We start from the raw sequence: 72,089 nt of genomic DNA, 5'->3' as shown, positions 1-72,089 counted from the left end.
TAGGGAAATTGATTTAAAATTCAAAGATTTATTTCTGAAATTTAAAATGGCGATTCCACTCCTCATATAAAAGTCCATTTCCCTTTTCCTGTTAGCTCACGAATTAGCTATTATATTAGCTATTGGATTTGCTTTGGGATTAACTACTGGATTAGTTTTCTCATTTCCAAAATCCCAAACCAATGCAAATTAGCCACGCAGCATGATGTAAGGAGCTTCCTGATTGGTTGGACACTGCCTGTTTTTTTCTACACCGCTGTTTGTGCTCGTAGCTTTGCATTGCTAAGAAGTGTGTGTGCTTGCACAAAGGCCACTCAGCCTCAGGATTTACACTCTGCCTAACACGGATCTGTGAAGAATGAAGGAACTCTGCAGTGAAACGTAGAGCTGAACTTCCGAGTGTGCGCCTGTGGACTCAACTTGACCAGCTGTTGAAGGTAATGTGCTAACATGGCTAACGCTAGCATCACCACTCTATTAAGATCATTTTAACTTATGAAAGTACTACCTCCCAGCTGTGCTAGCTAGCTATGTTTTTGTAAGCTGCGGTGCTCTTCACAAATAAAGCTTGAAGCAGCTCAGACTATTAGAACCAGCACTGAGCCCTGTTACATTTATACAGTGTTAGAGCAATGGCTGCAACCTAAAGCCTTTAAACTCTTGATTAAAATGCTGTCTGTAAACACTTTAGTCCAGATGTTACCACATTAGTTTATGATACAAGTTAAAAGAACTGAAACAGGGTGATTAAAATTATAGCTGTCATTTCTCTCATTCCTTATATTATCAGTCTCAGGAGAGGGCAGTGACACTGTTGATTCCAATCCAAAAAGTTGACTTTGTTCATCCAGACATACCCTTTTTAGTGACTAAGACACTAATAAAGGTACATTCAGATGAACAGAATTCACTTCTTAAGATTTCCTTACCTGGAGGACTGAGCATGCATCAAGACACTATTGATTTAAGTTAATAAACGAGTGCTCTCTTTTTTTGTAGAATTCATCAGCAGCTGTGGAGGGATTTATTTGAATATTTTCTGTTCCACTTTTCCCAACCTGGAAGCTGAAGATGGCTTAAACCTGACAAGGACAAACCCCAACGCTTATCATGACATTTCAGATGTTACATCCTCTGTGAAACAATTCCAGAGAGAGAGCAATGACCACTGATTAAGAGCCAGAAATCTGTCCCTTTCTGGCAGCTGTGGCAACTTATAATCAGAAAGTTTGTATTCTTAGAACAATGCTGGGTCATGTGTGATGTGTCATCATACTACATTTTGACTAAGTGTTTTGATCTTTGCTCAAATATGGCAACTTTGTGTTGTGCTTTGTGTTGTGCCATTTTCCCCATGAGCACAGCATCTAACAACTATCATTAAAAAAGTCTACTGAATTCAACTGGACACGATGGTTTTCAGTGGGAGAAACATTTTATCACTTATCCGTGACACTGGAGAAGTCACTTGTATAAGTGATAAAACAATTTTTCATGGAAACATCCAGAGGAATTAAGCTTTTGGGCATATCCCTGCCTGTAATTCATGCATCAAGATATTTTTTATGTATACATTGTTTTCAGTTATTGTTTCTCTTGGCTTAATTTCAGCCTTCGCAGTATCTCTCCGAAGAAAACTACTGTCAACTTTCTGCCAATAATCAGATAAAAAGATTATTGAACCAGGAGGTATTCCTGAACTCAAACAGTGAATTCACATCAGACTGGAATTCACAGGATAACATTGGGAGATACTAAAGAACTTAGGGAGCTAGAAATACAGAAACAAAAACCGAGAGACTAACAGTGACACATCATAATGAAATCAAGGATTAATAATAATACAAGACCGTGACACAAAAGGTAGGATTCAGGTCATCACTTTATCATAGGGTATCTGGAAAAACCCACATAAATGTCACCAAATTTTTGCATAAATGCAATGCAGGCTGAGTTATAACAACTAAAAATCTCAACAAAGCACTCTAGTACCAAACAAGTCAACATATAGTGCTGTGAAAAACTATTGATCCCCTTCTATCACATTTGTTTCAGATGTTTCAGATCAAAACAATTTTAATAGGCAAATATAAATTGAGTGAAAACAAAATGCAGTTTTCAAATCATGATTTAATTTACTAAAGAAAAAGAAAAAAGCTATACAAATTTGCTTTCTTTTTCATGATTGTTTTGATTAATGAATGATAAACACTGATCTTAACTCAGAACAACATCTAAAAAACCAGAGGGCCTCACCTGCCTGTGTTCTTTTGTGACCTGTTGGAGGTCATTGAGTCATTGATGCACTCTTGGCTGGCCACTCCTGGGAAGGTCTACTACCGTTCCAAGTGGATAATGGCTCTCACCATGGTTTGCCAGAGTCCCAAAGCCTTAGAAACAGCTTTGTAACTCTTCCCAGACTGATAAATGCCATTGATTTTGATTCCCATTTTTTCTCATGTTGCTTTAAATAATTTCTTAATTCAACAGGTATGGCAATAATCAAACCTTGGTGTAGCTAGTGTTAAATGTGTCTAAAAATGTGTTTAAATAACTCTATATATGATTTAACCATGTAAGTCTGAAAAATATAGTAAAAAAAAAAAAAGACATCAAGAAGAGGATTTCTTTTTCACATCACCATAGTCCTGAAACACTCTTAGCTCTTAAGGTAAGATGGATTCAACCCAAAAGCTTTACTAATAAGTTATCCTATAATTAAATTTAAAAAAACAAAACAAAAAACAAAATGACTTAAATGCCCAGAAAAACTTGGGCTTGGTTTGACAATCCACAAAACAATTGTGAATGTTGCATTTTTATTTGTAGCAGATAATTATTACAAGTTACAATGTTACTTTTGCACTTTTCTCCCAGTACCAACCCTTGTTTGGATTAAGCCCTTCTTTGCTGTACAAATGGTCTGACTGACATTATCAGCGACAATGATGAGTTCAGAAAAACAACATAGAAGAAAACAAAACACTGCTGGCTCAGTTCAGAGACAAACAGACAAAGCCCTAAAAACAATGAGCAGTGATTTCAAATCTAGAAGGTCAACCTTTTAGATCCAGGTACAAAATATTCCAGGTAAAAGGTGCAGCTCTTAAACCTATTGCAGAGTTCATCTTCTGTGATTTCTAATAAATCTCTTCAATAGTCAGCTATCTCATGGCAACTTTTTGCTGTTCCAGCTAGTCAGTAAAAAGAAATTTTCTTGGTTAATCAAAATGATCAAAATGTTCCTTCAAACACTCAAATCTTTTGGCTAAGGTGTCTAACCTTCTTGCAGAAAAGACATGCCATCTTATTTTGCCCCCATTAGGTGGTGCTGTGTGCCAGCTCCTTTGTTTAACACCCTCACATAATGGTCGAAAGCTCAGAAAAACTTGGATTTGATTTTTCTCATCATATACAGTATGACACAGCTGCCAGCTCCTGGTAGTGTGTAGGCGAGAACCCATGGGGGCCAATGATGCAGAACCTGGGGCCTTACAGTGCAGGATGACTAACAATTAAACAAAAATGGCATCCTATTGCCATCCGGCCACTCTTTTGCACCAGGACAAATAACCTGGTAATAATACAATGAGCATGTGTTCTCTTCCTTATTTAGCTCACACACACGCATGCACACATGCACATGGACACACAGATGAACAAATACATACACACACACACACACACACACACACACACACACACACACACACACACACACACACACGCTAATAGCCCCTCAGGCCATAGGAGAGCCATTGGATTAGAGGAAGCTAGCAAAGATAGTTTAATATAATGAACCATTAAAATGACGACTACTAAAGATGATTTGTAGTGTTCAAGTGCAGAGAAGAAATAGAAAGAGCAACCTAAGCTGCCAGGGTATCCTAACTCTTTATTCTAATATTTTTGTACAGATAAAAATTAGAAGACCTCTTTTCTTCTCAAACTGAAAGAATTTGATAAATTTGGTCTACACAGTTTTAAATAGAGAGATCAGCTTTTTCAGAGATCCTGAACATGGATCTGAGATATTCTGATACACAAAGAACATCTGAAATAAATTTCATAGATTATGTAACAAGTTTCTACCCTACTAGCAATCAAAGTGCATTAAAACGCAATTGTCATGAAAACAAACAATGAATAATCATTCACATTTAAGATAAAAAAAAAAAGCTCACAGTTTGTTATTATGTTATTATTGTATGCTGACATTCTTTATACAGTTCCCTTCTGGGTTCAACTGATGAAATTATTTTTTTTCAATGTCATTTTTTTCCCTCAATAATAATCATAACATAATATGGATACCTGCAAATCCTTATGCATATGCTACATTATGTAGAAAGCTTCTCAGTATGTTAGTTAGGAGAACTAGGTTTGTCACAAAACTGTTTTCTCAAACTTAATAAGTCACTTTGCTGAATTATCAAAAAACAAACTTGACATTTTTCAGCTTTGAAGAGCAAATTTGCAGTTAGGATTGAACCAAGCAAAATGTTTCTTTTTTAAACACTTATGCCCAGTGGTCAGGTTATGGTATGCATCTGTTATTTCAATGCTACCAAGTGTCCCCCTGTGGTAATGCTGGTGAGTACAACTCTTATTAATGGGTGTATAATTTGTTTAATTAAATTAGAGGTTCCATAATACTATTAGGTAGAGTTGCAGACATTCCATTCAGTTAGATCAGGAAATCTGCATTTAAGAAATCAATTTTAAAAAAAAGTTAAATAATAATAACATTAAATAATTTACTCATACCTGCTCACCCTTAATGGCCTTGCTATTTTAACAAAATATGTACTCAAACATGGTGCATATAAAAGATGTATGTAGCTTGAGAGTGTGAAAATCTAAGCCACTTCAGAATGACCTAAAACCTGGTCCATTTTTAAAGGTCACCTTCTTCTTCTGGTTGCAAAATACTTCCACATAGGAACCTGTGAGAAAATGACCCTCAGCTCATTTGCTCCATGATCTTAGTAAGCAATTATTTACTGATCTCCATCACTAGTTTTAATTCTGTAAATTATAACTCTTGTTGTATTTGGGAATGGGTAATGACTTGTCAGTCACTAGTCATTAATACATTGTTCCTTGGTTTTCAGACTCTGCAATTACCAGAAAATTTAGCTTCAGGTGTCATAGCAAGACTTCACTAGCCAGGTTTTGTTTTGTGTGTGTGTGTTTTTTTTTAACCAGTGTATGCATTTAACCTCATTACTTCAAGAAAACAGACAGACAGCTGACATTTGATACAGACATTTATTATCTTTATTATCTTCAACAGTATTGTTCTTCCAAAAGACTTCAACTGATCAAACACACACATCCACAAATGTGCAATAACACTAATGTGCAATAATCTTTTCTGGCATCGTTGTATTTTTACTCAGTTGTATATAGCATTTGTATTCTATTTTTATCTTATTGTATATTTTATTCTATTTTATTCTACTGTATATAGTATTTTATTTTATTCTATTCTGTACAGTTGTGTACTGTATTTATTCTTATTTTATTTTATTCTAATTTTTGCTTCATAACTTTTGCACTGTCCACTTCCTGCTGTGACAAAACAAATTTCCCACGTGTGGGACTAATAAAGGTTATCTTATCTGTTATCTTATCTTAAAACATAACGATTGTATGACTGTGAGTTCATGATATGTTAAAGAAAAAAAGCAAAAGCCAGTTAATTAATTAGCACATTAAAATGAGGCACCACTGTTTATTTTTATTTTTTTATTTAATGGATGTAGTTAAGATTTTTTTATGTTTTTACAATAGGATGAGAAAAATCAATGTTACTAACTAATTTTGAGACATTTTTAGAGTTGAGTGTGGTGATCAAAGACTCTGGAGAGTGTTATCATTAAAAGCTAAAGCTGTTTATTTGGTCATTATTTTAATATCTTTAATATTACGGTAGCTCAGAAATATTAAAGATGTTCTGTAAAATGCCTGTTACAAGTAAAAGTCTCCTTCAAACAAAGATATACCACAGATACCTCAAAAGCTCAGTAAATGATATCAAATACAAAAGAGACAACAGAGCTGTGATGTCAGGTATTGAAGCTCAATATGCTTGCAGGTTCTGAGTCCTGTTTGGTTGAACATGTAGACAATTTTCAGCTTTTACCATGCTGAACACCTCCAATGTGCATTCCTAGTGTGCTTGGGGTTGTGATGGAGCCTCTCAGTATAGTCTGCAGACCTCACTAAATCTCTCAATATCTGTGCAAGCAGAAGACCAGATTGAATTTTCCTTTGGAGTCTCCTAGGATGAGAGCAGATGCCACTGAGGGATACTTCCTTTTCTACACCTCCTGATGCAGCCCTATAGATGAATGTCTCAGATATTTCTCCCCAGACGGGGACAAGGCATTGGCTGTACTGCATGAATGCTCTGGATTCACTTTAGCTTTTTACATTTTGTCAACAGTGGGAATTCACTGATAAACAAAGAAAGTCCATCTGGCATGAAACACAGCGTCCTCGGAGAGCAAAAGCATGTTTCCTAGATTGGAGTTCTTATAGCTGATTCTCAATATAGAGATAGTCACACAAAAGGAACAAAGCAGCCTGTGTTTGCCTCTACATTCTTTGATAATTTCAGAGCTAATTTTCCCCATTGCCATTTCAGCTACCATTGTGGCCCGTCTGTGTGTGTGTGTGTGTGTATTCTGTAAACAGGAAGAATATTTAGAAGAATAAATATTTACAATCTGAAGCATTTTTCCCTATCCTCTTTTCCTCCGTCAAACAAGATTCCAGCATTTTTTTTTATCAGTACTGGAGTTCAGCCATGGGCCTTTTTAATTTTCTGCTTTTGTGTTTTTAGCTGCGATTGACAGGCTGCTCTCTCCCTGGAGCATTGTTCTATTAATCTGTTTAATATGCTACAGAAACATTCGAGTGCTGGAACAGGCAGCCGGGGTAATGGAATCACAGCAGGTAAAGGCGGGCTTTCATATCTGACAACTGGCGTTGTGCAGTAAGGAAGTCCCCGCGCACACACACACAGCACCAAACCCTCTGCACACCAGCACACCTTATGACCTGATGACACCAGATGGACAGAATGCATCCCTCACATATTGTTGAAAGCAAAATGGTTCCCCTCATCACTGATTGTTACTCTCAGTCAGTCATCAAGATAAGATGCACACTTAAAAACAAGCCTTACTGAATTCCAGCACACAATCTAATACCAATCACCGCTAGTAGCAGGGCGCTACACAGCACATGTGCATTGAGAAGTGACTACCAACTGAGTGCTATATGTTAAAAATGGCAGGTAAATGCCAGTGTATAATTGTACATCCCCCACATCCTCATCCTTTCCCTTTTACCCTCCTTCCACCCCCTCTTGCTGAGGCAGTGAGTTGTGGTTTAATTAACTCTGCCTTAATGGGTGCACAGCAAGATGGAGGTGAGGTGGAGAGGGGGGTTGGAGGTCGCCGGTTTGTGGCGTGTGGCTCTATAATGGCACTGTTCCAGAGAGATAAGGTAGAAAGTGCTCTCTTTCCACTGACAAAAAGCTCCCTGTTCAACACCACTACTAGACCTGACTAACGGACAGCCTGCCCAGGTTGAAGACAGTGAACACCGCATAGATGATGACAGTCCAGCTCACACACTGGCTGAAGACTGAATAGAGGAAGTGGAGTGCTAATGACAGAAGAGCAAGATAAGTATGCACAGGAATTCATCCTCAAAGTCTTTACAGTGTTGCAGACAAGGTCTAACCTCATTTTATCTTCCGCATATTGCACAGAGCGTAATGTGCTGATGTTCTGACTTGGGTTAAGCTTTTGATCAGGCTGTTATCCCAGACTGGCCTGGGGATGAGAAACAAAGGAGTCACAACTGGATTTGCAGAACATGATGACACTAAGAGCAAAGGTATTCTGAAGGATTTGTCACTTTTGCTCTTCCCTGGACTGACAGAGAAGATCTTAAAGAAAACAAAAGCAAATGATCCCTTATTACTTGTCTCATATGAAAATTACACATGCACTCAGCATCAGTAAATGCTTTTAGATTCAACTTTTAATGAGGTGAAACTCTAATCCATACACTCCAGGTCTCATTCCATCTCAGATGTTATTGTCATAACACCGTGTCCAACTCAGTGAGGCTGGAAAAAGCCACCGCTTAATATCACCCACCCGCATACATAGACTTTTTTTGTTCCATTAAAACATCTCTCTGCCTTTATCTCCGCCACGTAACTGAACCTATATATCCAGCAAAAAAGGCTGTGCCAAAAAGAAATTAGGAATCCTGATGAAAAATGACTGGAAGAGAAGTTGTGAAGCTGTAAAGGGAACTTAGATCAAAGCAAGCCACCAGTAATTACAATACATGCTGAAGAGAAGTAGACGTTGGCAGAAATCAGGACGTAGCTGGAAAAATCACCTGTTGAGCTGTTCAAATAATGAATGAGAGTCATGTCTTGGTGAAGTGGGAAGACAGAGACGCAGAGCTCTGCAAAGTCAGGCTCACCGGTCGCCTTGTTTCCCAAGGTAGTGTGGCAGACACGGAAGAAATAATCTCACGTATTTGCAGTCTCCATCTGTATATTTCAGAATGTGTTTGTGGAGCTCTTTCTGCTTCCCCACCCCTTCCCTCCCAAGGACAGTTTTCTTTATAATTTTACTTCTATGCTTTTTGAGCAACCTAAATTACTATCGGCTTTTCTGGTCTTTGAGTCTTTGCTGCCTTATGTATTCATTTCACAGCTCCTTTTGATATCATTCATGGATGAATTTTAGCAATCATTTTAATGTTGAAAAGGAAAAACATGGGTCACTTATACCCATCAATGTTACATTTTGAAATTAACTGTTATCTTGGTTCCAAAGCTTAAGTTGGGTTCTTAAGACACCATACAAATTTCTTCCAATTGGACACTTTTGAACAAGAGAGATATTGAGATGGTCCGACGAGTACCAAAGACGAATTTGGCCTGGATGGGTGGAAGGGGTCACGATAGTGGAACAAAGAACATGACTAAAAAAACAAACAAAAAAAGGGAGTCCCAAAAAACAAGGACAGTTCTGGGGGTCAGCCCAGCCATGGGGCTAGGGTTAGGGGTAGAGCCCGGGGGCCAGGATGATGCAATTTGGGAGGCCAGTCGGGAGGCCAGTGATGGAGACAGAATAACAGAAAAACGGAGGAACTCTGGTGGCCGTCCAGCAGCAGAGACAGAGGAACTGTGGGGGCTGACATTGGAGAAGGAGACATGGCCCATCCAGGGGCTCCCAACGGCTGAGGAGATGGGACTTCCAGGACACAGAAGAAGGAGCTAGCAGTGGAGCCAGGTCCACTAGGTCCAAGACCTAGGGGCCATGACAGTCTTTGTAAATTTAACTCTCTTAAAGTGCTCAAATTAACTAGAAAAGCACTCTATGAGTAGCAGTCCATTTATAATTTCTGTGCTAATACAACTGTATTCAAAAACCTTGTGCTTGCATTCAAACCTTCTGATCTGAAATCTCCTGCAGTCTGAATGTCTTTGATATACACTGTATACCAACGCTCAGAGAGCATACACACTCACAAGACTAGTGAAGTCACAGCTGATGTAGAAGTGGAAGCCAGTGCTGCTGTCGCAGAATGACTTGGCTTTGCCTTCCAGGCAAAGTTGGGGGTGCTTTTGTGTTTGTTCGTATTCGGTTATGTGTGTTTGTGTGTGTGTTTGTTCATGGTGTTTGCAGGGGCAGTACGAGACACAGTATGCTGTAAATGTCACCCATCATCAGGCATTTGTGCAATGCGTGCCCTTGTAGAAAGGGGAAAGTGCCAGTGTTGCAGATCCCAGCCTTTGATTTAGACATGAAAGGCAGACCAGCAGCAAATGCACTGAGGCATGAAGGAAAATTCCCATAATTCACAGCTGAAAGGTTAGCCAGTGGTGTGCTTCGCTCCTCCCTCATGTTAGTTGCTAACAAATGTCACCTGATTGAAATGAACACATTTATGCATTTTATCTGTATGTGTGCGCGCGCATGTGTGCATTTGCTGCAACTCTAAAACTAATATATTATGTTTTCTCATACGGAGTAAATTTAGTAGTCTTGGTCTGCATCCGCACAGAGCTTGCTCTTTGGCAGCATCAGTCACCTGATTCATGAACACCACTATTTTTTACAACACTGAAATGGACGCACCCATACACACATACATAGACCTTAAGGATCTTTATAACTAAAGTAATATCAGAGTAAAGCCTAGCAATCACGTGATTCCTTTTGAGCAAACACTAGGCAATGGTGGGCATGTTGTGGTACCTTAAGATGGAGCTAGGACATTATCTCCTCCAGCTAGTGCTCAAAAGACAGTTTTCTTCCAAGTAAGGAGTACAGGGCATCTAGCAAGTAAGGTGGAGAATGCTATGATCCTAACTTGAGTACCAGACCGGTACTCGTGTATCCTGTGGGACTACACTAAATAATACAGACAGTGGGCTAGGACTGATAATTACTTTACTGTGGCGGGGTGTGGTTTGTGGCTCGGTTCCAGAGATGAGGTGGAAGAGTGGGTTAAGGGTGTGGTGTCAGGGGAGGCTGATTGTCACAGCTGGCAAACATCATCTAATCATGCCTTTCCTCATTTGAGTAGGACAACAGGACCTGGCAAGAGATCTGTGTGGTGTATGCCGAGCTGGAATAGGGAGCTGGAAAGTTGCGCAAGCAAACTGTTTGTTAAAAACACCTTTAAATAAACATTCTGTCACTTGTAACGCTCTGTGCGTCGGGTCTTGCTTGTGACAATGGTGCCAAAAACCTAGCTGTGGACCCACAACTGACACAGATCGTAGAAATTCTGACGGACATGGTGAAGCTTGTGTCGACACATCGGGAGCAGGTGGTAGTCAGCACCAACTTGACCAGCTGCAGGACCAGGCTGAGCGCAGAGCCCCTTCCCACTTTGCCAGGTTAATAAGAGTTTCTTGACCGATGGATCAGTTAAAGGGTCCCTTCAAATGGGCTCCACACTCACCTGACCTTAAGCCTTGTGACCTTTGTTTGTGGGACTATATCAAAAGCAAGGTGTATGGCACTGAGCCCCATAAATCTGCATGGCCTGCAGCGAGGACAGGGAAGAGATGCTGCAAAAGGCTGGAGAAACTTGCGTCCAAAGGTGGGTAAAAGTTGTTGAAAATGGAGGCACTCACGTAGAGATACACTACTGGTCTTCAAAGCGTTGGAATGTGATGGCAAGTCCAGCAAGTAAAACTTCTTTGTTGATGCTCAAAATATGAATAAACTTAGTTTCTTGTGTAATTTTTAAGAATTAGGAATAGTGTATAGTCACTTTTGGAACACTCTCTGTTTTACTGTCTTCATATACAACATGCTGCAGAATAAGTAGCTATATCAATTTCATTGTGGTACAGTGCAATGCAAAAAAATTTAAAAACAAGACCCACGCTGTAGTAAACCAGATGAGTCTTTAATCAAACAACCAGAGAAAGAAACACCACACTTTTGAGGATCATGTATGCATTATGCTCAGCTCTACCCAGGTTGTAGTGACATTTGATCTAAGTTACTTCCCCAAAATGATAGTGCAACATGCTTTTTGTGTGTGTGTGTGTGTGGGGGGGTGGGGTGGGGGGGGTGTTGTTTGTTTTGTTTTAAGAGTAATATACACACAGACAGAAGCAGTTCCCCAGTTCCGCTCCTTTTATTTTTTTGGGCTTGCTCCCTCCCTTTCTCTCCTGGAATCAAATGAATACCTCCCCCTCCCACACCACACACATACACACACTGACACGCACACGCAATTGAAAATACAGCATAAATTTTACATGACAGGATCCTGGTTCATTACAGTCCTTGAGTTATTAGCTAATTTGCAGCTATGAAATTTCCAACCCCTGTGAGTGAACTGGGGTGTCAAGAGTTGGCTAAATGTGGTGTGTGGAATTTGATGTTTGATGGGCATCTCCTTGGATGGTAGTGTATGTGTGTGTGTGTGTGTGTATGCACGCGTGTGTCAGAGTGCGAGAGACAGAAAGAAAGAGAGAGGCTATAGTTGAAGTCATGCAGGAACGTAGTATAAACCATCCTTTTATATGCAGTAATGCAGCATATTACATTACTACAGTGTTATGAATCTTTGACAACACATTCATGCACCAAATAGATTTTAATTATTCAAAAAGATAATTATTTCAGCTTTGAAAAAAGTTAAGCAAATTCTATGTGTAAAATGTTAGGCTTTATTGTTACTTAATAATATGCCAGTTTCAGAAACACAGTAGATACTCATGTTATCTAAAACAGAAAACTATGGAAAAGTTTATTTCCTGTTAACATTATAAATGTTTTGTTTTGTTTTTTACTAGAACCAGATTATTTCCAAAACAAAAAGAAGCAGGGCTGGTGTCTTAACATAAAACCAAAATAAAACAAAAACTCAAATAATAAATGAACTTCATGAAAAAAATAACAGTCCCTATATATGTACACCAGTCTCCTGGGTGAAAGTTTTGATTAATGACACAAATTGTAAGGCTATACACCTCCATGTGAGATCAGCTTCTCACATGGACAAAACTCTATGCATTTAGACATGTAAACATGATCAAGAAGTTCAGACCGAGCATCAGAATGGGGGGAGTGGTGATTTAAAGTCCTGTTAAAAAGTAATTGCCCCCCTCCTGATTTCTTATTTTTTGTATATTTCTCACATTTACATTTCAAATGATGAAACAAATTTTAATATTAGTCAAAGATATCCCAAGTGAATACAAAATGTAGTTCTTAAATTACGATTTCATTCAATTCAATTCAATTCAAAATGTATTTGTATAGCACATTTAAAAACAACAGAGTTGACCAAAGTGCTTCACAATCGGTTAAAAACGAGAAAACAATAGAGAAACAAATATAGATAAATTAGAAACGAAGACAGTGAATTAACAATAAAAACATAAAACAGGCCTGATGGTACTGAACTGGAATTAAAAGCCAAAGTAAATAAGTGAGTTTTAAGACGCGATTTAAAAGACTGAATAGACTCTGAAGTACGAATCTCCTCTGGCAGATTATTCCAGAGTCTGGGTGCTGCTACTGCGAAGGCCCGATCTCCTCTATGCTTCAATCGAGACCTTGGTTGTGCTAAGAGTATCTGGCTAGATGATCTCGGTGCTCTTTTGGGGTCATACATGTTGAGGAGTTCGTTTAAATAACTAGGCGCCATATTATTAAAAACTTTAAAAGTAAGTAAAAGAATCTTAAAATCAATACGATATTTTACAGGGAGCCAGTGTAAATTTGCTAAAACTGGAGTTACATCTTCATACATTCTAACACCTGTTAAAAGACGCAGCAGCAGTTTGGACTAACTGCAAGCGATGGAGAAGATGAGTGCTGAAGACCCGAATAGAGAGAATTACAGTAGTCCAGTCTAGAGGTGATGAAGGTATGAATAAGTGTTTCTAGGTCTCTTGGAGGAAGATAAGGCTTTGCTTTGGCAATTTCAGGTAACTGATAAAAACTTGTATTCGCAACTGTGGACACTTGCTTCTCTAATTTAAAGGAGCTTTCTAAAAACCCTCCAAGATTCCTTACAGTGTGAGAAAGATGAGAAGCAAGAGGACCGAGGGTATCAGTTAACTTGTTCAAAGGGGCATGAGTTCCAAAAACCATAACTTCAGTCTTATTTTCATTTAGTGTAAGAAAATTCTGTGTTAACCAGTCTTTAACATCATGTACACAGTTAAGCAAAGGCTGCACTGGGACAGAGACATCCAGTTTCAAGGTGAAGTAAATTTGGATGTCATCAGCATAACAATGAAAGGGAATGTTGTATTTCCTAAAAATAGATCCCAAAGGCAGCCTGTATAAGGAGAACAGAGTTGGACCCAAAACAGACCCCACAACACATAGGGGTGGAGGAAGAGGAGTATTGCCCAATTTTAAAAGAAAAAGACCTCTCTGATAAATATGATTTAAACCATGATAAAACTGTGCCTTTTAGACCAACAACGTGTTCAAGTCTCGATAAAAGAATGTCATGATCAACTGTGTCAAAGGCTACAGTCAAATCTAAAAGGACTAAAACAACAGAGCAACCTGAGTCGACGGTTATGCCACCTCTGTAGGACCGCACCCATCACCAGACAGGTGAAGGCTTCGCCGGCAGGTCCGAGGGAGGTCCAACAGGCCAGATCCAGTGATGACAGCTGAATCGGTAACTGGACTGGTCCCAGAGAGCAGGAAAAGATGGTAGCACATCTGTAAGAGTACGAGGTTTCTTTACTCCATGTGATTTCAGGTAAGCCTTGAAGTGTACCAGGGTGCCACCTCGTTTTCCCCGTCTTCTAGAGCACTTCCTGCGAGGAAGGGTAAATGGTAAGCGATTTAGGCAGTCAGGTATGTCCGCCAAAAGCAGAGGAAGATTTTCTGGCTTGCTTTCCAAATCAAGCGTTCGGGGTTTTAAAGGCCGAGGGTTCAGAAGAGTTTGCCGATCATAGACGAGTAAAGCAGAGCCATTAGGGCAACATGGAAAAAGAAAGGTAACAACCAGCAGACACAACCCAAAGAGACGGCTCGCCGTGCACAATGGCGCCATCTTGTTTCAAGGTGAAACTTCTTTCAGGGAATGTGGTGATTCATTACTGGAAAAATGCTATCCAAACTTACTTGGTCCTATGTGAAAAAGTAGTTGCTGGTTGTGCCACCCTTGGCAGTTTAAGTTGTAATCAAGCATTTGTGATACTTGGCAATGAGTCTTTCACATAGTTGGAATTTTTTCAGAATTGTTTTAATTCAGCCATACTGGAGAGTGGCTTGAATTAAGGTCATACCAAAGCATCTCAAACTGATATAAGTCTAGAGTTTGACCAGGCTACATTAAAACTTAAAGGTCTCCAGTTTTTTATATGTTGTTCTGGATTCTTTTCTGACCTCCTGGTTGAGTGGTCAGTGCGCTCTTGGATTAATGATCGTCTGAAACAGGTCTCTCTTGTAAATGAGACATTGAGTCTCAATGACACTACCTGTATAAACAAAGGTTAAATGAAGAAAAATAATTTTGGTAGGCCAACCACTACTGGGAAGGTTTCACTGTGGTTCATTGGCATCCCACAGCTTTATAAATACCTTTGTTATACCTTTTGAGATCTTTTAGCCTACATCACTAATACCCAGAATCCAGATTGATGGCAAAACAACTAGAAGCTCAGTATTCCAACATTGGGAAGAAGGAACTGCTCTCACGGCTAGAGATTGATGAGGTACAACACAAATGCTACAGCAAGGGGGAGCCAGGACGACAGGTCAAGGGGGAGATATCATCACCCCCACCATAGATTGGGTACCAAGCCCCAAGTGCGACTGAAGAAGGATTACTGAGTGCGAGAGGAACGTGCCTTAAGAGATAGGATCATGGTGAAGCTTGAAGCCTGGATCCTCCATAGCCGGTTACCAAGACTACGTGAAGTACCCTCAGAAGATCTACTAGATGATGTGAATCCAGCACTACAGACAATACCTCCCACCACCATTATGAGATAACGAGCTGATCTACACTACGGCAACAGTGATCAGTGAGATGGTTGGCTACAAGTTGAAGAGCCACAAGGAGCAGGACCTTCCATGAAGAAGGAGACTAGAGGCCAAGATCAAGGTAACACGGAGGGAAGTTAGCCAACTATTGGAGCTGCAGAAAGGTGCAATGAAGAAGGTACAGCAAGCTGTCTGTACCTAAGACATTAGAAACTGCCAAGCAAAGACTCACAGCCTTGGCCAGCCGCTTGAAGAGGTACACCAGAAAGATCAAAGGCAGGAGAATAAACCAGCTGTTCTCCACAGAACCATCCAAAGTATACTCTGAGTGGCAGGGGATCAATTTGAGAACAGCACCACCAAGGCTGGAGACTGAGCAATACTGGAAGAGCATATGGGAGAAGGATGCAATGGCAATGCTCAGTGGCTAGTCGATCTAAGAGCAGACCACAGCAACCTCCCAGAGCAGGGTCCAGTAACCATCACAGTGATAGATATCCAAGAAATGGTCTCCAGTATGAAGAGTTGGACAGCACCAGGCCCCAACATGGTTCAGACCTACTGGCTGAGGAAGCTGACTGCACGCCATGAGTGTCTGGCAGTACAAATGAGCCACCTGTTAGTCTCCTGTCAGGCATAACATCGGCTAAGATGAACAGGCACATGGCTCAATACATGAGCGGGGCTTAGAAAGGAATACAAGAAAGCCTATGACTCGATTGTAAATGGTAAATGGACTGGTTCTTATATAGCACTTTTCTACTCTTCTGAGCACTCAAAGCACTTTACACAATTTGTGCATTCACCCATTCGCACAAGCACATTTTCTAAGTGCTTTCTAACTAACATTCACACTCCACATTCATATTCCGATGGATACATTGGAGAGCAATTTGGGATTAGTATCTTGCCCAAGGATATTTGGCATGCAGACTAGGGGAAGCCAGGAACCGAACCACCAACCTTTCGATCAGTAGATGACCTGCTCTACCGCCTTAGCTACAGCCACCCCATCGATGCTCCACACCTGGATCCTGGAATGCCTAGAACTGTAAAGATCAACAGGACCCTAAGAGCCTTCATCAGGAACTCAATGGGGATGTGGCGGACAAAACTAGAGGCCGACTTCAAGCCCATAGTACAAGTCACCATCAAGTGCGGGATCTACCAAGGAGATGCTCTGTCCCCCCTGCAGTTCTGCATAGGCCTGAACCCCCTCAGTGACATCAATGACAAGACTGGCTATGGATACCGACTACAAAATGGAGCAGTTGTCAGCCACATCCTGTACATGGATGAAATCAAGCTATATGCTGAGAGTGAACAAGACATCGATTCACTGATCCACACCGTCAGGATCTACAGCAATGACATTGAAATGTCGTTCGGACTGGAGAAGTATAGTCAGATGATAACAAAGAGAGGGAAGGTAGTAGGAACTGAGGGGATCGAACTACCACAAGGCAACATTGCAGACATAGAGGACAGCTGCAAGTACCTAGGGATCCCACAGGCAAATGGGAACCATGAAGAGGCCGCTAGGAAAGCTGCAACCACCACATACCTGCAGAGGGTCAGGCAAGTCCTGAGGAGTCAGCTGAACGGTAAGAACAAGATCCGGGTCATCAACACCTACGCCCTGCCCGTGATCAGGTACCCTGCTGGGGTAATAGGCTGGCCAAAGGAGGAGATAGAAGCCACTGACATCAAGACAAGAAAGCTCCTTACCATGCATGGAGGGTTTCACCCCAAGTCCAGCACCCTGAGGCTGTACGCTAAGCGGAAGGAAGGGGGCCGGGGACTGGTGAGTGTCAGCACCACAGTCCAGGATGAGACAACGAACATCCAAGAATACATTGGGAAGATGGCCCCAACTGACCGAGTGCTCAGTGAATACCTCAGGCAGCAGAAACCCAAGAAAGAGGAGGGAGACGAGGAACCATCATGGAAGGACAGGCCCCTGCACGGTATGTACCACCGGCAGATAGAGGAGGTGGCTGATATCCAGAAATCCTACCAGTGGCTGGACAAAGCTGGACTGAAAGACAGCACAGAGGCACTAATCATGGCAGCACAAGAACAAGCTCTGAGTACAAGATCCATAGAGGCTGGGGTCTATCACACCAGGCAAGACCCCAGGTGCAGGCTGTGTAAAGATGCCCCAGAGACAATCCAGCACATAACAGCAGGGTGCAAGATGCTAGCAGACAAGGCATACATGGAACGCCATAACCAAGTGGCCGGCATAGTGTACAGGAACATCTGTGCCGAGTATAACCTGGAAGTCCCAAGGTCAAAATGGGAGATGCCCCCAAGGGTGGTGGAGAATGACCGAGCTAAGATCCTGTGGGACTTCCAGATACAGACGGACAAAATGGTGGTGGCTAACCAACCGGACATAGTGGTGGTAGACAAACAGGAGAAGACGGCCGTAGTGATCGATGTAGCGGTTCCGAATGACAGCAATATCAGGAGCAAGGAACACGAGAAGCTGGAGAAATACCAAGGGCTCAGAGAAGAGCTCGAGAGGATGTGGAGGGTGAAGGTAACGGTGGTCCCCGTGGTAATCGGAGCACTAGGTGCGGTGACTCCCAAGCTAGGCGAGTGGCTCCAGCAGATCCCGGGAACAACATCGGACATCTCTGTCCAGAAGAGCGCAGTCCTGGGAACAGCTAAGATACTGCGCAGGACCCTCAATCTCCCAGGCCTCTGGTAGAGGACCCGAGCTTGAAGGATAAACAGCCCACAGGGGCGTGCTGGGTGGTTTTTTTATGTATATATATGCTGTATCACTTTTACTCCAGATGTGATGGGACACACATCTTCCAAAAATTTCTACTTTTGCCTCTTCAGCCCACAGAGTATTTTCCCGAAAGTCTTAAGGATAATAAAGATGTTTTCTGGCAAAACTAAACCATCCTTTGTGTTCCTTTTGCTCAGCAATGGTTTTCGTCTTGGAATTGTGCCATGCAGGCCATTTGCCCAGTCTCTTTTCTATGATGGAGTCATGAAAACTGCCCTTGACTGAGGCAAGTGAGTCCTGCAGTTCTTTAATGTTGTTCTGGGTTCTTTTGTGACCTCTTGGATAAGTCGTCAGTTTGCTCTTGGAGTAACTTTGGTCGGTCAGCCACTCCTGGGACGCTTCACCACGGTTCCAAGTTTTCTCCATTTCTGGATAATGGCTCTCATTGTGGTTCACTCGAGTCCCAAGCCTTAGAATGGCTTTGTAACCCTTTGCAGACTGATAGATGGCAGTAACTTTGTTTCTCAGGTGCTTCTTAAGATTGTTGCATTATGTGTTGCTTTTTGAGATCTTTTAGCGTACTTCACTTTGTCAGATGGTTTCTATTTAAATGATTTATTGATTTAACAGGTCTGTCAGTAATCAGGCCTTTTGTGTAACTGAACTTAGCTTTCCAAAAAATGTAGTTTGGTAGGTTTGGATAACTTTTCTTCCTTAATCAATGCAATCATCAATTTAAAAATTCATTTTCTATTTACTCAGGCTGTATTTTTCTAATATTAGAATTTACTGGATGATCTGAAACATGTAAACATGTGTGACAAATATGCAAAACACTAGGAATTCAGGAAGGGTTCAAATATACATATATATCTATATGTGTGTATAATTTTTAAGAGAAAAAAGCTGTGTTAAAGTAAGAACCGTGCCTGAAATGAAGAATAAGGCACAGTAAAAGAACCAGTATACCCCTGGGGGGAAAAGGTTAGCAGCACCTTGGTCAACAAGGTGAGGGTTGTTCAGCTTGGCTGCAACCCAAGGCTGACCTCACTGCCTGCCAGCCTTCCAGGAAATTACAACAGAGACTGAGAAGTAGCTCCTGCTCTATCAGCTAAATGTATACAGTCATATACACACACACAATGTGTTTCTGTGCATGAAGCCTATTTGTACTAATAAAATCCAGAAAGCAAACACTTGCATATCCTTAATGTGGATGTTGTCTGACTTTCATAATTACGAGACAAGTATTCATTACAAATTGTTGATAAACTTGCTTGTAAAATGTAATTAAGTTATTGTTCTATATTATTGTTATCAGATCTACGTTTTGTTTTGGAATACTGCCACTTTAAACTAAGTTTGTACTCAGATAATTATGCTTAATCACAAATGTTTAGGAAAACTGACATGGTCTTGGGTTTTGTAGTTCCACACAGTTCCAGTTAGAACCAGTTCTATTTATATTATACATGCTTCCCTTACGTAGTATTAAAAGGCCAGTTTTATCTATCAATGAAACTATATGACACAGAACTACAGTAATGACTTAAAGGCATAAGGACCTGGATGATTTCTAGTTTCCTGCTTCTAAATTCAGGTCAATATGAGGTTATTGTAGTTGTTGTTTCTCAAAATCTTAGAAATATAGGGTCTAACCAGATGCTTACTCCGGAAGATATTACCTTGGACTGCAGTAACACTGTGAGGCATCTTGGAATAATTTTTGACCAGGATATGTCCTTCAAATGCACATGTTAAATATTAGGACTCTTTTCTTGCATTTGCACAATATACTGTACTGACAGAGACTAGAAGACGAGAACATATTTTCCCACATTTACTTCTCTTCAAAAATACAAAGCAAAAAAAAGAAAATCACCTGGAAGAGATAACAATATGAAAAAAAATACACAGAATACACACATCAACAGTTTTGTTGTGTTGTGTTTGTATGTCTCAGTCACAAAACCTACTTGAGAGTGAGAAGCTGCTATAACATTCCCCAGAGGTTAGAGACACAACTCTATGTAAGTGCCACTGCTTTTAAGTGTCACAGCGCAGAGGAGGTACAGTTTGCTCCTCCTCTTCCCTCTTGTGTTTAAATGTTGTACTGTCATGTGACTCAGCAGCAGACCAACAAGCATGCTTAGCAAGCCAGGCCCACCGCAGCACACACACACACACACACACACACACACATAAAAAGACCCCCGACCCAGAAGCAGAGGTCACTGGCAAAGGCCTTTCAGTACGGCAGAGAATATCTAGGTAGATAACGGTGGTAATAGTAATATTTTATTTATCTTCAGCATTACTTTAATTTTCAAAGTGCAAGTTTCTAATTCTTACTTTAACCAATTAAAAGAATTATGCCAAGACCTTGACGTAATATATTTATCTCAGTAAAAGATGCCATTTAAATGAAAAAAAATCACTGGAATTAAAACAAATATAACAAATATAATATGGCTTAGATTTGATTCACTATAATTACCCTTTTGTGTTAAATGTCTAAGGGATAAAAGTGCATGTGCTGCAGACTTAATCATTTTATTTCACCTAGCTGATTCTCCAATAGCAGTGGAGATTATGAGAAGCCTGGCAGAAAGGACTGTAAAGGTCCTGGAACCTCTTTCTATGGCTGAAGGTGATAGCTTCAGGAAAATTTGTGAGGACAATTGACACACGATACAAAATTCTAAGTAGAAAATCTTTAATTCTGGGAAAACTATTAGCTCTTTGTTAAGACTGCTGCTCTAAGATCAGAAAGACATTTATCATAGATGAAAAATGGCAAATGCTGACATACCTGCTAGAAACATGCTCTGTTCCTGGACAACACATTGCCAAAAAATATTTGTTCCCTGTTAATCAGAATCACAGAAGAATGAGGCATAACGGACAAGAATCTGGCTGTAATAACTGATAATGGCACCAGCATGGTCACTGCTGTGCACAAAGCATGTTGGACACACTACCTATATTATTTCTGCTGAATCTCAAGCAAGTCAGAGTTGGCCTTGAAAGAGTCTTTCCCCACTAAATTCAGTGCTATTGTTGCTTTCTTTCACCATAGCACTAAAGCTGCAGACACACTCAAAGAAATTCAGAAGCACCAGAAGTTCCCCGAACAGAAAATCATTCAAGTAGTTGAGAGGAGGTAGAGAGCAAAAGGAGGCAGTTACCACAGCCAGGTATTCCCCTGGTGTCACTGCTTCTCAGAACTAGTGCCAAGGTAACAAACTAGCTGCTGAGCTGTCAGCGCAATGTCACCGTCTTTTTAGGGCTATTGGAACGCTTTGTTCTTGCTGTCAGCACCTACCCTGAACATTAGATTTAAAAACCAGGGATTTTGTGACTCCAAATGTTGAGCCTGTAAAAGCTTAACTTGTTACTGAAATGCAGTCAGTGAGTCAGACCTCAGCACCATCATCATCTGCACCAAGCTCAAGCTCTGTTGCCAGCACTGCCCCAGCGCCTGCAACCATTTCAAGCTCATCCGCAGGGGCTGCTGCATCCCCACCTGCAGCAAGAAGTGGAATATGGGCAGAATTTGACTTGCAAGTCCTTGCATCTCAGCAGCATTGGACAGTTGGCACTCAAGCCATAAGTGAAATGCGCAGGTAGTCAGAAAAGAGGCCAATTCCTTACGATCAGGATCCACTACTTTGGTGGAAAAACAACGCACCAACATTCCACCTTCTAAGTAACCTTGCCAAAAAACACCTGGGAGTGGATGCAACATGAGTGCCAGCCGAGATTTTTTCAAAGGCAGCACAATTCCTAAGGCAATAAAAAGCAAAAAACGTGAACACGATGCTGTTCCTCAACAAAAATCTCTAAACAAAACATCTCTTTCTGGATCGTTGTTGGGACAGGACCCACAACAATGCTTCTGGGAATATTTCTTTGCACTCCAAGCTTTGGGAGTTGTTTATTTATTTAAACTTATTTAAACAACCAAGGTAACATTCAGGTTTGAAATGTTACCTTAGTTGCAAAAAAGTACAACAAATAAATGAAATAAAATTATTAGCAAAAAGAAAAAAGAATCAGCATCTTGTGATATTCACCCTTTGGTTTCTGTGTCTGAAGACCTTCCTCTGGCAAAGTCCTGCATTCACTCTGACTCTGTCTTTGACTCTCTGTTCCACAATTCCATTTCTTATCTGTGTTTCCCATGTTCAAGAGGACCCTGGCAGGTTAGCTCAATCTTTTCAAAACACTGGCATTAAACGATAGAGATGCTGAGAATTAAGACATCGATACAGCCCACCTCAGCCCACTGTCTAAAGCTTCTGTCCCGTTAGTCTGTGTGTACACACACACACACACACACACACACACACACACACACACACACACATTTTCGGAACAAACATTTATAAAAATAATATTAAATTCATTGTCATTCTTGTTCTGTTTTACGTACATACATACATATATACTCTCAAAGAATATAAGACCTCCAATCTACATGTGCACTGGTTGACTCAAGGACTGGTGGGGAGAAGGTGGGATGTGAGCGTGAGGGGAGTGGGTAGGAGGGAAGAAGGCTCTCCACTCTGCTGTGTGATCTCACATTGTTTCATGAAAATTGCAGTCTCTGATGATGGGAATTTCATTTTGTCACTGCATGAAACAAAAGTGGGAGTGGAGAGATGGAAAAGGATGGGAGAAAATGGGTAAGATGTGGGTGAGAAAGAGGAAAGGCATTAGAGAGGAAAAAAGTGTGGAGAGAACGTGGTACGGGAGGAGGCAGAAGAAAAGAGGGACCTAGGAAAAGGGAAAAGCTAAAGTAGGAAAGGCGTAAAGAAGGATTAAGGTAGTAAAGAAAAGAGAAGATGGACATTCGATGCCAAAGGAATAAGGAAAGGTGATTTGCAGTTTGAAGAAAGGGAGATAACAAAAGGAAGAGAATATTAGAAAAAGCCTTCTTTCCTTGTTTCTGCTCAAAGTTTTCTAAATTTTAAAGTTCCTTCTATCTTTTCCCTTTGCTTTCCCCTAACTTTCCATCCTACTTCATCTCAGCTTACTTCATGTCTCTCTGGAGTCTTCTTCTTAATTTTCCCATATTTCACAATTTTTTTCACCCATATTTCCATTCATTGCCTCCTCCTTTTAATTTTTTTTCCATATTTTCTCTTATTCTTCTCCCTACATCCTATACAGTCCTTACCCCAAGTTAACCCCTGAACACCTCCTCCTTTCTCTCAACTCCACTATATTTCCACTATACTATATTTTTTTATATATCCTAAAGCAGGGGACAATGGTATGAAGGGATGCTATCCTCCAGCTGGTCACCAGCTGATACCCCTCATATCAGCAACAGGACTATGCAACACAATGTTGATGATATGCAAGTAAATATATTGGAAAAGTGATTGACTCTTATCAGGCTCTAGCCCTGCAATGATTCTAGAAAGGTATAGACGAAGAACCCCCCTCCCCCGGAACCACCAATACACACAAACACACACCCCTCTAATTTGCATTGCATGCTGAAATGCATGAACAGAGCCCATTAACTGAGGGCACGTGCTGTGTTTTGGTTGTAAGGAAGGGGAGGGGGCTGTCATATCTTTTGAGTCGCTTGATATGAAAACAGTGGTGGTTAGCAATCAATGGAACCTGTGGTTTATTTGGGGTGAAATTAGATTTTTTATTGGGATGTTTGCATCTCAATGCAATTTTCTGGCTTTATTGTGGCCGACCCAGGAGCATTCTCAGTTGATTTTACAGTAAATTTGTCATGGGGCCAATAAAAGAGTTGAAAGTGAATATGGTTTTTTATCTACTTGCACCCAAACAGGTGCGCTTTGTTAGTTGCTTCTGATCATTGTTGGAATAGAGATCCCTAATGGCTATATGTCCAGGAGCCTGGTGTGGAGGAAGCCCATTAGTATGATTTGGCAGATGGAAGGAAGGGTCTGCTGGTCAACATGCCACTGCACAGGGAACAATCATTCGGGATTCAAAAGACACAATATAGGTTTGTCCCAGTTTAGCTCTGTGAGTGAACTATCTGATGCTCTATAAAAATAGCTGGAATGTAGTACTGAGTGCTTCAGTTTGTTTCTTAGAAATTAAGAACTTTTCTTTCTGTTAATAATATTTTGTACTTTAGTTACTCTAAAACTTTACAAACTAATCACTGATTGACTTCGGCCAGTAATGCAGATATTAATTGCAGCTGTCATTATATGCACTACCCATATATAGTGATGCATGGTTAAGTTCAGCTGTTTGTTAGAATGTGTGTTTATATACAAAACACTTAGATCTGGTATTCATCACTCATTCAATATTTCATTCACAGGAAAAAGTAAAAAAAACAACAACCCTCTGACATAATACATAGTATTTACATTTCCATCAGGATATCTCAGGGTTATGTTCATCAAACCACATGTAGAATCACAAAGAATAGTAATTGTGGAATGTATAACCATACTTCAAAAAAAGTTGAGTCATGATGCAAGATCTAAAAGAAAATGATTAAAAAGTTAAAAAAAAAAAACCATGAAAAACAGCAATGATTTTCACGTTTCACAAATTCATATTTTACTTACAATAAAATAAAAAAAATATTAAATTCTAAACAGACAATTTATTAACAGCTCATGTTAAATATGATGGCAATTCAATTTCAATTCATTTCAATTTTATTTATACAGTGCCAAATCACAACAACAGTCACCTCAAGGCCTACAATAGCACATACAGAGAAAACCCCAACAATCATATGACCCCCAGTGAGCAAGAGCTTTGGCGACAGTAGGAAGGATAAACTCCCTTTTAACGGGAAGAAACCTCCAGGAGAACGAGGCTCAGATAAGGGCGGCCTCACCCCAGCTGGTCACAGCTGGGGTGAGGGGAGGAAGACAGGACAAAAGACATGCTGTGGATGAGATTAATAATAAGTGATTCAGTATGGCAGCAACAATTCTCAAAACAGTTGAGACATGGTAAACTAAAGATCAATACTGGATGGCTGTAATGTTTGCTCTTCAAGTGAAGCTGCATTCAAATTAAACAAGATTCTGTCACTGCATGCACTCAGGAAGACTTCTAGAAATAGTTTGCTGTGCCATCCACAAATGCAGTCTAAGATACCCAGTCACTGTACTGACCTGTTGCCAGTCCGAACATTTTGTGGAGATCAAGTTCAAAATGAACATTTTTTTTAAAATTAGATAATAAATTAGCTAACACACTCCTACTACAGTCCTTTGCAGTTGTTCTATTTCTGTAATTTCTTTGTGTTTTATCTGAAAAATACTTACATACAAATATCCTTGTTAGCAGCTCTGTGAGATTGCAGTACTGTTTGTTGTTAAGTTTTCTTTTTTTCTTTTTTTTTGCCTGTCCTTTCTGGCACTGTAGCAATCAGAATTATTGTCTGAAGGCCAAGAAAAATGCCCAACAAATGTATTTTTCCAAATTACCAAATAGAACTGAACAGCACTCCCAGAACAGCAATATATTACATCTCCCCACCTTCAGTTGAAATACAAACCAGAGCCCTGATACCACAAGCAACAAAGCTAAACAAACTCTATCTTACATGACCGTTTATGAAGAGCAAATACTAGAAGTGGAGCTACTGAAAACAACCACCACATAACAAGCTATAACACTATAGGTATGTTTTGAAACCATTGTTATGCGTGAACTGTCCTTAAAACCTTATGAGAATTATAAATCATCCTTTCAGGTGGCCTCATCACTCTGCCTTGCTTGGTTGTGTATGGTACTGAAACCTGTGCTTGACCAATGTCCTGAAGTTGTTTTTCTGACACAGCTGACTGTCCAGTAGACACCTAGAAAGGCATCGTCTGCCCTGCGAAACATCAGCTGACTCAATCAAAGTCTAATCACTAATAAAGCGGCGGGACTGATTTGCAACCGGTGTACTCCTTCTAGGATGTTGGCTGCTGCGACAAAACTCTTTACTGCCACATTCCACATTGTAGGGCTTTGGTGCGTGCAGCACATTCATGAACAACAACTGCAAGAGCCCATTTGGTATTGCCTGGATGAGGTTGCATTCTGACTTCATCTCCTAGTGCTGGAGGAAGACGGTGTGTTGTTGCTCTCTTCTTGTCATAATAGAACTTTCGGTGGACTTTGGACTCATCCAGCAGCTCTTTGACCTTGACAGTGTCATATGCTTTTGGTACAAGAAGCTTTTTAGCTATCTGCAACTTTTTTCTTTGTCTCCTATCCCTCAGCAGCTGAGCAGACTGAACTGATTCAAGGAGAGTGGTACAGAAATCCAGCAATCCTGCTAAATGTTTGTCTACTGCTTTGTTCCACAGTTTTGTTTTTTTTTACAGCGGCATGTTCAGGTTAAGGGTGGGTTTTGATTATCGATTTTTCTGAGTAAAATTGATTCTAGCTTGAATAACGCGATATCATTCATTAAAATCCTGAATCGATTTTTAAATATAAATTTATTTTGCCTGAAATGCCAGAATCTCATTTAAACCTCACAAAATTTCGACAACCACCAAACAGCTAAAAATGTTAAATGAGAGCAGGTACATAGATTCTGCACAAAGACATAAAGACAAAGAGCGGACCTGCCGACGCATCAGAATCAGTGAGATGTCGGCTTTCTCACCCGACGGCACGGGCACGGACACGCTGTCGGAGCTGAAAGCCAACAGCTCACAGATTCTGATGTGTCGGTGGGTCCGCTCTTTGTGTTTACCTCTTTTTTTGCGCTAGGTTCTGAAGCTGTAGGTTTTGTGACTCTACAACCAAATTTGACTGAACCAGTAGCAAAAGAAGATCCAAACTACGCTTCACATTTTGCTTCACATAATCATCATCATGAATTCCCTCTTACTTTTATTGTTTTGCTTCCATCACGGTAAAATCACATTTCCTGCAGGGCTCGTTCTCTCTCTCAGTGTACGTCAAGCATCTAAAAATCTCTGTTTTCTGCATTATTCGCTTGCTTATTACACACAAGGCTACCGTTATGTACATCGCTGTTGGCGCTGTTTTTTGTTTTTTTTTTAACTGACTTCCAACAAGAAAGTCTCTTTTCTGCTGTTCAATACTGAAGAAATTTAAAATTTTAAAAATTATGTGAAATTGCAAAACGCTTAGCTGTGTCTCTAATTAAACCTCTGTAATTTTGTTCTGCTTCACTTCAGCAGCATCAGGTAATGTTTATATGTTGCTTCATGGTTTTCTTCAGTTTTTGTTCTACTGCAGAATATTTTTAAGGTCATCTGCTATAAAAAGCCAGGCCAGGAAAATCTCCCTCATGTTTTTCTATGTTTTATGCTGTGTTACTTTGACACAAAGGCATCAGCTGTGATGCGTACACCTCTGACAAAGTCTCACAAGTGTCAGCTTTCTTTTTATAGATATAAAAATATGGATACGTACTGATAAATGCTCAGAATTATAATATTTCTGACTGTCTGAGGCAAAATGTCCCCGATTCAAATCGAATAGATCAAATTGAATTGTGGATCGAATCAAATCGGGACCTTGTGAATCGGAATCGAATCGATTCTAGAAATCAGTGACGATACCCAGCCCTAGTTCAGGTCCTCCATTAGAGTTGGGAGTGTGAGGTAAGAAGTGTGGTGTGAGATACCATAACTCTCACAAAAGCCTTTCAACTCTTCTGCAGTGTACTGTGCACCATTATCTGTATGCACGATAGATGGAATGCAATGTCTACTAAACTGGGCTTTCAGTGTCTCAGTGACAGTACAACTGGTCTTTTAGTTCATCCACTTCAATAAATTTGGAGTAGTAGTCTAACAGTACTATAAAGTGTTTAGATTCAAACTCAAAGATATCAAAGCTCACTCGCTCAAAGGGAAGATCGGGAGTCAGTGCTGGTTTGAGTGGAAGTCTTGGCACTTTGTTTTGGAACTCTGCACACTTGCTGCAGTTTTTAACTGCTTCTTCTATGTCAGAACTCATACCTGACCAGAAGAGCACTTCCCAAGATCTCTGCTTGCTTGTCACAATTCCCAAATGGGACTGATGTATGAGCTCTAACATGTGCTTCCTCATAGAAGACGGAGCCCTTTGTACACAACGCCATCACAAGTTGTAAGATGGCCCCTTGAGTCCCAGTATGGTTGAAAGTCAGCAGGAACATCTCTCCTGCTCTCAGGCCATCCCTGATGTATTGTGCTCTTCAGCACTTGCAGTTCCTTCTCTGTGTAAACTATACTTTCCTTCACTCACTGCAACAGGTGACAGCTTTGACACACATTCCAAGCCTTCCAATTCCGAGGTCTTGCATGTGAGCTGAGCCCTTGACAATTAGTCAGGGAGTTCCATGTCCTTTCCTCTTCTGTACTGGACATTTAGAGCATAACATTGCAGATGAAGAGAGATCCTCTGCATGTACAATAGCACCTACCCAGGTGGCAGAAGGCTTCCACTTGTTCTCAGAATCTCATCTCTGCTTTTCGCAGATGATGTGGTTTTGTTAGCTTCATCAGGTGGTGGCCTCCAGCTAACACTGGAGTGATTCACAGCTGAGTGTGAAGTGGTGGGAATGAGAATCAGCACCTCCAAGTCTGAGGTCATAGTCCTCAGCCAGAAAGGGTGGAATGCCACTCCAGGTCAGGGACGAGTTACCCCCAGGTGGAGAAGTTTAATTATCTTGGGGTCTTGTTCACGAGTGAGGGGAGCGGGAGATTGACAGACAGATTGGTGCTGCATCTGCAGTAAATAGTAAATGGACCGATTTTTATATTGGGCTTTTCTACTCTCCCGGAGTACTCAAAGAGCTCTACACAACATGCCACATTCAGCCATTCACACAAGCACTTTCTTCTATGTTTTTAAGTGCTTTGTAACTACCATTCACACACATTCATACTCCGATTGATGCATCAGAGAGCAACTTGGGGTTAGTATCTTGCCCAAGGATATTTGGTATGCAGACATGTGGAGTCAGGGATCAAACCACCAACCTTCCGATGATCTGAACCTTTAGATGATCTGCTCTACCTCCTGAGATGTGGATGCTGTACCGGTCCATCATGGTGAAGAGAGAGCTGAGCGCAAAAGCAAAGCTCTCAATTTAACTGCCGATCTATGTCCCTACCCTCACCTATGGTCATGTTTTTGTCACGGTGACAATGAAATCTGGAGTACTTTTTGTTCACTCAGCAAAGCCAATTTATACAGCATTCTAAGATTATGAACCACAGGGATGTCATTAACCAGTAATCATCGCACACACACAACATCCGGACCAGATAGTTAGACCAACGGGATCCCCGTGGATTGTTGTTGGGTCGAACAGGTGACACAGATGGCAAAGAGAGAGGAAACAAAAGCGAGGGGTTCAGTAGGGGACCTGCAGCCTACCTGGGGTTCACTCCATAGAGTATATATATTATAATGTGCTGTGCACATGTGCACTATAACTCTCAATATACTGTGTATGATGACAATAAAGGCTGGCATTAGCTGGAGAGTAGGAGGCAAAATATAAAATGACAAATGAGCAAGCTGCAATGGTTTAGTATAAACTGCATCATAGTCTTTTGTGGAAAGACTAAAACCCATGTGGCTAAACAAGTACCATATCTGCTTTAAAAAGCCAGTAAGTGTCACGGACTGCCGGGGCAGACCGTGTGGGGAGTGTGTGGAGGACTCAGGTGCGGACACAGGCGAGGACAAGAAACTGAGTTCGAACGAAAAGCGAGCCTTTATTGTGGCTGGTGACAAGGAGTGAAAACAAGGCAGAAGCGCAGTGACAAAACTAAACTATAACTAAACTGGGAAAGTGATACTAGGATAAACTAGGAAGACACAGGAAACCATAACTATGAATACAAAGGCTGGCTGAGACAACATGGTGGGTGGGAACACAGACGACGCGACACAGACTGCATGAAACACAGAGACTAAATACACATGAGGGATGATCAGGGGAAGTGGCCACACATGGGAGCACAGCTGACACACATGAACCTAACGACAGGACAGGAGAAGTGAAACTAAATACACTGGCATTGAATATAGACTTTCAAAGTAAAACAGGAAACATGGAGATTAGACATTGAGATAAAACATGACATGAACTTAACATAACTGCATAGACAAGAAACGTAGACGCAGAAACCAGGGAGACTGAGTGCAGGGGGGAGGTGACATAAGGGAACAAGACTAAATTGCAATCTAGAAATAAACAAGGTGAACTAAGGTAAGGCACAAAAGAATACAAAAGATACATAAACTCAAACACTGGGTCGCTCGACCCAGGACCATGACACCACCCTCCCTCTAAGGGCTGGCTCCAGACAGCCCCAAACCAAAAAAAAAAACGGACCACCGAGCCCGGGTGGGCGGCGGGGGACCAGGACGGAGGGCCCAGAACAGGAAACAAAAACAGTCGACAGGAAAACACAGGAGCTCATGACAAAAGTCCAAACACAGACCAGGGGGTCGGCCTGGAGGGCGGCAACACAACAGCCCACAGTTTATGTGTTCAGGGGGCCGACCCGGAGGTCGAGGGTACAACAGGTCACTGTTTATCAGTTCAGGCGGCCGACCTGGAGGTTGGCAACTCAACAGGCCATGCCCTCTCATATCAGGTGGCCGGCCGTGCCGAAGGCAGCGGCGGTGCAGTTCAGGAGGCCGCCCATGATGGCAATGATGTCCAGCTGACGGCCTGGAAAGTGGCCAGTGACGTGGCTTGGCGGGCCCCGGGCCTGGACGTGGCTTGGCGGGCCTCGACGAGGCAGGAAGCCGGACGGGCTGTTCAGACCCTCCAGCAGGACCAGGGGAAGCAGAGGCCAGACCAGGCGTCTGCGAAGCAGAAGCTGAAGCCGGACCAGGCGATGGCGGAGCTGCTGCAGGCAACAGAGCCGCAGGTGGTGGAGCGGCGTGGGGCTGGACGGGCTCCTCGGGCCCTCCAGCCGGCGTGGCGTGGGGCTGGACGGGCTCCTCGGGCCGGACGGGCTCCTCGGGCCCTCCAGCGGACGTGGCATGAGGCTGGCGCGGTTCTTCTGAACCGCCAGCTGACGTGGCAGGTTGCTGGACGGGCTCCTCGGGCCCTCCAGCGGACGTGGCATGAGGCTGGCGCGGTTCTCCTGAACCGCCAGCTGACGTGGCAGGTTGCTGGACGGGCTCCTCGGGCATGACGGGCTCCTCGGGCCCTCCAGCGGACGTGGCATGAGGCTGGCGCGGTTCTCCTGAACCCCCAGCTGACGTGGCAGGTTGCTGGACGGGCTCCTCGGGCCGGACGGGCTCCTCGGGCCCTCCAGCGGACGTGGCATGAGGCTGGCGCGGTTCTCCTGAACCCCCAGCTGACGTGGCAGGTTGCTGGGCGGGCTCCTCGGGCCGGACGGGCTCCTCGGGCCCTCCAGCGGACGTGGCATGAGGCTGGCGCGGTTCTCCTGAACCCCCAGCTGACGTGGCAGGTTGCTGGGCGGGCTCCTCGGGCCCTCCAGCTGACGTGGCGTGGGGCTGGACGGGCTCCTCGGGCCCTCCAGCTGACGTGGCGTGGGGCTGGACGGGCTCCTCGGGCCCTCCAGCTGACGTGGCGAGAAGCAGCGGGGATGCTGTGGGGTGCCGGGCTGGCACACCCGGGCATCCAACAGCAGATGCAGGATGAGCTGCCAACCGGACAGGGAGCTGAGCTGCTAGCTGGACAGGGAGCTGAATAGGAGGCTGTCGTGGCGGCGATGACCCTCTTGAGCCTCCAATGGAAACATGAGCTGGTGCAGGCGCCTGCAGAGCGACAACCGCTCCCACCCGAGTGCCTAGGATGGGTGCGGAGCTTAGCTGTGGACTGACTGGCATAACCTTGGGGACCAACCTGGGTGCAGGAAAGAACCGGGCGGCAGCCACTCCCACCTGAGGTGTAGATACAGGTGCATGAGATGGCTGACTCACGGCTGCCCTGACCCTAGTGGCGGGTACTAGCGCAGGTGCTGGCTGGGTGACCACTGCCTCCACCTGGAGATCAGACACGGGTGAGAGGTCAGGCAGCACCACAGCCACCCTGGGAGTGAGCACAAAGTCCCGAACATTGACTTTGTGAGGTGTTAGCAGAGGAGCAATGACAGACAAAGACCTTAAATTCTCTAAGTCCTTAACACAGTTCACGTTGTTCTCAGTCGCTCCTCTTGGAGAGTTAAACACACCTTCCGTCTTGGAGCACGATCTAAACAACATTTCAGACCTGAAATACGTTGGCTCAGTGACACAAGTGATATTGTCCCTGGAAGCATGATTCTTAAGGCCAAGACTTGATTCGTGAACCCACATAAAACAACCAGGACTGTGTGCAGATGGTTTTAACACAGTAATTTGGCAGTCACATGGGAAATAAGTACACTTATAGGAGTCTAAGCCAACCGTTGGCGAGACTGAGTTATGGAGGGGTTCAGCCACACACACTGATCGGCTGTGGAATGCTAGTGAGTGGAATGCACATGGACTTGGCTTTGCACAGAAAACATGGTGGACTGGCTCTGAGGAGTCCGGCTGAATTGTCCTTAGATCGGCCAGTTCATTTACTGCAGTCAAAAGGTCCTGGCCCAGGGGTGCGGTTAAAGGGCTAGCTGGTTTGTAATGACTAGCACGGCTCTCCCCCCCGACAGACTTGGAAACACAAAATTCAGCCTTGTCATTGGATAAAGCGGAAGCATAACTTAAACAGTCATTCAGTTTTATATTAACAGAAATTGCTATGTCATTCTCAGACATAGGAAAACCTGGCAGACCCTTAATAATAGCCCAGGCCTGATGGACTGGTGTAACAAAGCAGTCGCTGATGTCGGGCTCCAAAGCACTCACTCTGGTCAAATCATCAGCAGAGTGAGGAACATGGGGACCGATCAGCACAGGATCATAACATACATTTTCACGATCAACCCTGGACATTCCTTCGCTTGCTGGCCTGGTTATACAAACAGAACATTTGTTATTTGACTTGGGAACAAGGAAAACAGACTCAGAAAGGGGGGTGCTAGCCAAAGGTAATACAGTCTTATCAGAAGCTGTCTTAGTGAAAGACGGATGTTCTGGGTGTGCAGAATCATCACCACGTTTTGTTTCACTAAGGTCCCCCTTAGCCTGCTCATTCATAATACCTGGGTTTAACAGTACATCGCTTGGTTTAATAATCAGGACCGAAGAGTCTATGGTCGGTTTGGCAGTGTCATTTTCACCGTTCTGTGATGGCAGTGTGTCTTCTCCAAGAATAGCATGCCCAATATCAGAAATTTTAGCTTTATTGTCAATACAAATCGTGGGCACAAGAGTAACACCCTCCACATTAAGAGTCAGAGGCATGGAACAGACAGCGTCCCCACTTGCCCCCGAGAAAACAGACTGTGACGAGGTGCATGGGGGGGTGACAGAGTTAACAGTACAGATACGTTGAGTCTCCATCTCCGAGACCTTAATTGTCCTTCTAAGCCCCTCACCCTCATCACATCCAGGGGGATTCAGTGGCAACAGAACATTGTCACTAACCTCTGAGTGCCGTGTGGAGCGGTGACGCCGCAGACGGCGCTTCCTTCTGGGAGCGGCAGCGAGTGCAGCAGCGTTAACTGTGGGGACCGGTTCTTCTTCCTCTCCCCACATCCCCGCCAAACAAGCGGCCGGAGACAAGTAGTCCTCGCGAGGGGGTGAAGGTGATCGGCTGGGCCGAAGCAGGGCAACAGGTGGGAGCTCCTCCTCGGGAATCAGCCAAGGCTTCCAACGGAGCTCCTCCTCCCGATAAGCCCGTAACACCTGCTGCCGCTCATCGTCACCAAAATCTATGACCTCCACCGTCTCTGTGTGCTGGTTAGTGCAGCTTAATTGTGGCGGGTACGAAGGAGCCTGTCAATGGAAAATTGTACTGTATTTAGTAGTCAGCATAACCTTTTAATAATATAAGTTTGCATATGGTAGAATGCTGCATGTAATCATTTGTGTTTAGAAGTATATAGTTGTTGGCATATTGAAAGAATGTCCCATCCTAGGAAGTCTGTAACAACGTTGTGTGCATTCCAGAGTGTTCTGATATCCACACCCACATCCTGGGAGCATGGGAAAGGACATACCTTGTCTTATTGTTTTACGGTAGGATTAACATAGCTATATCTGTTTTACTCTAAGTGCATTTTGTTTAGATGAACTGCTGGACTTCCAGGCCAGCAGGTTTAGGAAGTCATTTTATGGGTTCACATACACACACATACACACACCTAAACATCCACATTCCAATGTAAAGAACAAACACCCACTGATGTATAAATAAAGACCAGGGCAGTGACACGGCGCAAGTCTCAGAGCTCTCACTCTCAGTGCGAGTGCTCTGTGGCTGCCCTTGCTGCAAGTAAAACTGTGTGTTTCTCCTCTCTGATTCTCAACTGAAGAAGTGTTTAAGAATACATCTCTTAACAGAGCCGATGCGCGGCGTGACGATGGTATAGTGGAAGTGGGCCTCCGCGTTCCACCTCTCCCAGCCCCTGGCTCACGAGGCAGCGGCGATGACACCCGTTTATGGGGCGGAGTTGCGGGTGCCGAGGCGGCGTTCAGGACCCTCTGGGCCAGCGCACGGGCGCGAAGCTCCTCCTTAAGGGGGCCCAGGGAGTCAAATGCCTCGATGAGGTGGGGGAGCTGCCGCAACCGTGGCTCCCGCAACAAAATGGCGTCCACCACCGCCAATCCCGTGGAAACCACTCTTGGATCGGCGCATCCGACGGTGCGATCCATTATGCGGCAGAGCCTGTTCAGCTCCTCCCCAACCTCCTCTGAAATGTCCGCTGAGTCCGACATGGTCGCGTCGTACTGTCACGGACTGCCGGGGCAGACCATGTGGGGAGTGTGTGGAGGACTCAGGTGCGGACACAGGCGAGGACAAGAAACTGAGTTCGAATGAAAAGCGAGCCTTTATTGTGGCTGGTGACAAGGAGTGAAAACAAGGCAGAAGCGCAGTGACAAAACTAAACTATAACTAAACTGGGAAAGTGATACTAGGATAAACTAGGAAGACACAGGAAACCATAACTATGAATACAAAGGCTGGCTGAGACAACATGGTGGGTGGGAACACAGACGACGCGACACAGACTGCATGAAACACAGAGACTAAATACACATGAGGGATGATCAGGGGAAGTGGCCACACATGGGAGCACAGCTGACACACATGAACCTAACGACAGGACAGGAGAAGTGAAACTAAATACACTGACATTGAATATAGACTTTCAAAGTAAAACAGGAAACATGGAGATTAGACATTGAGATAAAACATGACATGAACTTAACATAACTGCATAGACAAGAAACGTAGACGCAGAAACCAGGGAGACTGAGTGCAGGGGGAGATGACATAAGGGAACAAGACTAAATTGCAATCTAGAAATAAACAAGGTGAACTAAGGTAAGGCACAAAAGAATACAAAAGATACATAAAATCAAACACTGGGTCGCTCGACCCAGGACCATGACAATAAGACAGTTTATTAGATATAAAGTAGGACTCCACAGTATTCTCAAAATCAATTGTACATTGTTTAATTCATGTTTTTCTATTCCCAGAACACTCTAGTGCTGCCATACAGTAAAATAGACTCACTCTATGGAGTGAACCCCAGGTAGGCTGCAGTCCCAGTGGAGTACCTGAGAAGGTGCTCAAGGCATGTGACAAGCAGCTAGCACAAGTCTTCACTGACATCTTCAAGCTGTCTCTGGAATAAGCCGTTATCCCACCCTGCTTGAAATCTGCCATAATGATCCCCACCCCTAAACAGTCACCCATACCCAGTCTCAATGACTTCCGTCCAATTGCGCTAACCCCTGTCATCACCAAGTGCTTTGAGAAACTGGTTCTGGGGCACATCAGAACCTCCCTCCCCCTGCTCTGGACCCACACCAATTTGCATATCGGACTAACAGATCCACCGAAGACGCCATAGTCATTGCTCTCCACATAGCACTGAGTCACCTGGAACAACAGGAGAGCTATGTCAGAATGCTCTTCATTGACTTCAGCTCAGCCTTTAACACAATAATACTCGACATTTTGATCACCAAGTTAGCCAACCTGGGGCTCCCGCCACCCACCTGCTCTTGAATAAAGGACTTCTTGGTTAACAGACCCCAGCAGGTGAAACTGGGTCCTCACCTCTCTTCCACCCTCACTCTCAGCACCGGCTTTCCCCAGGGCTGCGTACTAAGCCCGCTACTCTACTCCCTCTACACATCTGACTGCAGTCCCGCCCACCCAGAGAACATCATTGTCAAATTTGCTGATGACACAACGGTGTTGGGGCTGATTACAGGGGGAAATAGGGTGGCCTACAGAGATGAGTTCCTGAAACTGGGAGAATGCTGTGCATTAAACAACCTGGCACTTAACATCAACAAGACCAAGGAACTCATCCTGAACTTCAGGCAGAACAGAGCTGCCCCTGCCCCCCCTGCACATCAACAGTGAATGTGTAGAGCGAGTGGAATCCTTTAAATTCCATTGGCGTCCAAATCTCTGCAGACCTCTCCTGGTCAGTCAACACCACGGCATTAGTCAAGAAGGCCCAGCAGCAGCTACACTTCCTAAGGGTCCTCGGAAAGGAGCAAATAAACACCCCGCTGCTGGTGACCTTCTACAGAACCACCATCGAGAGCCTGCTGACCTATGCAGTGACAGTGGCACGCCAGCTGCACGGAGGCAGACAGGAAGAGACTGCAGAGGGTGGTAAACACAGCACAAAAATTCATCGGCTGCCCCCTGCCCTCCTTGTCTGCCATCTATAACTCCTGTTGTCTCAGCAGGGTGAGAAACATCTTGAAGGACATTACCCACCCTGTCTAGCATCTTTTTAACCTACTGCCCTCTGGCAGGCGCTTCAGATCCATACGGATCAGAACAAACAGACTCAGGAATAGCTTCTTCCCCAAAGCTATCACTATACTCAACTTGCACAAAAGTAATTTGCACTGAAATATCTGCACTGACCATTGCACCACTAGACATAAATTACCCTGTCTGTTCGTGCTCATTCTGATGTTCCTTGGACTCTAGCATGAACTTACGTCTGTGCTCAAATTGTCGGTGCTCAAATTGTCCATGTCATCATTCTCTGGCTGTCTGTCTGTGTCACGTGACACAGACAGTGTTATGTGTATAGTTATATTAATGTATAGTTTTTTATAATGTGCTGTGCACATGTGCACTATAACTCTCAATATACTGTGTATGATGACAATAAAGGCTGGCATTAGCTGGAGAGTAGGAGGCAAAATATAAAATGACAAATGAGCAAGCTGCAATGGTTTAGTATAAACTGCATCATAGTCTTTTGTGACTAAAACCCATGTGGCTAAACAAGTACCATATCTGCTTTAAAAAGCCAATAAGACAGTTTATTAGATATAAAGTAGGACTCCACAGTATTCTCAAAATCAATTGTACATTGTTTAATTCATGTTTTTCTATTCCCAGAACACTCTAGTGCTGCCATACAGTAAAATAGACTGGTTCTTATTTAGCACTTTTCTGCTCTACCTAAACACTCAAAGCACTTTATACATTGCATTTGTACATTATACCAATGTAAAGAAGATGCAGATAGAACCAGCAGTATAATTATCAATGTAAAAATCTGGCCACCAGTATCCAATTCCTATGATACGTAGTGCAACATAATAACTTCTTAAATGAAGCATAAAGAAAATTTCTCATCCATCAGTGATGACCCAAGGTTTCAGTATTACTTAAATTAATTTCTTATCTTTATATATTACTGTTAAATTATTGTTAAATTGAAAAATGTACCAATGCAGTGCAAACCCAGTAGATAGAAGTTTATGGGTGTTTTCTGTCATTGCTGTTCAAATGCAGAGAATGGGTGTGAGTATTGTGAACCAGTGTTTCGCATTAGATCTCCAGGTTGATATATTACTACACCAATCAGGCTTGTACTGGACTATTTATTTTCCAGTGTTGATTAATGACTACACAATACGGAGCCAGCATCCTACTGTATGCATGTTTGTATGGTTATAACAATTTCATTGTGACCTTGATGAAAAATCATTATACTTTTATGGACATTAGACACCATACATGTCCTATCCGTCTTTCGGCTAATTGTTATCAGTTTCTGTTACTGATGCCAGTGCCTGGGCTTGTTTCCAATTAGAATGGGTATATATCACACATTCAATCTTCACTTGGTTACCTGTGGAGAGAAGAAAGGAGCACGGAGCAGAAGGAGGGGGAAGGCGAATAGGTGAAGGAACAGCAGGGAGTGAAATAGAAATAGAGAGGGAGGGAGGTGAAGAGGCAGTCTAAGAAGGCCGGCTATTTTTCACCAGGGTCCATCGTGAAGTTGTCAGGCGGGAGTCTATGTGAGCCCGCTGGATGATAATGTGGCATGACACTTCTGAAATGAGAGCTGGGTTGCCATGGCAAAAAGCATAGAGGGACGGTTTCTCCAGGGGCCGAAATAAAACAAGCTGTAAATGATGTTTGATTAGGATTTAGATCATGGAACTGGTGAGGACAGCCCCTTTGTCATCTGTTTGTCTAGGCCTCAAAGGCTTTTTATTTGTCTCCGAGCACTAATATGTGTATTTATTATGTGTATTGTTGCTCCAGTTTAAAATGACATAACTAAATATAGTGAAATAGTGATTTAAATCAATTAATTTTCATACGATTGGCATACATATATTGTGATTAAACAGAACAGTGAAAACTGTATATAGTTTTTTAATAAATGATAAAAAAGAAAATCAAAACTTGGTGATACCTACATAGTTTTCATTATGTTCACTGGGATATAAATTTGTTATGTCAAATTTAGCTATCAGTGGCAAAGAAACATTATTAAAGTTTTTTTTTTTATAAAACCTTTATTCTTTCTGATGTGTTCTTTTTGCTTTATACAACATACCTCATTCACACTAACACAGTTTTCCATGCTTAAATGCTTTCTAGATAACAGATACACAGATTCAGACTTGGAGAGCAACTAGGGGTTAGTATCTTGTCCAAAGAAAAGCTTACTGTGCCTAAATAGATTCCTTTTTTACTGTTTTGCTGAAGTATTCATGACTTAGGGTTACAAAAAACACAAACATTTCAATTAATCTGGTGTCTGTTAAGAAATTTCACAACACACAACAACACATCTGGTTGCAAATGGTTGCAAAGAGGGTTGCGCACCAAAAAATTATTGTATTTAATTTTTTTAGCTAGCTGATTGTTATGGTCACTTGCATTTGCATGGAAGATGCCTACTTGTCTAAAAATACTTGCTTACTACTGGCTGAGTGGTAGTAAAACTTGAAAAAATGCAGTGCGACCTGTAAATGGACAACATTTACCTTCAAGGTGCAAGTGGTGCCTTGCCCCTGCAGCCAACATATTTCAAAAGACGCAGTTTTTACTATGAATGTGAAGGTTCAACATTTCCAGCTGATATCGCACTTTTCATAGTTTTACAGGTGCTCAGAGAGTAGTTTTCAAGTGTTAGCAAACAAGACATCTTCGATGCAAACTACCGGCAAATGCAGCAATCTGTTAGTGATCAAAAGAATTCCAAGGAGGTCTTTCGGTGCAGCATCATGTACCTCTTTGCAACCAATTTCACCCCGCAGCAACCAAGCTGACCAGCAACAATTCACCAACTGGTCTGGGAATACGGTCAGTGACTGCTTTTTATGCCTGCCTGATTGGTGCTTTAGCAATCAGAGGTTGATGGTACACTAACTGCCATCCACCTCTAACAACCACTAAATGACTAGTCATGGAATATATTTTTCCTGTAAACCTCAACTGCTCACGGCAGATGGTTGTTCCTCTCTGAGCCTGGTTCAGTTGGAGGTTTCTTCCTGTTAAAAGGAGTTTTTTTCTTCCCATCATCACTCTAAAAACTAAAACTGACATTTACTTAAAATTTTTGAGGCAACACTTTTACACTTAAAAATATTGAGTAGATTGGAAACCTGTCAAATCTGTTCAATATACTTGATCAATTGAATAACTAAAGCTTAAACATATTAAGTTGAAATGAATAACTGTAGTTGTTACACAAACATGAAAAAAGTGAGTAAATAACACTGACACGCTTGGTCAATGTAACTGAAATATAGATGGTCAGTTAATCCAAAATTTTGTTCCATTTTTGTTCCATTTACTTAATATTGTAAACTGAACGTAATCAAAATTGTACTTAATATTAAATATGGTAAATTGCCTGTATTTGTATAGCGCTTTACCTATGGACCCCAAAGCGCTTTACACTACATTCAGTCATCCTGAATGTGTGTGTGTGAATCATTCAGTCATTCACACACTGGTGATGGCAAGCTACATTGTAGTCACAGCTGCCCTGGGGCGCACTGACAGAGGCGAGGCTGCCGGAGACTGGCACCACCAGGCCCTCTGACCACCACCAGTAGGCAGTAGGCAACCAAGACTGTCAGTGCCGGGGCTCGAACCGGCAACCTTCCGATTGCAAGACGAACTGCCAACTCTTGAGCCACGATCACCCCCTAACATTCAAATATGAATGTTATTGTATTTCACTGGTAGTCTAAGTCTAAAAAACCAAACAAACTAATATGTAGTTGTGTGTTTCATAATACATGTATGAAAAATGACCACATGTTAAACATTTTTCCAAATGAAAATTTAATTTTCTTAAACATGGCAATAACTTGAAATAAACAAGCACTAAAAAGACAAGAACCTTTTCCCTTTTAGCTCAAAGCCTTACACGCTTGAAGGATAAATGGCAAACCAGGAGAGCAAACACAAAGGCTCAGAGTATTTTAAAAACAAAATGAACAAAACAATGAAAAAGGCTCATGGTACTCAATTACTCTACGTTATCGTGTTTTACTTACACTTTTCAGTTGCAGTTGCTGACAATAAATAATATTGATTTGAATAATTAATGATTTTAGTACAAGATACTGATGAGTATAGATACCTATTTCTCAAATATTTTGATTCAATTTTAAACAAAAATATTAAGTACATGCAAAGAAGGTATTCTGTGAACCACGTACTGATTTTTTTGTCTGAGATAAATGTAAATAAATACCTTAATTTAACACAAACACATATGTTAACATTTTAGACATCTATTTTCAACTTCAAACTCAAATAATTACTAAAAGGAAATTCATAGATTTTATCAGGCTCATCTAACTTTTATTTATAGTGATATTTACTAAGCCTCTGAATTGCTTTTTAGTGCAAGTGCTTCCTTAGATATGATCTTTTGTTTGTTTGGATTTTCTCTGTATAATTGTACAGTCTCTACATTATAATACAAAGCACCTTGAATCAATTGCTTATATGATTTGGCACTATATAAATAAAATTGAATTGACTTGAATTGAATTGTGGCTACTGGTGTTTTCTTTTCATTTCAGGATTTGAAACACATGTACCATTTTATCCTACAAATTCTAGAGTCTACACAGGCAAAGCTAATACTTTTGTGTATTTCACAAAGGTACTATCTCTTGATGTCTCAAAGTATTCAGCTTTTCATTGTTTTGTTTTTTGTCTTATCTCCTCGCTTTCTTGTTCACACACACTCTGTTGTTACTCTGGTTTTGTCCTCTCCACTGTATCTGTCTTTGTTTTACTGATTCAGAATATCTTCTCTTGCACATGCTCACACAAAAATACACTGATTTGGTAATGTAATCCTTATCTTTTCCTTTCTCACCTCAAACCATACACAATATTCAACAGACCATAATGGGAAAGAGGTGTTGACATCAGCCACCACTGAGAAAACATGTTGACATGCTTTTGTGCAGTCTCGTTACTGACTTGCTGCTATGAACAGACCAGGGTCTTTTATCTTTTGTCTTATTGTGTCTTCAAGTCACAGCAGGAATAGTTTTCCAGTTTTCCGTGCTTTTTCTCCACTTTAATTTTGTTAACAAAGATATTCCTTTCTGTAAACAAAACCATGATAACCATTACCATTAGCCCTGTTCTTCACTTCTTTTTGTCTGATCAAAATCTCCTCTAGGAAATAGTAGCAAATGCAGCAAGAGTGCTGACAATGTGGTTCCATAGCCTTCTAAAGGATAAGATTTTTTACATTAGCCTTTAGCTTAAATGTATCTTGCTTTTCAGGTATTTTTAGAATGAAACCTACACACACAAGTAAATGACTTGCTTGAGACTTCCAGGCCATGTTCAGCACAGATGTTCCTGTATACTATGCCATCCACTTGGTTATGGCGTTCCATATTTGCTCTGCCTGCCAGCATCTTGCACCCTGCTGTTACGTGCTGAATTGTCTCAGGGGAATTTTTGCACAACCTGCACCTGGGTTCTTTCCTGGTGTGGTAAACCCCAGCCTTTATGGATCTTGTCTTTAGAGCTTGTTCCTGTGCAACCATGATTAGTGCTAGGCACAGTGTGTTGTCTTTTAGTTCAGCTTTGTCTAGCCACTGGTAGGATTTCTGGGTGTCAGCCACTTCTTATATCTGCTGGTAGAACATACTGCGCAGGGGCCAATCCTTCCATGATGGCTCTTCTCCTTGCTCTTCTTCTTTCTTTGGTTTCCACTGCCTGAGGTATTCGCTAAGCACGCTGTCCGTTGTGGCCATCTTCGTGATGTACTCATGGATGTTCATTGTCTAGCCCTGGATAGTGGTTCTGACACTCACTAGTCCTCGGTCACCTTCCTTCGGCTTACCGTACAGTTCAGAGTGCTGGATTTCTATGGAAACTTCTATCACCTCCTTTGGACAGCTCATGTTCATTGAGTGTGGTTGGCCTCTTTAGCCAGTAGGTGTGAATCATGTCAGGGCCTGGTGCCATCCAACTGCTCATACTAGAGATCTTTTCTTGAAGGTCTGGCAATGTGATGCTTACTGGGTTCTGTTCAGGGAGGTTGCGCTGGTCTACTCTTAGATCCAATAGCCACTAAGCATTATTGTTATGGGCTGCATCCTTCTTCCATATACTCTTCCAGTTTTGCCGTTTCCAACGGTGGTGGAAACAGTGGGTTGTTCCCCTGCAACTGAAAGTACACCTTGAATGGTGTAGAAGAGAAATACAGCTGGTTTATTCTCCTGCCTTCTGTCTCTCTGAACTGGCCAAGGCTGTGAGTCTTTGCTTGGCAGTTTCCAAATACTCAGGGATACCTAAGAAGTACAGCAAGCGATTCATACCTTTCTTCATCACACCTTATAGTTGACTAACTACTTTCTGTGCTACCTTAATCTTGGCTTCTAGTTACCTTCTCCATGAAGGGTACTACTCCTTGTGGCTATTCATCTTATAGCCTAACATCTCAGTGGTCACTGCTGCCATAGATCAGCTGGATGGTTTTGGCGTTGGTTGCTTGAAGGATTGTCCGTAATGCTGAATTCATGTTTTCTAGTAGACCTTCAGAGGGTACTTCATGTAGTCTTGGTAACAGGCCATGGAGGGTCCAGGTTTCCTGATCTCCAGTTATTGTAGCATTGCCTCTTCCAAATGTTGGAACACTGAGCTACTAGTTAGTTTTGTCAACAGTCTAGATGTTGGGTACCTGAGTTGGTATGGCTTCTCTCTCACTCATATCTTAGATAGGCTTGGCTAATATATGTATATATTGTTTTAAATTGATCCAATTACGGATCATAATTCAGTTCAATTAAATTCATATGTCTGACATATATATATATATATATATATATATATATATATATACACGCACACACTTACGGTCGCCAATGTGGCAAAATACAACTTTAATTATCAGTCAATCCAAAGGCAGTGTCGTGAATATCTCTGCACTTTCCTCCATCTTTTCTTCTACCATTCCCCTTCAACCTAGGTGGCTAATGAACTGCTTACCACGGCTGAACTAATCAAAGCTGACTGCTTTCTGTCAGTGTCAATTATGCAGGACTCCCATCTCATCTTCCTCTCACTCCTGCTCTTCACGTCCTTTACAAAGGGCTGGCAGGGACCAGACTCTGCTTGTCTGCTATAAATTGAAAAGTAACACATAAGAATGATCAAGCAGTGACATTCTACCAAACGCTGGGATGGCGATGGAGAGTGTGTTGTGAGACGTGTCTTGAGGTGTGGTGCATTGTAGGGGGTATCTGCAGATTTGAACTCACAAGCTTATACAAAGCGTGAGATTTTAACACTTTGCAAACTTCAATCTAGTTGATTGGAAATGTTAATTAATTATTATTCAACAGATGGGCAACACTTTGAAAAAATTTTCAGCTGCATTTGTTATGAACAAATATATATTTTATTACTGCAATTGTTACTGGCTAAATCATTTTTTTTCTGTAGCCAAGTAGCTTGGGTGTATTAATTTAACCAAAGTGTGTGAAAATTAAACTACAGAGCATCAGAAGATGAAAGTAAACTTAAAAATAACATAAAATTTCCCTTAAATAACGGGGGGAAAGATATGGCACAGGGAATAACCCCAGACTCATGGGTGAAAAACTGTATGGGACAGTATTATCACTTATAATTACTTTATAAATCAGCTTAAAATTGAGGAATGCAACTTGAAGATGATTGGAAAAGATTAGCAAATAACATGTTCAATACCTCCGGAGCTACAGCCACCCAGAAATAACTATATTATTCAGATTTCAACTTTAGATAGTTTATACTGTATGTTACATTTTGTTACATGTTCCTTTTTTTGTCATTTCAGTCAAAAACACAAATAAAATAAATAACATTAAATATTTAATAATATTAATTTGGTAAGATATTTAGGAGTAAAAGTAGTGGGATGACTTTATCCAAAATATGAAAACTAAAACTACAGAATATACGTTTATTTTTTAGAGCAACACCTAAGAGACATAATCTCTCAAGATGTCCTGTGCCTCGGACGATTATTCCGATCTCTAAAATACTTCATCTACAATGTGTCCAAGTAGCATCCTAGTCAGATGCTCTAACCACCACAACTGGCTCCCTCCAGTGTTGAGGAGTAGTGGTTCTACTCTGAGACCCGTTCCATTCAATTTACATAGAGCTAAATCACAACACAGTTGCCTCAAGGCGCTATAATTGTAAGGTTAAATACCCTTCAATAATAAAGAGAAAACTCAGGTGACCTCCTACCAGCAAGCGCTTTGGCAACACTAGGAAGGAAAAACTCTCTTTTAACAGGAAGAACACACCACCAGAATGACCCTCAGGTAGGGGCAATCATCTGCCAGGACAAAGAAATGCTTTGGAAGAGAGCAAGAAAATAATGATAACTAAGGATTCAGTGCATATGGTACTATGACATCTTTAAGATAGGATGGGGCCTGATTATTCATGAAATTGTATGAAAGGATTTTGAATTCAATTCTGCATTTAGCAGGGAACCAATGAAGGTATGGGCAAAATATGATCAGTACTCTTGCTACTGAATTTTCGATCAACAGAAGCCTTTTCAGGGAGTTTTTAGGACATCCTAATAATAATGAATTACAGTAGTTCAGCGTGGAAGTAATAGATGCGTTAACTAGTTGTTTCAACATCACTCTGAGATAGGGTGTTTCTAATTTTAGAGATATGGTGCAAATAGAAGAAAACAGTCCTGGTCAAAACCAACTGCAAGATTCCTCACAGTGTTACTGGTGTTACTAGTTAGATACCATATTTCTAACATTTTTAGGGCCTAGTTCTCAGCTTTTTGTGAATTTAGAAGCAGGAAATTAGAGGTCATCCAGGTCTTTTAGTCTTTAAGACATTCCTGCAGTTTAACTAATTGTTGTGTATTATCTGGCTTCATTGATAGATAAACTTGGGTATCATCTGCATAGCAGTTAAAATTTATGGTATGCCTTCTAATGATACTGCCTAAGGGAAGCATGTATAATGTAAACAGAATTTTTCCTAGAGCACAACCCTGCAGAACTCCTTAAGTAATCTTAGTGTGTGAAGAGCAAAAAGGTCCACTTGATAGAAGGTTATCTACTGCAATAGATAATGAGAAATATACTGTTGGTGTTTTTATAGACTTCAAAAAGGCATTTGATATAACTGATCATAGTATATTAATGAATAAACTAGAGAGATATGGTATACGATGAATAGTTACCCGGATAATAGATATCAGTATGTGCAAATCAATAATGTAAAATCAAATCAATTGAAGGTAACTTGTGGGGTTCCTCAGGGCTCTGTGTTATGTGTCATATTATATATAAATGATATATGTAATATTACCAAATTGTTAAGAACAGCTTCTGACTACAATGGAAAACGAGTTAAATATATTTAAAAAATGATTTAATATAAATAAGTTATCGTTAAATATAAACAAAACAAAATTAATTATTTTTGGCACCGGACAAATGAAAAATGGGGCTAAAATCAGGGTTGATGGAATTGAAATTGAAAGAGTGTATGGAAATACATTTCTTGGAGTGATATTTGATAATAAGTTTTTTGCTTTCACATGGTTTACATGAGGCTTCCAGTGAATGTCAAAAACCATTGCTATTCTCCACAAAACAAAGGATGTCCTAAATAAGCTGCAAACTCATGGAGACACGAGGAATAAACTCATAGGCACTGCTTTATTGCAGGAGTAAAGGGAAAACAGAGAACTAAACTAAACTAGGAAATAACTGAAACGCAAGGAAACACAGGGAAACACAGCAACGAGGGAGGACGCGACACAGAATGGAGGGAGACGCGGACATAAATACACAGAAGGATAACGAGGGACATGGGAACACACGGGGAACACAGCTGACACAGATAATCATAACAAGACAGGGCAGGAGCAAACACAACATGACGCATACTGACGGGAGACTGTCAAAGTAAAACAGGAAGTACACAGAGGCGCAGACAGGAGGGGAAGAGAGAACACGGGGAGAGCACAGACATAACGGGCTGGGGAAAACATGGAATAAAACACAAGGAGGAGAAACGAAGCATGGGGACTCACAAATCTAATAAACTGAACCGAACAATGTAGGAACCATGGAATGAATAAAGAACAAAATACAAAAACACAAAAAAACTAAGGGCGCTGGGTCAAAAGGGGACCATGACATATACACGCTTTATTGTTCTCTGTTGCTTCCGTATATGACTTATTGCCTAGAGATATGGAGTAATGCATATAAAACCAATATTCTTCATATCTTCTTCTTCAAGTTACAAAAAATAGCTATAAGAATTATAAATCAATCAAACTTTATAGAACCAACTAACATTTTGTTTATTAACTTGAATGCCCTTAAATTTTATAATCTAGTTGAATATAAAATGGCACAGATAATTTACAAAGTAAAAAATAGAATGCTTTGCTGCAGTACTCAGAAGCTGTTTGAAGTCAGAGAGAGTTAATATGACTTGAGGGGAACAGATCTTAAAAACAAAACAAGGTAAGAACAAACATAAAGCAATGATGTGTTTCTGTTATAGGTATTAATTTTTTAGAATAGTTATGACAGTGATTTAAAAAGGTGTAGTTCATCTTCCTCGTTTAAAAACATGTTCAAAACTAGAGTATTAGAAAAATATATAAATCAAGAATGAAGAAGAGTAATAATGACAATACTGAAACTCTTGGTTGCTTTTGTTTGGATTATTGTTATGAAATTTAAATTAATGTATTTACTTATCTAAGATGGAAGTCTTTTTTTGTTTTGTTTTGTTTTGCTTTAAGCCTAATGTAAATGAGCTGCTTTTGCTAAAAGGGTTGGCATAAGAAGCATGTGCTTCAGCCAATACCTTTTGATTGGCTTTATCTTGTGTTTTCTTCTGTATTCACTGAGAGATTTGAATGCTAATCAATAAACAATCAATAAACAAAAGAGCACTCTGCACTGCACTCAGGTCTAACAGGACAAGCACAGAGATGAGTCCACTGTCAGAGGCCATAAGAAGATCATTTGTAACCTTCACTAAAGCTGTTTTTGTGAAACTCCTCAAATAAGCCATTCCTCTGCAGATGATCTGTTAGCTGTTTGACAACTACTCCGGCTCCCCTCAGGGCTGTGTTCTTTCTCCTCTGCTCTTCTCCCTGTACACTAACTGCTGCACCTCCACCCACCAGTCTGTCAAGCTAATCAAGTTTGCAGATGACACCACCGTTATTGGACTCATTTCGGACGGGGATGACTCTGCCTACAGGAGGGAGGTTGAACGTCTGGTGTCCTGGTGCAACCACAACAACCTGGTGCTGAACGCCCAGAAGACAGTGGAGATTATTGTGGACTTCAGGAAGCACACAGCCCCACTCCCCCCCATCATCCTGACTGACACCCCCATCACCTTTGTTTACTCATTCCGCTTCCTGGGTACCACCATCACCCAGGACCTGAAGTGGGAGCCCACCATCACCTCCGTCATAAAGAAAGCCCAGCAGAGGATGTACTTCCTGAGGCAGCTGAAGAAATTCAACCTGCCAACACGGACGATGATGCAATTCTACACTGCAATCATCGAGTCCATCCTCACCTCCTCCATCACCGTGTGGTACGCTGGAGCCACTATCAGGGACAAACAGAGACTGCAGCGTGTTGTGCGCTCTGCTGAGAAGGTGATTGGCTGCGGTCTCCCATCTCTGCAGGACCTGTACACCTCCAGGACACTGGGGCGTGCAGCTCGGATCACAGCTGACCCTTCTCACCCTGGACACAGACTGTTTGACCTGCTCCCCTCAGGCAGGAGGCTCCGGTCCATTCGCACCAGAACCTCTCGCCATAAGAACAGTTTCTTCCCCTGTGCTGTTGGACTCATGAACAATAACCACATGACTGTTCCCACCACTAACACATGACCCTACACTGTGTTCACTGCATCATTCCATGTTTGGCACTGATCACCACCTGCACTCATGTATATATCTTTCTACTTAGCACTTTTAATTTTTATTTTTATGTTTATTTAAGCGTTATATGACAGTATGTTTGCACTAAGTACCGCAGCAATTTCCTAATGTTGTAAACCTGCTCAACATTTGGCAGTAAAACCCTTTCTGATTCTGAACTACTCTCACAAGAATTTTTGAGATAAAAGGAAGGTTGGAGATTGGCCTTATATGAGCTCAGACAACAGAGTCAAATGATGGATAAAGTAAGGGTTTAACTACTGCCAACTTGAAGGCCCAAGGTACGTAGCTGATTAATAGAGATAGGTTGATCATATTTAATTAATATTGAAGCAATAATTAATGGTAGGACTTCTTTGAGCAGTGCTGTAAACAGGCTACGTTAATTGGAAAAACCATTATTACCAAAGTAGGCTGAGGAGTAACTAAACATCTTACGCGCTAAGCAGCAAGGTGCAGGATAGAAAGGCAAAGAGGCCATGTAGCAAGTCAGCTATGAGCTAAGCTAAGCTAGCGAATCCCTAAAGACACAATGAATGTGTACTGTGAATATAATCAGCAGGTGAATCAACAGAGAGGCTGCTTTGGAAAAAGCATGCAAAGATTACACTATGAAATAAGATGTTTTCCAAGAGTTTTTAATTAAATGGGACTCCTTTTCTCATTAAACGTAATATTTATCCACAGAACACCAGTTTTGACATAGTAACAAACTCTGCAGAACTCAACACAACATAATGTGACACCTGAATTACTGAAATTAGCTTAGAACGATCAATTGAAAAAGATAATTGATGAATTAAAATCAATCGTATTAAGTAGCTGTACATAATGTGACATCTGTGATATGGTTATGAACTATTTTTCTGTCTAATGGTTAAAATAGAAATTCAATCTTTGTCCAGTGGACATAGGATGTTGAAGATTGATCTCCCAGGCAAAAAGAAAATGGGAAGACCTCGAAGATTCTGTAATGACTTCATGGAAGCAGAATTGAAGAAATTTTTTGGATGAGAGATGAAACATCTTCAAGAAACTTAAAGAAGTCCGCTTTTCTTTCGAAGCTGCACCATGTACTGTGCATGGGCTGTTGATGGATCCATGTTCAGTTTTTGTTTCCATTTTTTTAATGGCCAGTGTCTTTAAGAATCATTGTTGCCAATAGTCAGTGTTTGACAGTTTTTTGAGAAATGCTGAGCTTTCACTGGTTAGCAACCAATGTTTAGTCATTTGTCCCAGCCTGGGAAGAAATAGTATCTAAGCTGCAGCAGATCATCAAACATGCTCAGATATGCTATGAGTGAAAAATATCCAGCATTAGGATTTAGGGTCAAAGGTAAAACAAGTTCTTAATAAGAATGGGCATAGTAGTCCTTGGAAGTATAGTAAAACCAACTTCTGTGTGTGTGTGTGTGTGTGTGTGTGTATAACCATTCACCCTTGGCTGACAATATCCTCCAGCAGATAGTAAGGTCCACCTGCTCCACCTGCCCCCCGACTGTCCAGAGAATTAAAATACATCTCCCCCTTCATTTGCTTCTAGCCATGCTATTTAAAGTAATTAACCTTAATTTTCCCAAAAAAGAAAAATCTGGATTAGACCACTACCTCTTAAGTGGAGGCCCAGTTGCTGTCTGTCGTCCATCTCCCTTCGCTCCTAATGGGGTCTGTCCTTAATCAAAATTCAGCCATCAGATTTTGATATTGAATCATCTTTTAATTGGAAGTTACATTCTGGTTAATAGTTTTATAATTCACAAGCTCTAATAGTCTCACCACTGGGATCCGCTCCAGTTTTTTCTTGCTCTGTTGAAGCTGCACACTGGTGAGGACTCACACTCACAAGTTTGCACCCACACACAAATACAAAGATACACAATATTTGTGTCTATGCTGTGTGGTTAAAGGCAGAAATAGCTTTGAAAAATATATTTTTATAAACTTCAAGTTACATAGGACTCTGTGAAAAAATGACCTTCATCTTTATTAACCAGTTAAGCCCCATGCCCCCGATACCGGGGGCAAAAAGGAGGAGATCACATTTAATAGAGCTCGAAAATGTGACATCAAAACCGCAAAGGATTGTAGGTATGAGTAGCAAGTAGAAACACAAAGAATCGCAAGAAGCTGTTGTATTATTAACTGCAATAGCCGGTCGCATAACAGCCACGGGAAGCCGACGGGTAAAGAGATCGGTTTTTATTGGATTCCGTTGTGGAATAAAAATTGTTCAAGCCATGTTTTCGAAGTAACAAAGAGGCGATGGATGGCCTGGATTGTAGCCATTCGAAGACCAAATATAACGTTCCAGAACACTCCAGCTCACATGTTAGTCTGCTCCAAGCATTTCCACAAAGGTAAGTCTTTTGTTGTTGTTGTTACGTAATTTATCATAACATAATTGTTGATGTAGGTTACAACTAAGTCTTATAGTCATTTGAATTGAATTTGTTGCGCTATGCTGCTTTGTTCACTGTGGCTTTGTGGGCTAATGTTTGTTGTGTTTTGTAGGAAAACCAGCCTACAAAATGCTGGAATGCGATCCAGACTGGGCACCTCTATCAGCCTGGTTCATACCGAGTTTAAAGCTGCTACCACAGCGAGATTTGATCGATTAAGAGGGAGAGCGAGATCAAAACAGCCACGAAATGTCCCGCATATATGTGCTCAAGTGTTGTATTGAAGCAATCAAGTGATGAATAACTGTTTTCCAGTATATTGTTTTGAATTTTTTTTTTTTTTTTTTTTTTGCATTGTTGATTTGCTTTCATCGAAGCAGCTAATAAAGCATAATGGAATACAATTTTGCCTCTTTCTTGTAAGATTCTGTAATAGAATGAAACAATAATGCCAGTTATAAATAAAGAAAAAAAATTGAAAGAATTGTGAAACACTTATTTTATTTCTATTGGATCTGAAAATGTTGTGTAATACTTCAACCTGAAAAGACAAATAGATTGCATTGGCCTGTACAGGAGATAAAGAAAAAAATTTAACGACAGCTGTAAACTGGAATAGTCCAAATCACCAAAGTAAACTGGACCTGGGCTTGTTGCAGGGATCTGAAGTTACTAAACATTTTGTGAGTGTATACACTCACACTTAGGACCATATAATTATAAATATGTGCATGATGAAAGTTGGCCAGCATGCTAACGTCTTTAGTCCACTCTGTATGCTCGTATGGGTCTAACCCTTTCACTCCTTTGATTTTTTTCCTCGTACTTTTTTTTTGCCTTTTCGTCAAGTCTGTCTTTGTGCAGACCTGCCGTGTTCTCCGTCATTTTGTACATAACTGTTTTTGGGGCAAATAAAATGCAAGTAGGGATTAAAACCGCAGAATTAATGATTACCGGTGCTGGAAATGCTAGCGCATGATGCAGTGTTTTGATTTTGCTGCCACTTGTACCCACAATGCAATGTGTAAAAGTCACGTGGTCTGTCAATCTCCATGCAATGTGCGAAAGTCACGTGGTCTGTCGACCTCTATCGGTTATAACATGGGGTGAGAAATATAAGTCCCGACATGTGTGGTATCCACAGAAACCTCTGAATCTCAGCTAAAATCTCATATAAACCATTTCTCAAACCACCAAACACAACGAAAACAAGCCATGATTAAAAGAGCAGTTACGTAAATGCGCACAAGTCCGCTAAACAAACAAAACCAAACCAGAAATTCTTCAAACTTCATGTAACCGGCTAAAGAAAGGCTAGTTATCTTCCAGAGCTATTACTGACTCCAAACACCAAGTTTCACCACGCTCTGACCAAAGTTCACTGAAAGAAGACCAAAAGGCTGCAAAAGAAGACCACAAAAACACATAGCGGGGCAAATGCGCTAAGACAGAAATAGGCTTACCGTCCCGATTCCCTCCATTATTTTCGTCGGTAGTCGGTAGCCACATGATTATCAGCAGTTACCATGCCTACCTAGCCGCATCAGAGCCGTTTTCCGTCAACAACCTCCATTTTAGACCCACCTACAGACACATGACTGGACAGACGTCACATGCAGTAAATTTGGGTCCACGTGGGTTTTGGCCTTGCAACGCCTGATTTGTTAAATTGACGTGAACGTGGCATCGTTACTGTGATTCTATTGGCTTAAACGATTAAAAAGAGGTGTCAATCATCCAAACTGACCAAAAGAAACCAAAGTTACAGCCCCTCAGAATTTAAAGGGCCAGACGCCAATTAAACGCTCTATGCCCACGGCAGAAAAGGGCCATTGCCATGTAAATGTATGGTTAATTCTTCAAAAATATATTTAAAAAAAAAAGCATTTTTAGGCTTGTTAATAAAATTAATTAATTTCTGCTCTTTAATACCTAAAAAAATCAAGTGGCATGGTGTCCAATTGTGTGCCAAAATTGGACATTTTTGTACAACGTCTGGATATTCATGTATTGACAGTGCTGTAATTTTTCACTGTTTCACTTTAGAAACATAAATCTTTGCACAGATGATGTTTATATGTTGGTTGCTGAATTTCTGGAATGAAATGTGAACTGAGGCATATTTTCAAAAGGGTTATATACGGTGGCTGGGAAGTGCAAATCGCAACAAATTAAAAACCCGCAACAAATTAAAAAAACCCGCAACAAATTAAAAAACCCCACAACAAATTAAAAACCCCCCACAACAAATTACAAAAACCCGCAACAAATTTAAAAAACCCACAACAAATTAAAAATCCTTGACGGAAAGGGATTGTCTGAAATACCGGAAGTGACACAACGATTAGCCTAATAGGGCTTTTGGAGCGTGATGTCACGAGAGGGGGCGTGGCCAGGATTTTTGGTTGAGGCGCCACATTTCTGGGCCAAACAAAGCGCTAGCGAAAGAGGAGCGAAAGTACACGGATAACACCAGCTATGGTTCGTACTTGAAACGAAACGGAATTTATGACATTTAACAGAGTTAGAAATTAGCAGGAAGTTAGCTCGCTAGCTTCCATCTAAATGAGGGATTTTGGAAACAAATTCAAACGTACAGCTCTGCTATCACTTCCAACATAAATGAAGACAGAAAACTAAACAGCAGTGACGTTTGTAGGGTTACCGAAGTTTGGCTAGCTGGTATATAACGATGTGCTACGTGACCGCTAGCGACACAGCTATGTGAGCACAATATAAACACGCTAACTTTTTTCCACTTGATAAAAGTTATCGTGAGGATTCTCGGTGGTCAGGAACAAATAAAATCTCATGGCAGGTTGCTGTAAACGAACCAAACTTCAGCCAGGAGAACAACTGAGATAATTCATCCACAAGGATGAATAGGATTAGTCATTCATATACTGCTGCATGGGCTGGGCTGTAGCTACATTAAAAACTGAGCTTTTAAATGATTAGTGGTTATAAAAGCCGAGGGAGGCCAACAGTGATCACTGACTGCTTTTAGGAGCTTTTTGAGATTAAATAGAAGACAATACAAAACATTAAACATGTTAACAACACAAAACCCATATTAAACGCAGACTACTTTAGGCCCGGAAGCAGGATTCGTCACGCCATCACTTAAAGACCAGATAGCCTATTAGTTTTATTTTCGATGTACTCTGAGGTCATAGCAAATTAGAAAAAAACATCCAAATGAGTGATTTTGCAGCACTACGTTCTATTTATACACTTGCTAATTATTTGGCATTATTGCAGGCAAACCAGCCTATGAAATGGATGAAACATCGTGACTGGGTTCCAGCGCTACACAAGGGACCTGCTTCAAACATACCACCATGCCAATCAGATTACTTCTTCCATGTGAGGGTGAAGAGGTGACCCTTCTGGATAAGACGCTGAAGGTTTGCTGCCGTTTTGGTGAACAGTGTGGTAGTAAAACCAGGGAAAAATGAAACTTGCTCCTGTTAAATATTCTTAAGTCTTGTGCTGTGTAAATAGCGGTAATTTTTCAAAAGATAAATTGAAGTAATTGATAGTAAATAAAGTAATGTTAGTAGTATCGTGTAAATGCTGTCATGATTTTGTGTAAACATTTTGTCTTTTGTAAACTATAAATGACATGGATTCTACATTGTAACTGATGTGATGTTCTATAAAGTGGTTTTAATAAAAAAAAAAAGCAAAAAATTAGTTTGTTTCTTTATTCAACTTTTGAACAGTGGTACTCAGTCAGTACATATTCAGTAAATGCAAATTATTTACATGGCAGTGCACTTCAGGCATAAATCTAGACCCCTATATAAAACATTATGGGTCATTCCCACAACCCACAGCTTTACTGTGTTCCAGCAAAGTATCCAATAGCAGTGACAACTCCTCCACGGTAGCAGGTGGGATTTTTCATTTTTGGGCACGGCTCCTTTTACCTTTCAATACGGATGGTCTGTTTATGTTTTGATCCAGAGCCATTTTTGGGCAGCTGAAGAGGAGAAGTCTATCTTATGGCCAACCTCTGGCTGTATCTTAGTCATATTACCAGGCAAAACCCAATATGCAGGTTCATCTGTAACAGTCCTTGTGCCACAGATCTGCACTATTGCTTCTACTTTAAAAAGAAGAGCAGGGACATGGATGCAGGTCTCCACGACTCTGGCCATACAGGTGCAGTAGGCGGCTTCAGCCTTCCCTGTGATGCTCACAATGACCCATGGCTGCAATGCTGGTTCATTCAGTCTTTGAGAGTGCAGTACCTGAAACATACAAAGTTAATTTAAAGACAAGGACTCTAATGAGCCAAGGCCGACATAAATGTGTTTTATCTACTTTCAAATCTATTTATCATAAATGTAACAAAGTATTTAGAAAGTTAGCACATACATGTAATTTTTCATTTTTTTTATGTATCCATCTATAGAACGCTGCATGTTATATTCCAAATCTGCCTGTTCTCTTTCAGAAACCTGCCTTCAGAAAATGAACCTAAAGTATGTAATGCAAGGATGTAATCACTTTCAAGATGGAGAAAGCATAAAGTTTGACTTTAGGTGACAATTATGGACACGTAATATGATAAGGAGATTCTGCAGGTCCTTAATCAATGTATTATAGTAAAAAATGTATTTTTTGTGACACAGGACACAAACATGGAAGCAAGATATATAATTAGGATTATTTATAATATATATGAATAAATAATTGCAATTTCTTTAACCATTGAGAATAACTAAATCCTTCAGGACAATGTCACATCAATGCACTGAACTCACTATGGCTACGTTCACACTGCAGGTCTTATTGCTCAATTCCGATTTTTATGTTTAAATCAGATTTTTTGTCTGCTTGTTCACACTACAAATAAAATGTGACAGCAAACGCGCTCCTTTGTGAACCCTCAAAGTGGCCCGGATGCGCAAAAGCAGACGTCACACACAACATGCTGTTCAGACCCAGACCAAACAGTATTGTTTGACTGATGGCCCTTAATATAAAGACTTGTTTCAGACTTTACGTTCTCCAATTTTGCTTTAAGTTATTTTGTTATTTATATATGGCCTAATAATTATCCTTATTGCTGTTTTAGAGAGGAGCAGTGCTTCAAAGGATAGTTGCAGATTTCTGTCAGAATCTGCAGATTATACAGTATAAATAAAATGTTCACGTTGTCTTCCCAACAGTTTCACTAACATCTGCACGGGATGGACACAAAGTGCTCGTGTTCTCAATGTCTTCTCGGGCACTTCTCCAGCGCTGATAATTGGCATATGTTTTATGTCAGTGACATAAAAGACGGATTTAATGCGACATGACCGTTCAAACAGCAGTTGCTTTCTAAAACATCAGATATGTATCGGATTCAGTACCACATACGAAAGTGACCCAGATTGGATTTGAAAATATCGGATTTGTGCTGTTTTTACACTGTCATACCATGATTGGATATGGGTCGCATACGGTCAAAAAAGTTGGATTTGATGCGCTTTCGCGTGCAGTGTGAACGTAGCCAGCCTCCACATATTCTCACTGTAATTTGCCCCTCATGAATGAATTTATGATTGCACTAATTTGAATGTTCAGGAGAAAATCAAATGCATTTTACTCACAGTACCTACAAACGTCACTGCTGTTTAGTTTTCTGTCTTCATTTATGTTGGAAGTGATAGCAGAGCTGTACGTTTGAATTTGTTTCCAAAATCCCTCATTTAGATGGAAGCTAGCGAGCTAACTTCCTGCTAATTTCTAACTCTGTTAAATGTCATAAATTCCGTTTCATTTTCATGGATGCCTGGATGACAAACTCAATTGTTACACATGGTAGAGCAGAACCCTGATCATTTTATTACAAATGAAAGACTTTAGATAGTTTTTCAACTCTCAGTGATGCCGCAGTGATCATGTGTGATTTATGGACCTGCAGCGGAGTTTTAGCCCAGACACGGCTAGTGACATCAGACTTAAAGACCGGATAAAGAGTGATATGAACATATCTATAACTTACCGGAATGAAAATGTCTGGAGCGCACCAACAGATATTTGGAGATGGAAGAAAACTGGATATCAGCTCGTCTCACAGCTGCTATCCAGACTAGACGCCTTCTTTTGGTAACATCCGATACATGAGCTGCCTCATGTTGCTTCCAGGTGGGGAAAGAATGAAAAGATAAACCATTTTCAACCTTATTCCCTTGCCGGTCGTGCGATCTAACTTTACAACCGACCGCACAGCAAGTACGAACCATAGCTGGTGTTATCCGTGTACTTTCGCTCCTCTTTCGCTAGCGCTTTGTTTGGCTTTTTAATTTGTTGTGGGCTTTTGTAATTTGTTGTGGTTTTTTTTTAATTTGTTGCAGTTTTTTAATTTGTTGCGATTTGCACTTCCCAGCCACCGCAGTTATATGCTAATTTTTTTTAAAACAAATTAGGCGAGGATAAAATGTACTTACTTTTTCTGTGTTCCAGTCTCAGTAACTTTGACACAGTAATATCTGCTTCAATAGTCACACCTCTGATGAAATTTCACAAGTGTTACCTTTATTTTGATACCAAGATTGTAAGCACAGAGTTTGTAATTGCAGAGAAATAATCAATTAATTTGGGGCATTTCATTTTCGAGCAGGAAGCTCAGAAACCCCTTTGGGGCTTAAGAGGTTAGGCAGTTTATTAACAAGTTTATGCTCTTCCTCTGTTTCTTCCAGCTGTTCTCCTTGGGGGTTGCTAAATCATCTGCCTCCATCCTCTGGCATCCTCTTCTGTCATACCAACCTCTCCACTTCCACAAACCTTCTCTGAGGTCTTCCCATTTTCCATCTGCCTGGGAGCTCCACTTTCAGCATCCTGTATCCACTTACAAAGGATTTTGAATAATTTGGCCTCCATTGTATCCTCTGTACATGTCCAGAACATCTCAGCCTCTCTGACGTTGCCTCCAAACCACTCAACCTGATTGTCCCTCTTATAAAAGCATTTCTAATCTTTTGTGTCCTGGTGACTCCCACTGAAAACCTTAACATCTTCACCTCTGTCTTTTTGTCAGTGCTACTGTCTCCAAACCATAGATAGCAGGTCTTACTATCCTACCTTCCCTTCCCTTTTACTCATACTGCTATCTTCTGTCACCCATGTAGTGATGTGCAAATCATGAACGAATCGTTCAATACTCGAGAATCACTTTACTGACCTGTGAATCGTGATTCACAAGCCCAACTGACTCATTCACTGACTCATCCCTGTTACTGTTAGCAAACTAATTTCATTAGTATAAATATATCTAGCTTATAATTGAAATTGTGGAAAAAAAAAAAAAAACAACAGCCAGTTTCTTAACAAAAACATTTCTGCTCTGAACTGGAAGAAAAAACCCTGAGTAGAAAGCTCACATCAAGACAATAGCTCCTCAGTTCACAGTAGCATCGCTCTGCTAACATGCTAACAGTACATTTGAGTTACTCACCCCCTCCCTTGCTCTGCTGAATTGTAGCATGAACAAATCACTCAGGACTCACTCACCCCCTCCCTCCTGGCTCACACCTTCTTCTTCTTCTTGGTTAGCAACCAATGTTAAGGCGCATAACGGCCCCCCGGCTCACAGCTGAGCGAGAAAATATATATTTGACACATTTGTGGAAAATACTAATAAAATAAAAATAAATAAAATAAATGTTCCCTTAGGAAATCTTAATTTTTTTGCTCTATAAAAATAGTTGTTTTTCTTTTCCAATCACTCAGCAGTAGGATATACATGAAAAGAGAAACAAATTAAGTTTGAGTGAAAATGTAAATTTTTTGCACTCTCTGAGCAACTGACTCAGTGACTGAAATGACTCCAAAAACCCGATTCATTTTGGTGAGTGACTCATTCAAATCGATTCAGTAAAAAGAATCGAATTTACCATCACTACACCCATGGCACTTGTCTCCACCCACTGAACCCTATATGGTAAATGGACTGGTTCTTATATAGCACTATTCTACTCTACCTGAGCACTTATAGCACGTTACACCCATTTGTGCAAATACTTTATTCTATGCTTTTTCTACATAGGTGCTTTCTTTCTAACGTTCACACACATTTATACTTGGGGTCAGTATCTTTCCCAAGGATGTTTGGCATGCTGACTGAAGCAGCCAGGAATCGAACTACCAAACTTCCGATTAGTAAATGACTTGCTCTACCTCCTGGTAGCTACAGTAGCTACAGCAAACCCTACTGACTTTCATTCAGATGATTTACCATCTGAAGCTCTTCCCTACCACCCAGAGTCTACCTCAACTACTTCCTGAACTCTGAGCAAGATTCTTCCTTTTTCAACTTTTACCCCTTAAAACTCGCAATCCGCATAATCACATGCTCTTCTTTTAAGATTATGCCTACTCCATTTCTCTTCCCATCTCCACCATGATAGAACAGCTTGAATCCACCTCTAATCCTCCTGGTCTTGCTTCCCCTCTACCTGGTCTCCTGCACATACAATATATACTGCACAATCATAGCACAGAGTATAGCATAATGTCAGTTGAACTTCTTGGATATTGATCTGGTCAGCTAACTATCAGAGGCAGTTGTTAAACAATATCAGCTGGTGGAGGCCACTAACATTTTTTTCCACTCCTCATCTTCCTGAATGTTTTTTCATTAGTTTTGCATGTTGGCCTAGGTCAATGTCACTACTGGTGGCATGAGGCCATACCTGGACCCTACAGGGGTTGCACAGGTAGTCCAACTCCCCCAGGATGGCACATCAATATGTTATATTGCCAGCTGTGTCGATGTCCCATAAGAACCCAAAAGCAGGAAGGATCCTTATTCCAGCGGTGCAAATGTCTCTGGCTAAACAATCAGAAACAGACTTCACAAGGGTGGTCTAAGAGCCTGGCATCCTCTAGTTGGCCCTGTGCTCACTGCCTGGCACAGTTTGAGCATTTGCCACAGCATACCAGAATTTGTAGGTCCACCACTGGTGCTCTGTACGTTTCACAGATAAGAGCAGGTTCACTTTGAACACATGTGAGAAACATGAAAGGACTTTGTTAAGCTGTTGAGAATGTTATACTGCCTGTGACATCATTTAACATGACTGGTTTAGTGGTGGGGCAGTGATGGTCTAGCCCTCTGATGCATGAATTATGAAAGCCTTGGTCAAGATTTTTTTCTTAAGTGCTTTTATTCTTCTCAGGACATGAAAAAAAATGTTCAACTCTTTTTTTTGCCAAAAATATGTTTTTTTATAAAGTTATAAGCTTGTCCACTCCAGTGGACTACATGCGCCCGAGCACTTAGCATGAAATACTGTGAATTTACTGTAAAAATGAATTACCTTGTGTTCTATTGTAAATATACAAACACTTGTTTGCTTGTATCCTTTGAAAAACATCTCAGCAATTTTTTGGAACTTTCAACTCATATAGCCCCAATGTTTGGGCGTAAATAACAAAACCAGTCAACAGTCCTAGCTGTGAATCCTACACCTGAATATGGCAAACTATCTCCAACAAGAGAAACATTTTTGAGTCTACACAGTTCTATAACGACAGGACCTCTGTCGGTCACATCCAAAAAATGAAAAAACACTCGGATGTACCACCTCTTGTTTCGACGTCTGTGGGAGTACATTGCCAGACATTGGTCAACAAGATCAACCCCACCCATGTGTTGATTGTAAAGGGCCACAGAGAAGGGCTTTTGGATCATCATCATCTTTTTTTCCTTCTTGACCCATCTGTTGGCAACATCTTCAGGGGATTGGCCAGCACAGGACGAGACCATGTGGATGACAGAACTGTCGAACCATATAGCCTGTCATATAGCCTGAGGTTCCTGCTCTCACCCATACCTTCACTCCCTGGACTTATCACTGGACTTATCACTGAACTCAACATCACTGCACTCATCAATGAAATCATCATCACTGGAGCTGGATGGAATTTCCTGGACTATTCCGTACGCTGCCTTATTCTTTGCTGCATTTGAAGTCTACAAAATATGATAAAATAATTATTATAGTAACTCAAACTACAGCTGATCTGCACAAAAATATATATTTTAAATGAGTAGCTTATAAATTTAACAATTATACGCTTACTTATAACCACAGTCCCAAGAAGCAGTGAAGCAATTTATGACTTGTGTTAAAAAAATATAGTGGGTAATGCATGATGTGCACTTCATTGGACGCATGGTTAATCGTAGTTTTCTACATATTAGACATAACAATTTCTTATTCCAAACAGATAATATCCTTCCCTAGGTGTTACTGCATATCATCATATTTTTTTTTACCTGTTGGGCTCTTTTAGCATAGAAGGATTGACAGGATATGCCAGCAGTGGTCGGCAGGGGTGACAGTTTGTCTGCCATCTTTGATTCAGAGGAAATTTACTTGCAGTTGCACTAACTGAACACTGAATTGACCTCAATGGAGCATGGCAGCAGAGAGCACTCTAGAGGCTAATATGCAGTTCCACCATAGAAACCAATGCATTAAAGAGATATGTACGTTTTAGTAGCTGTCCACTCCAGTGACCACTATGCATCAGAGGGCTAGGAAGGCATATCCATGGAGGGACAAAGACCTTTACAGGCTAGGGTACTCAGTTTAGTGCCTAAGAATTCTGACACTTTATTTTAAAATGAAAAAGAACCCAAAAACACTTTAATAGGTAAAGACCATAACTGCAGAACTTGGACTGACATTTTTGTTAACTGCCTGAAAAGGCAATAAAAAGTTTTATTTAATACTTAAGTCTCTTGGAGTTAAACTTTGAATGAATATGTCAATGGACCATTCTTTATTGCTTTCTATTAAGTTTGCAGTACGTCTTTTTCTTGCACAATGTAGTTGGTAGCACAGATAACACTGCTCGGGCCGATGGCCTATTACTATTACTTCTTTTAACCTTGCTGACTAAAGTGGCTGTTCTATCATTTAACCTTTTACACCATGTTATATTGCAGGATTGTTTGTTTTTAACCAACATTATCATTGTGTTATTATCTAACTTCTTTACTATTGTCTATTCACTTATTCCATCATTTCTCCTGCAGAATGTAATATACTGTGGAGCGTAGATAGTGTCCTTGCTGAGCGAGTTTTTTCTATTCACAGTAAAATACTCAAAATTTTATACCTTTGTACCATTGAACTTAATAGGATTATTTGTAAACAACCCCTCAAATTTATACAAGCTGCTAAATGTAGACTTAAAAATATGTAACACTTGAGAATAAACATTGCTGTTTTTTGTTGCATCTCATCTTGAAAAGTAGATGTGGCAGGCGCTTGTATTGTGGTTTTGTTAAGAATTCAGTCTGGGCTACATTGGTAATGAATAGTTGAAGGGCAGCAGGCTGCAAACACATTCGCACAGTTAAGTGATGAAGAATAGCAAGTAGCTTTGTGTTTACATGGGGACATTCAGAGGGTTTCTTTAGCTGACTTGGGGGTTAGGGGTCGATGGAGCAAGGTGAGAGCAGAAAGATGCAGCTGGGTGAAATAGAGAGAGCAGGGCAGGCCTTTGTTGTCCTTTTCTATTCTTCTCCTGTCCTCTCACCAGTGGGCTGATTTGTTATTGATTAGCACACAGGACTCCAACTCCATCTCCAAGGCTAAGGCTCAAGGATGGACCTCAACAAACAAGTATACGAACATTTTTATAAAGCATGTGTGATCACACAAAAAAAACCTCAATATCATTTTCTTCATCTTTTTAAAAATATGTACCAAACTGAGTACAGAGTGCCAGAATGTCAATGAACAGTTGTGTGCCTGTGTCATTTCAGCTCTATACTTTTGAACTCAGGCTTTGACTTTGTGGTGAATTTATTGTGAAAAAAAAATATTTAAGTATAAATGTCTTTTAATCTAGACAAATGTCAAGAAATTCTCATCTCAAGTATTGATGGATCATAAAACATAAAGCACACTACTTTCAGATACAGACTCAAGGGCAAAAAAGAGATTTTTTTTATTTTTTACAATCTTCTAAATGTAGATTACTAAGTATAGAAGAACAAAAAGAACAAATTGCTATGTGTGGAAATACTGTATAATATTGGTCTAATCTCTGTAGATATTTTTTTGCCATTTGCTGCGACAGCAAACAGCTCAAAATTTCTCAAAGCAGTCTGAAGTCAGAACCAGAAAGAAAAACAGAATCCGTAGAACTGTTGAAATTGATGCAGTTGCACATTTTGTAGTGTTTGTGTAAATACGCAACAGTGGCATAACAGATGAAAGGTTTGATGTTGGCTGCTACCACCTTGGATTGTTAACTGAGTTGCTCTGTCTTTCTGAGTGGGAAATCCGAGTTGAGGGGCCATTTGAGAACATACTTTTTTGACCTAGTATTTCTGTTTTTTGGACTTTCAAGTTCTGTTTAGTATTAAATATCCTCTATTTGATTCTTAGTTTGCTTATTGTTTATATTTTTACCTTTTTCTTATTCCCTCAGTCTTTTCAGTTTGTGTGTTAAGTTAAAATGTGCTTATTGTATTCCCAGTGTTTCCACCTTATCCTTCTGTGTAATTTTTCTTTGTTTAGTTTGGTTGTGTCTCAATTTCCCCGTTTCTCACTTTTTGGTGCCATTTGTCTCTTGTCTTACAGTGGTTTGCCCCAGCTGTCTCCACTTCACTCATTATCTTATATGTATAGGTAATTTAAGTTTGCCTGAGTTCCCTTGTGCCCAAGCCTCATCTGACCTGCAGCAACAGCACAGCGCCCAAACTTAATCTCAGTTGCTGAAACCAATCACCCAAGCCTCATCGCAGCTGGCTGGCCTGACAGGAATCATGATGCCTGGAGCCCAGGCCAGCTCCCCTCAACTCACTATGCCAGTCCCCATGCTGAAGATGAGGGTCACCTAGTAATCAGCGTCAGTTGAAAGCAGGTTCCGGGGTTAGGGTTAGATTTAGAGGTTAGGTAAGATTTCAACCTATCAAGCTAAATATGATGGTCAGCAGTATCCAAAGCAGAGGTTAGGTCCAAAATTGAACATTCTCTTGCATCATTTCACTTTACATTTTCACTTGACACTCTACTAAGAAGAGTTTCAGTGGAATAAGCTTTAGGAAAGCAAGACTGAAATGTGTCAACAATACCGTATTTGCCCAAGACAGTTGTAAGATGCCTAGCCACAACCTTTTCTAACATCTTAGCAATAAATGGTAATTTTGAGATTGCTCTGTAACTACTAATAAACTGAACGGTCAAGCTTAGTTTTTTTTCCTTTCTAACTGAGATCCATGGGAGCATTTTGACATCAGCAGTGACAGTAGCTTCTGGTGTTTAACAGTTACAGTGTTTGCCACTGAAAACCAATACTATTATTTTTTAAGCCTCATATTTAGTTCTAAGTGTTATATTATTTCTTAGTGCTTCTGAGTTTGTTGTTTTTTGGTTCTAGTCCTTGGTTCCTCAATAATGATGTTAATTTTTAGTCATTTCCTGTTTTTATTTTGGTGCTTTGTCTTTGATTCTACTTCCCTTGTCTATCTGTAATTAGTTTTAGCTGTCCTCTCATCTGTTGCCTGTTCCCTCATTTTTCTTATGTTTGTATCTATATTGTCTCATTCCCAGATTAATTCACCTAGATCCCCTGACTGTGGACCAAGAAATGCCAGACAAGGAAGCGTCATACTTGAGTCGGATCATTATTTTTTTTATATTTTGAGAAAGTATGTCATGGTCCTGGGAATTTGACCCAGAGTTTTTGAGTTATGTAATTTCATAATTTGTTCTCGGTTTTGAGAAGTGGACCACATCCATGAGCAATCCGGGCCCGGATCAGAGTCCACTTGCACAGCGGAACGGACCACAATCATTGATCTGAAACAGAATCGGGCATGATTCAGATCCAGTGATTTCCCAGCTCATCTGGCAAAGATCCGATACAGATCCATTCATGTACCAGCTCATCCATTTTTTTAATCTGTTCATTGTGGTTTGTTGATAATGTTGTCAGCTGTCCAGAACTGACAACAACAACAGCTGACTATTACGCTAACATTATGTCGCTAATGCTAGATTCAAGTTTCTTTAAAAAGTGTCTCCTTCGATAAACAGTTTGATTAAATACTCACACCGTACAAGTTTATTGGCTAACTGTCAGAGTTCAGCAGTTCCACTTCAAAAAACATTTCGGTAATGATGGCTAACAAGAGCTAATAGCAGCAAACATAGTGCTTACCGACACTCAGGTTTTAGGAAATGTCAGTTTTCACATTTTTAACAAAAGTAGGTCTGTTACCATACCAAAGGCTTCCATCAAAATCAGTTTAGTTTATTGTTTAAGCAGCAGAGGATCATCTTCTTCTACAGTAGCACAGCTTCTTGAACATCCTCTACCTGCTGCAGATTTAAGGCTTTAGGATGTCATCAGTGCCAGCCTGAGAAACATGACTCACTGCATCTGCAATCACACATGCTGCAAACAAACTTTAATGAACCTATTTTGAATACATGAGTTTATAATGTTAGTGTCAGCAGCAGCATTTAATTATACAGCGTGTCTGAAATATAATAATAAGTGGAAAAGGCCTGAATCCTTCCACCTGTACATCTTATATTTAATATGCTTGTTTAATAATTTGCTATAAAGAGATCTGTGTGTTTGAGATCTTATTAGATGACAGTAAAATGTGTAACTCCTGAACTTTGTAATGCTATTGACTGCTGTGAAATCTCTGGAAAGCTGTCACAGCAAAAAGCTTTTTTGTCTCCCATAATAAGTTAAAGTTAAGCCACAGAGTTTACCTGAAACATACACGGTCACATAGCAGGACCAACTAACAGATGGAGGACGCCATATTGCCTTTTGGAAAAACTTTAGTCTGATTCAACTTTTTAGTTTTTCAGAACCGAGCCCACCCCCATGGAGGCAATGCAGTGGTCTCAATCAAATTAATTAGCATGACTTCTTTTTGTAAATGTAGTCAGTTTATATGTCAGTATCATAGTAAAGTAAAGTAAAATTGTATTTATATAGCACCTTTCAAGATAAAAATCACAAAGTGCTTTGATCACAGCATTGCTCTGTGGCTTCAAATTATTTTAAACATTATCACTTTCACAGAGTAATGGTTTTGATGTATCTAGATGCTTTTTTCCCACATTCTTACTCTGGCAATTTATCTTCCTCCAACATCTTCAAAGCTAGGACGGCAGCCAGGGAGGAAATCTATAAAGGAGGGCAGACAAAAAGGAAAAAAAATCCTTCCTCAATGTCATATAATAATATCATATATTTTTTGTGTTTGTCAGACATGTAAGATTCATAGTAAAATTGGTTGGTTGAATTTTGACTGCCATCTGGCAGATTTTTTATACCTTTTAAAAACTTTCAGTTGTTTCACAGTTGTTATTGGCCTCCAATAAAAGAATAATTGTAATAAAAAAATAGTTTTACCCAAATTTCTTAAACTCTGTATGCTGGGTTTAAAACTAAAAAAAAAAAGGACAACGACAAACCCTGTGGCCCACAACTAACGTGATATTGAGCCTAATCCTCCCTTTTCCTTCTGGCTCCTACATAGTCATCCACCTGCATGTGCCCGTGACATGAGAAGAGACACCACAACACAGTGTTAACACTGTTTAGTTAACTCACAATTTGTATTTCACAATTAGAAAAAAAAAAGATCCAGTGTTGAAAGAAGTGAGTGACTGAGACCGGTGCTGTTGCAGTCAGTTAACTGTCAAGACAGACCCATTATTCCAGATGTTCTGCAGATCCTGTTCACAAAACATTAGAAAAACACAGCTGGCTGAATCAAAGTTGAGATTGTATTTACCTTATTTTAGTGAGGCAGTACGCAAAGATGAGACAGGTCCTGAATAAGATCAATGCCAGTGAGCTGCAAGCTACAACACAGATGTATAATATTAATAAATATGATTCGTCTGAAAGAACCTGGTGACATGTATATATCTCATTGCCCATTCAGATCAACATCAAGATTCTCCTAGATTATTTAACTGCTTTTAATATTATTTAACAAGATTTTATGTGTAGAAACAGAGAGGGGCATTCAACTCCACTCCTTGATAAAAGCATCAATTTATGGTCTTTATCATGCAACATGAAGTGCCTATTTATTTGGTTTGCTGTTATATAAATAAAAGTGAATAAAATATTTTTTATTGTGTGTTTGCATGCACATTCGGTGTCCCTTGCATTCCCAGAGATTGTTGGTTATGCCCATGCAGTTTGTGTTTGTGAACTGAAATATAATTTTCAGTCAGCAGCTTATTTAGAACTGTTTTAACAGGTGCCTAAGTTGTTTGTATAGTGAGATAAAAAAAAAAAAGAGACAGGAAATCACCTGCAGTTAGTGACATTCTACATGAATGTAGACTTGCATTAGCCACACATGAACAGAAGATTGTGAACAGAAGTCCTTTCTCTAGTCCTCACACTTGCTTTGCTGTAATAACATTTTTTGTTGCTCTGAGATATAAATACACACTCATGCACACATTCACACACAAATATTTGTGTCTACAGGGCCTTTCTTAGCTGTGGCATGACAGAAGAGACAAGCACTTTGTCTCTTCTCCTTCATCTCTCTTTCCATCTCCTGTCTGCTAAGTCTCCTCCATCTATTCATTTCCTTCATCAGGTGCCCATCTCTCACTATGTCCGCCTCACCATCAGCCCGCTCTGTCATTCTCACCTCCCTCTATCTCTGCTTCTCTCTTCTTTTTCTTTGTACCGAGCAGTCAGCACTGACAGCTCTGGCAGAGACAAAGTGCTGATGTTGGGCTTAAAAGTGACCGCCCCTGTCCTGCAGCCACACAGTTGGGGAGCCAGAAATCTATCACCCCATGGCATTCCCAGAGCAGCATGAAGAGAAAGGGGAAGATGGGTGAGGGAGGTGGTGTGTGAGCAAGAGGGCAGGTGGAAGGAGAGTAATTGGAAGACCAACAACAGCACATTCTGCAAATCAAGAAGCACTTCATTGCACGGTGTCAATAGGAAGTGACTATATTATTTGGAAAAGAATTGAGAAGTGGCCAGCATACAGATGGCCCATTAATTAACATTGATGGGATGTCAAATTGGTGTTTTTATTTATGTATATATGAAGCACATTGTTTAAAAATACTTTTTGATCAATCAGAAATGTAAAGTGCAATAAATTGTGACAAATGTGAAGATTTTGAAGGAAGATTGTGTGATGAGTAATCATCACTCCAAATTAAACAACATAGTATATTTATATTTATGATCCAATTCATTTTGGCTCTGGTGATTAAAAAAAAGCAAGCTCGTTTTACGTTACATTCCAACTCTTAAAAAAATAATTATCTCATCAGCAGATTTGCTGCTACTACTTCATCTGGTATAACCAGAAGCATAAGGGGGTGTGTGTTTGGTTTAAATATTATACTTGGTTGAAAATAATGCAATATTTTTCTGTTACCACTGCTGAGAAAACATTATGTGCACTGTGTAAACTACTTACATAGTTTCTTATTAGAATTTTAAATCATTTGATCTTTTGTCTTTCATTCTTGTCATTGTCAGTGCAGGATGAGAGTATCTAGTTCATACTGTTGCCATTTTCAGACACATGTGTCTGGTGTCTCTTCTTTTTTTTATTTTTCATTGTGCATAAGTGCAAAATATCTTCCACACAAGGACTGAGCTAAGTAGAGGCCACTGAAAAGAATTAACTTTTCACCTGAGTTGTGAGCTAGGGAAACTGTGGGTAGGGCTTTCTCCAGTCTTACAGATAATGGACTGTGATGTAACGTGTTCAGAAGATGGGTCAATGCCTTGGACAGAGTTTTTCTGCTGAGTAAGGATCCTTGCACTAGTAAGCAGTATTTAGAATCATTTCTCAGAGAAAGCGATGCTTGGTTGGGTCACATGAAAACTTACATTGAAAAAAGGACATTTTTAAAGAGGTACTCCAGAGATTAAGTATTAAAGCTCATAAATTCTGCAGGAATCTTTAGTGACCATTGTCCTACATTTAAGTCAGTTATTTGACTCATAATAAAGGTAATGAAACACAATGGAGTGGTCCTTGGGGAAAAGGAGCATGATATAAAAGAAAAATATGACTTGATGCCTGGCCTTAATTTTACTCTTTATTTATTATTTGTCATACTGATAATGTTTTAGCTTTACAGTTGATCAGAGCACTGAGGATGATAAATGTGTAGTGGCTGTGATAAGTAGCGGCAAACCCACAATACACTATGATGTTTTTCATTTCGTTTTCTTTTTATGTTTGTTTTATTGGTTTGCTGTTCTACTCCGTGAATCTCTACCTTATAGTGGTGGAGCGGTTTGTGTGTCCCCTGGGACCCCAGGGGCTATGCTGGGACTTTTGCCCCCTGGTAGGGTCTCCCATAGCAAATGCTTTTTGCAAGTCCAAAAACCACATGCGGACTTGGAGAAGGCATTCGACCGCATCTGTCAGAATATTCTGTGGGAAGTGCTCCAGGAATATGAGGTGTCTGGCCTGTTGCTACAAGCCAGTCAGTCCTTATACAACCATCGAAAGACTTTGGTCCACAGTCTGACCTCTTCTCAGTAGGTGTTGGACTCCGCCAGGGCTGCCCTTTGTCACCAATTCTGTTTATACTTTTTGTGGGCCAAATCTCTAGGAGTAGCCAAGTTGCAGAAGGCTTCCAGTTTGGTGTTTTGGTGGTCTTAGAATCTCGTCTGTGCTTTTTGCAGATGATGTGGCTCTGTTGGCTTCATCAGGTGGTGGCCTCCAGCTTGCACGTGAGCAGTTTGCAGCTGAGTGTGAAGCAGCAGGAATGAGAATCAGCACCTCCAAATCTGATGCCAAGGTATTTAGCCAGGAAAGGGTGGAGTGCCCACTCTGGTTCATTGATGAGTTTTCGCCACAAGTGGAGGAGTTTAACTATCTAGGGGTCTTGGTCAAGAGTGAGGGGAGCGGGACGCTTTGATGGTCTGTTGTGGTGGAGAAAGACTTGAACATAAAATCCAAGCATTTGATTTGCCAGTCGCTCTACATTCCTACTCTCACCTATGGTCACGAGCACTGGGTGATAACTAAAAGAACGAGATTGTGGATAACTAAGTTTCTTACTGAAGCATGATTGTGAATTCCATCAGCATATCTGCAGGAAAAAGAAATAAAAAAAGGAGGCTCTGAGGACGAGATGCTACACTTTTTGGAGACCTTTATTTCCTTACGTCATCTCTCTGACTGAATTATTTCATACGAAGTGAGGTAAAGTGAAGCACAAATATTCAGTTCAATTCAATTTTATTTATACAGCACCAAATCACAACAATGGTCACCTCAAGGCATTTTATATTATAAGGTAGAGTGAGCACTTTGGCAACAGTTGGAAGGAAAAACTTGCTTTTGACAGGAAGAAATCTCCGGCAGAACCAGGCTCAGGGAGGGGCGGGGCCATCTGCTGCGACCGGTTAGGGTGAGAGAAGGAAGACAGGATGAAAGACATGCTGTGGAAGAGAGAGATTAATAACAAGTGTGATTCAATGCAGAGAGGTCTATTAACACATAGTGAGTGAGAAAGGTGACTGAAGAAGAAATACCCAGTGCATCATGGGAGTCCCCCAGCAGCCTACACCTATTGCAGCATAACTAATTCAAGGTCACCTGGTCCAGCCCTAACTATATGCTTTACCAAAATGGAAAGTTTTAAGCCTAATCTTGAAAGTAGAGATAGTGTCTGTCTCCTGAATCCAAACTGGAAGCTGGTTCCACAGAAGAGGGGCCTGAAAACTGAAGGCTCTGCCTCCCATTCTACTTTTAAATACTCTAGGGACAGCAAGTAGGCCTGCAGTGTGAGAGCGAAGTGCTCTAATGGGGTAATATGGTACTATAAGGTCATTAAGATAAGATGGGGCCTGATTATTTAAGACCTTGTATGTGAGGACCAGAATTTTGAATTCAATTCTGGATTTAACAGGAAGCCAATGAAGGGAAGCCAGTACTGGAGAAATCTGCTCTCTCTTTCTAGTCCCTGTCAGGACTCTTGCTGCAGCATTTTGGATTAACTGAAGGCTTTTCAGGGAGTTTTTAGGACAACCTGATAATAATGAATTACAGTAGTCCAGCCTGGAAGTAATGAATGCATGAACTAGTTTTTCAGCCTCAGTCTGAGACAGAATATTTCTAATTAGAGATGTTGCACAAATGGAAAAAAGCACATATTTCTTTAATATGTGCACTGAAGGACATGTCCTGGTCAAAAATGACTCCAAGGTTCCTCACAGTGTTACTGGAGGCCAAGGTAATGCCATTGTAGAATTACAGGGATTATTTCACATAACCATCATCTTTATTATTGCATTAATTATCATTTCATCCAAGCATTTATTGAAGCTGTTGGCATTATGTTATAATTTGTATTACAGGGGTTATCATAATCAAATATTAACATGTTTATTACAGGTGCAGTTATAACCACTTTAAATCGTTTAGTTAAATCTATAATCTTAAAAGCTTATATGCTGAGTATATTGTTACAGTAAAATAGTAGCTGAGCAAAGGCCTGAATGTATTCAGCTTCTTGTTGCATTTGAGTTTGCCTAGCAACAGGTGACGGAAGGAGGACAAGTCCATGGGGACCTCAAAGGCCTGAGACCATATTTG

At 40.9% G+C, this 72,089-nt stretch overlaps 1 protein-coding gene across 1 annotated transcript; it reads right to left on the bottom strand.

Annotated features, from left to right (window-relative positions):
• Positions 1–31,925: 31,925 nt before the first annotated feature.
• Positions 31,926–53,113, bottom strand: LOC112842161 (uncharacterized). The gene is made up of 4 exons (XM_025898323.1): positions 52,948–53,113; positions 33,397–34,116; positions 32,102–32,241; positions 31,926–32,013 (listed from the first exon to the last, which is right to left on the bottom strand). Exons 1-4 carry the CDS (start codon positions 52,963–52,965, stop codon positions 31,926–31,928), a joined length of 966 nt encoding a protein of 321 aa, XP_025754108.1. The 5' UTR covers positions 52,966–53,113.
• Positions 53,114–72,089: the final 18,976 nt, after the last annotated feature.

The sequence above is a fragment of the Oreochromis niloticus genome, linkage group LG14 (genome assembly GCF_001858045.2).
Source record: "Oreochromis niloticus isolate F11D_XX linkage group LG14, O_niloticus_UMD_NMBU, whole genome shotgun sequence".
Lineage (NCBI taxonomy): Eukaryota > Metazoa > Chordata > Actinopteri > Cichliformes > Cichlidae > Oreochromis > Oreochromis niloticus.
This window is presented reverse-complemented; position numbering and strand designations above follow the sequence as displayed.

Bases quoted from the DNA above. Each gene is read 5' to 3' on its own strand.
- LOC112842161 (XM_025898323.1), bottom strand. The intron at 32,242-33,396 runs GTACTGTTAAAC...TCTGATCTCCAG, and splicing joins TGATTATTAAACCAAGCGAT to GTGGAGGCAGTGGTCACCCA. The intron at 32,014-32,101 runs GTTGGTCCCCAA...GTCGCTCTGCAG, and splicing joins CGGTTCTTTCCTGCACCCAG to GCGCCTGCACCAGCTCATGT.